Source organism: Quercus lobata, chromosome 12 (assembly GCF_001633185.2).
Source record: "Quercus lobata isolate SW786 chromosome 12, ValleyOak3.0 Primary Assembly, whole genome shotgun sequence".
NCBI lineage: Eukaryota > Viridiplantae > Streptophyta > Magnoliopsida > Fagales > Fagaceae > Quercus > Quercus lobata.
In genome coordinates, this window is record NC_044915.1 from 30,828,037 (window position 1) to 30,888,286 (window position 60,250).

Genomic DNA, 60,250 nt, shown 5'->3' on the forward strand with positions numbered 1-60,250 from the left:
GTCATAAAAAATTTATGATATTGAGTTTTGAGTATGTAAGTAATGGGTTAAAAACAAATTCCAATATACATAAAAAAAATAATTAAAAAAAATTGAATAAACTAATTATAAGGACTGAAATTTTCCTCCAATCCGCCAAAGGACACAGAGCAATGAAAGCTGCCAGATCTATCTATCTATCTACGGACTTTGATAGGTAATGTTAGCGCTGTTATCTTGTTTAAGGTGTAGTTCAGATTGAATATTCAGCATGAAGTCATTCATCCACTCCCATAGTCCCACACTCCCACCTATAAATTAATACCTCTTTATCCATTTCAACTCATTCATCCACTCCTTCCAACCTTACTTTATCCTTTCCTTCCTTCACCCTACATTATGACTTCCCTTTCAAACAAACCTCTCTTCAACCAATTCCTTTCATCTCTACTCTTCTTCCACCTTCTTCTCATCATCCTCCATTTTGTTTCCTCATCCACTGCTTCTGTTTCCTCCATATCTTCACCTTTTGCTCACTCTAACAGTAAGGTTAAGATAGCAGAGGAAACAAAGGAAGCGATGGCTCTTCTAAATTGGAAAACTAGCCTTAACAACAAAAGCCAGTCTCTCTTGTCCTCGTGGGTTGGAACCACTCCTTGCAATTGGGTCGGAATAAATTGCGACCACTCTGGAAGCGTCACCCATCTGAACCTTTCAAATTATGGTTTGAGAGGTACGCTTCACAATCTCAACTTTCAATCCCTCCCCCATTTACTCAGTCTTAACCTTTCTCACAACTCACTATCTGGAATCATTAACTCAAATATTTCTCACCTCTCCAAACTCTTTCTTCTTGACCTTTCTGGTAATCAATTCACTGGGAGAATTCCTTTTGAAATAGGCAAATTAACTAGCCTTCATGTCATTGACCTTTCTGCGAACCATATGACTGGCCTTATTCCTCAAGACTTAGGAGCATTAAGTTCTTTGAGTAAGCTTGATTTCTCATCTAACAATCTCACAGGTGTCATCCCGACTTTTCTTGGAAACCTAAGCAACCTAATTATTCTATATCTTCATATGAACCAGCTTTTTGGTTCTATCCCGCAAGAATTAGGAATGCTAAGTTCTCTAACCAACCTTGCGTTACAATCAAATAACCTCATAGGTGTCATCCCTGCCTCTCTTGGAAACTTGAGCAAATTGACAAATTTATATCTTTTTGAAAACCAACTTTCTGGTTCCATCCCTCAAGAATTAGGAATGCTAAGTTCTTTGACTGACCTTGAGTTATCAACAAACAAACTTACAGGTGTCATCCCTGCCTCTCTTGGAAAATTGAGCAAACTGGCAACTTTATATCTTTTTGAAAACCAACTTTCTGGTTCCATCCCTCAAGAATTAGGAATGCTAAGTTCTCTGATTGACCTTGATTTATCAACAAACAAACTTATAGGTGTCATCCCTGCCTCTCTTGGAAACTTGAGCAAACTGACAACTTTATATCTTTTTGAAAACCAACTTTCTGGTTCCATCCCTCAAGAATTAGGAATGTTAAGTTCTTTGACTGACCTTAAGTTATCAACAAACAATCTCACGGGTGTCATCCCTGCTTTTCTTGGAAACTTAAGCAACCTAACCACTTTATATCTTCATACGAATCAACTTTCTGGTTTCATCCCTCAAGAATTAGGAATGTTAAGTTCTCTGATTGACCTTGAGTTAACAACAAACAATCTTACAGGTGTCATCCCTGCCTCTCTTGGAAACTTGAGCAAACTGACAACTTTATATCTTTTTGAAAACCAACTTTCTGGTTCCATCCCTCAAGAATTAGGAATGCTAAGTTCTCTGACTGACCTTGAGTTATCAATAAACAATCTCATGGGTGTCATCCCTGCTTTTCTTGGAAACTTAAGCAACCTAAACACTTTATATCTTCATACAAATCCACTTTCTGGTTCCATTCCTCAAGAATTAGGAATGCTAACTTCTCTGATTTACCTTAAGTTAACAACAAACAATCTTACAGGTGTCATCCCTGCCTCTCTTGGAAACTTGAGCAAATTGACAACTTTATATCTTTTTGAAAACCAACTTTCTGGTTCCATCCCTCAAGAATTAGGAATGCTAAGTTCTCTGATTGACCTTGAGTTAGCAATAAACAATCTTACAGGTTTCATCCCTGCCTCTTTTGGAAACTTGAGTAAATTGACAACTTTATATCTTTCTAAAAACCAACTTTCTGGTTCCATCCCTCAAGAATTAGGAATGCTAAGTTCTCTGACTGACCTTGACTTATCAATAAACAATCTCACGGGTTTCATCCCTGCTTCATTTGGAAACTTAAGCAAACTAACCAGTATATATCTTCATACAAATCGACTTTCTGGTTCCTTCCCTCAAGAATTTGGAATTGTAAGTTCTCTGAGTGATCTTAAGTTATTGTTTTACAATTTCGTAGGTATAACTTTTTCTTCTATAGTAAGCTTAACTAAGCTCACTTATTTCAAATTGTTCACTAATAATTTAAGCAATCTCATTTCATTTGAACAGAACAATTTTACTCAATTGAAGGAGCTCCAAATATCTAGAAACCAATTTACTGGTCACTTGCCCGAAAATGTGTGTAGTGGTGGATTGCTTGAGAAATTCATCGCAAACAATAATCATTTTATTGGTTCAATACCAAAATCCTTGAGAAACTGCACAAGCCTCATTAGAGTTCGACTTAATGGAAATCAACTTTTTGGAAATATAGGAGAAAGTTTTGGGATATACCCACACTTAACATACATGGAGTTGAGTTATAATAAACTTTATGGTGAGCTTTCAGCTAATTGGGGGCAATGTCAAAACTTGACATGCCTGAAAATCTCTAACAATGACATTTCAGGTAGATTGCCTCCTGAGCTTGGAGAAGCAAGTCAATTACAAGTGCTCATCCTCTCCTCAAATAAGATACATGGGAAAATCCCCAACAAATTAGGTAAGTTGAAATTTTTGTTAGACCTTTATCTAGACAGTAACAAATTTTCTGGACAAGTTCCTTACAATTTCGAGATGCTATCAAATTTGGAGCAACTTAATCTCGCCAATAATAGTCTAAGTGGCCATATTCCTGACCTAGGGAAATGTAAAAAACTTTTTCTCTTGAATTTGAGCAACAATCACTTAAGAAAATATATCCCAATTCAAATTGGCAATTTGCAGTATCTCCAAAATCTTGATCTTAGCCAAAATTTTCTAACAGGAGAGATTCCACAACAACTTGGAGATTTGAAAATGTTAGAAATCTTGAATCTTTCCCACAATGCACTTTTTGGCAATATTCCATCCAGTTTTGATCAATTGTTAGGCTTGACATCCATTGACTTGTCCTACAATCTATTGTGGGGTCCTATTCCGAATACTAAAGCATTTTGTGAGGCATCAATAGAAGCATTTAGAAACAACAAGGGCTTGTGTGGCAATGCTACTGGTTTGAAGACTTGCCCCTTTGCAATTGGCCACAATCTTCATGTCAAAAAGGGGAAAAAAGTTACTACAATAATTTTAGCCCTTTTGGGCATTGTTTTTCTTATTTTTATCATTGTAGGAATTACAATCGGCGTTTTCTTTAGAAAGACGAAGACAAAAAATAATCCAAAAGAAGTAGGGCCTCAAAATATGTTTTCAATATGGAGTTATGATGGGAAAATGGTTTATGAAAACATTATTGAAGCAACAGAGGATTTCGATTACAAATATTGTGTTGGTGTGGGGGGGCATGGAATTGTTTATAAAGCTGATTTGCCAACAGGTCAAGTTGTTGCTGTAAAGAAATTTCATCCACTCTCAGAAGATAGTGTGGCCAATCTAAAATCTTTCACCAGTGAGATACATAGTCTAACCGAAATACGACACCGCAACATTGTAAAGCTTCATGGTTTTTGCTCACATCCACGACACTTGCTTTTAGTTTATCAATTCTTGGAAGGTGGGAGCTTGGAAAAGATACTAAACAATGATGAATTAGCACTGGAGTTTGACTGGCTAAAGAGGTTAAATGTTGTTAAAGGTGTGGCAAGTGCTCTGTCTTATATGCATCATGACTGCTCCAGTCCAATAATTCATCGTGATATATCAAGCAAGAATGTTCTACTAGATTCAGAATATGAATCTCATGTCTCTGACTTTGGCACAGCTAGGATTATGAGTTCTGACGCATCTTATTGGACTTCGTTTGCTGGTACCATTGGATACACTGCTCCAGGTATGTTATTTAAGTAATGTTGGCAACATTAAAATTTTCACAATTGCTAATATGACAAGTTATGATTGATGTAACATCACTTATACATATACTTTCTTCTTTTTTTCTTGCTTTAGATAAATTGATAATTAGGGGTGGTGGAATTTGAAATCTAGGTATTTCAATTGGAAACATCAGAAGATGCCAGTTTAGCTATAAGGCTTTTAGCTTTTACATAGACTTTCTAACACCGCTTTTTTTTAGTACTAATTATATATTTTAAATCACAAATTATGTAAAATATTGTGTCTCTAGTCGTATTCAAAGTTGTCAATATCGTACGATACATGGCATGTATTGTACGATGTGTATCGTATCGTGTACAAAAAATTATGTATCGTAAGTGCTCAAAAATTGTCCGATACATAGGTGTGTATTGCATAAATTGTATAGTATTAGTGAATCTTACGTACGATGTATAGACATGTGAGTTTAAAATGAGTTTTTTTTTGGGTTAAAATTTGTGGTTTTATTTGATTTAAACAAATTGTTAGACTTTTTTTTAACACAATTATTGAGAAAACAAGTTCTTAGACTTTGTTTAAACAAAAAATTATTGGGAAATTTAATTAAGTCTAATAAAATAACATGTCCATGAGGTTTTCCCCCTCTTCTCTTTCTCCGACAAAATTTGGACTATGCACATGACAATTTACTTTCATATTTGCAAATTCTTTTCTATGCAATGAATAATGTATTGAATAAAAATATAATTATTTTTTTTATTTTTTGTTATAAGTCTGAAAAGTTAGAATGCCAAGAAAAAAATATAAAGAAAAATTTATTAGAATAAAAAAAATATTGTAAATGTTGATAATAATGAAGAAAATGTCAATGAAGAAATAATTTTGCAAGATGATTAATATGATAATAACATTGACTTAGATGAAGTTGATTAGACAAGACGATGAAGAGAAATTATTATTTTGGCTCATATATCATGTACTGTCACTTCTGAGTTTAATTGAATGTGTATGTTATAAAGTTAATCTCTATATATTAAGAGGATTTAGAAAGTTAGTTATGACTTCAAAAAATGTCAAAAATGCCCCTAATCTAATAAGAAAATCATCATTTCTAAAAAATAAAAAGGGGTTAAAATTGTAATTCAACAAAATTAATAAACAAAACTACTAGAAAATTTTTTTTCCTAAAAAGTTTACTGCTTTTCAAAATCCTAAATTTTAACTTCTTACAAATCTCTTCACAAATTCAGATTTAAAAATTACATTGAACACAAAATAAAAAAGGTTCTCACTGCATGTGCGAAGCGCGTGTAATGAGGCTAGTTTGATTTATTTAGTTAGCTTTGTTAAATATTATTACATAAGTAATCATTAAATTTCTAAAAAAAAGTAATCACTAAATTGGTTATAAATTGAATATATTCCAAATTTATAATGAATATACATTTTATGTATGTATATCTATAATTTTTTTATGATTTTTTATATATGTATATCTATAATTTTTTTTTTTTTATAATTTTATTGAACATTCATGTATCTTACAATACACGACATAAAAAAATCAAAATTCGATTCATAATATAATTCACATTTTAATAACTATATATTCTTATTAATGTTATTTCAATCGGCATTGTTTGCCTTCAAAGAGGCCTTATTGAAATTCATTGCATGTATAGTTGTCACAATTTGAGCTAATAGGTTCGATTAATAATTATGTTTCAGAGGTTCAATTAATAATTAGAGTATTTTGCTTATTTATTGACGAAAAATGAATTTTTTGTAGCATCTTGATTGGCATTAAGGAATGGTAGTTGCAAACTACGATATTTTATACAGTCACTTCATTCTTTTTTAATTGTGATCATAATCACAATTACAATTAAAAAAAGGTAATGTTTAAATTTAGTTAAGATTTTAATCTATTTGACTAAGTCTTTTTTCCCTTTTTTTGGAATCCTTTTAGATGAAGTTAATTGTGCATAAATACCCCCAAATAATTCATGGTTAAAGAATCACATTTTACTTCGTGAAACTTTGTTTTCTCATTGTACAATTCTTTCAAACTGGATAATTATTTCTTATACGGCCTAGGTTGAATGCAAAGTTTTTAAGATGACATAGAGACCCGCACTTGCTCTCTCCAAAAATTTAAAAAGTATTACCCTTAGAAGTTGCCTTCCCCACCTAATTCCAAAATTCTAATATTTTTAATAGTTTAGTACTTCCAGCTTAACTTGTAGAGTTGTTTCTATATGAATATATATGTTAGTATATATTACAAATTTGTATAAACTTAAAGGAGTACATGTACCACAACCAAAAGATTGTGTGGTAAATTGAATTACTTGGTGAAAAGAAGAATTTAACTCTGATATTTTACTTTCAGAGCATGCATATACAATAGAAGTAAGTGAAAAGTGTGACGTTTACAGCTTTGGAGTAGTCGCTTTGGAAGTAATTATTGGAAGGCATCCGGGTGATTTGATCTCATCATTTCTATCATCATCATTTTCATTATCGTCCCATGATGTGCTACTAGAAGATGTACTGGATCAACGTCTTGCACATCCTACAAATAGAGTTGCAGATAAGGTGGTTTTATTGGCAAAGATAGCATTAGCATGCTTACACACCAGTCCACAATCTCGTCCCACCATGCAACAAGTTTATCAGAAGCTATTAAATTGGAAATCTCCTTTCACAAAGCCTTTGCGCATGATCACATTAAGAGAGCTCATTGATCTCGGGAATTTGAATGAAGCTTCATAAGTGTTTACATATCTCATGTAAGATACTTTGCTTATATACATTCCATCCTCATGTAAAGTAAGGCCAATACTTCAAAAACCATAATTCGCATGACTATTCATCTTCGGCAGCTTCATTGTTCATCTTCGACCCATCCAAGCCTCCATCTTACTATCGGAGCCTCCATGCCTCTTGACCTATGATGATGCCGAAAAATCGTCAGTGAGCTACACGACACTCACGTGCTCGAAACAATGCCTGCACAACACAAAAAGAGAAGACCTCGCAGAGAGCACCGGTGTGGTGCCGACCAAATACCCTCCGAAGGTCAAGTTAGAACTTCTCACAACTCTAAAGTGTTAGAGAGGGTAAATTCTGCGTACCTTAGCTAGTGAGGATATTGGGGCTTTTATAGTAGTAGAGGATTGACCTCTTTTTCTTGCTGTAGAAGTCTTTTCCTTATAGGAGTCTTTATGAGCGTATTTTGCGGAATCCTTTCCTTGTAAGAGTTTAACACTGAGCGTGATGTGCAAGGTATTTCCTTATATACCCATGCGTGGAAGCCAAGTCAAGGTTATGTCGGGACCGTCAGCTTTGTGCATCCCCTTCAGCTTATTCCCTTCAGTTTATTCCCTTCAGTTTACTGCCTTCAGCTTACTGCCTTCAGCTTACTCTCTTCAGCTTATGGTCTTCAGCTTACTGCCTTCAGCTTACTGCCTTCAGCTTACTATCTTCAGCTTACTCTCTTCAGCCTACTCTCTTCAGCTTACTGCCTTCAGTTTACTGCCTTCAGCTTATTGCCTTCAGCTTACTGCCTTCAGCTTACTCTCTTCAGCTTACGGTCTTCAGCTTACTGCCTTCAGCTTACTATCTTCAGCTTAATCTCTTCAGCCTACTCTCTTCAGCTTACTGCCTTCAGCTTACTGCCTTCAGCTTCGCCTACTCCCTCGTCGAGGTCGTCAGCCTCGTTAGGGTCGTCAGCTTCGCCTACTCCCTTTCAAGGTTATGTCGGGACCGTCAGCTTTGTGCATCCCCTTCTTATTCCCTTCAGCTTAGCTTACTGCCTTCAGCTTACTGCCTTCAGCTTATGGTCTTCAGCTTACTGCCTTCAGCTTACTGCCTTCAGCTTACTATCTTCAGCTTACTCTCTTCAGCCTACTCTCTTCAGCTTACTGCCTTCAGTTTACTGCCTTCAGCTTATTGCCTTCAGCTTACTGCCTTCAGCTTACTCTCTTCAGCTTACGGTCTTCAGCTTACTGCCTTCAGCTTACTATCTTCAGCTTACTCTCTTCAGCCTACTCTCTTCAGCTTACTGCCTTCAGCTTACTGCCTTCAGCTTCGCCTACTCCCTCGTCGAGGTCGTCAGCCTCGTTAGGGTCGTCAGCTTCGCCTACTCCCTTTCAAGGTTATGTCGGGACCGTCAGCTTTGTGCATCCCCTTCAGCTTATTCCCTTCAGCTTACTGCCTTCAGCTTACTGCCTTCAGCTTACTGCCTTCAGCTTATGGTCTTCAGCTTACTGCCTTCAGCTTACTGCCTTCAGCTTACTATCTTCAGCTTACTATCTTCAGCTTACTCTCTTCAGCCTACTCTCTTCAGCTTACTGCCTTCAGCTTACTGCCTTCAGCTTACTGCCTCATCGGAGTCGTCAGCCTCGTTAGGGTTGTCAGTTTCGTCTACTCCCTTGTTAGGGTCGTCAGCTTCGTCAGGGTCGTCAGCTTCGCCTACCCCCTCGTCGGGGTCGTCAGCTTCGCCTACTCCCTCGTCGAGGTCGTCAGCCTCGTCAGGGTCGTCAGCTTCGCCTCCCCCCTCGTCGGGGTCGTCAGCTTCGCCTACTCCCTCGTCGAGGTCGTCAGCTTCGTCGGGGTCGTCAACTTCGCTTACTCCCTCGTCGAGGTCGTCAGCCTCGTCAGGGTCGTCAGCTTCGCCTACCCCCTCGTCGGGGTCGTCAGCTTCACCAACTCCCTCGTCGAGGTCGTCAGCCTCGTTAGGGTCGTCAGCTTCGCCTACTCCCTTCAGCTTAGTAGTGTCAGCTTTCCATTTATGACAAGTGAGGCCGACGGGTCTATTTTGAACGTCGCTTCATGATACTATATTCATGAATATTCACATTCACAATTTTACCCTTATCACATTTGAAAACAATCAAATGGCGGGTTCGATATTATCAACAACAACAACAAAAAGTGATGGATTTAATGGACCTAATCAAGGATATGTTGGAAATTTGAAGATTCTAAGTTCCATTGACTACACCATTATCTATAACTTTTTAAGGTGTTTCACGAGTATAAAATGAAATAGTTTGATAAAAAATTGTGATATCATTCACTTTTATATATATTTCTTAAAAAAAACAAAATATCATTTTCGAGGTAAACATCATCATATCACTATATTTTACAGACTATATACGAAGTTGCCAAAACAAGATTGTTTAATTAAAATTAGATGTTTTCTCACAAAATATTTTGAGAATCTAAATTTTAAGATAAAAATTAAAATTAGATGGAATATTTGACAGAAACCGACACCAAAACAACTAATAGGTAATAAATGATGGAGTATTTTTCTTTTCTTTTACAAGTCAACTTTTTTTTTTTTTTTTGAGAAACTTTTACAAGTCAACTGATGCAACAATTAGTTGTCTTTATGATCCTTTAATATAATTGAAACTCAGATAAATATTATATATACAATGGGGAACTTTTTATTTTTGGACTTTATTTATTTAAAGAATCATGTACAATTTGAACTTGTGTCATGTGTACACCAAAGCCTGTTCACAAAGCGCGTGCGCCCAAATCCTCAAAATAGACTGCGTTTCAGGAGGCTGGAACCCAAATGTTATTGTCTTACCCGACATGACTTTCTCTATTTTTTTAATTATTATTTATATTTCTATAAAATTTCGTATAATTCGATTTTAATAAATTTATAAATAGAAAATGAAAGACTCATCATTTGTGTATTATATTTGACCCACAAGGAAAATATTAGTATTTTTAATTATTAATTTTGAATATTATTCCTTCTTTTGGACAAAGCTGCCCTTGCGTTTTGTGTGGTTTTGCTGGTGAGGGGTTGAGAAACCTGGCTGTGCAAATTTCATTCTTTTATTATATATAATATATTTTCGTTATCTCCGAAGATAGGGACATAAATTCAATGCAAGCTCATGTGCAGCATAGATTATTATTGCATGCTTTTATCATTTCACATTTGCATGTATTTTACTATTTACCACTGTAATTTTTTTTAATGTCATTTTTTTGCATGATCCACGTGATTATTTTATTTAATTTGTCATGTAGTATGATGATTTCCTTCAACCCAAACACAAAATTTAGAAGATTTTGGCATGGTTTACTAATTATTATTCAGTAGACTTTGAACATTATTCTAATAGGTCATTTAGGATGAAACGACATAGATCATATTCCGCAATTCCTCTCCTTGATTGGATGTGAGTCATGAGGAGAACATTCTCAAACCAAGAGACGTGAGATAATCCTTTTTTGTGCATCTAATTTTTTATGTACTATTTTATAAGACTGGCTCAGTAAAACACCAATTCATTGGCTCTAAAGAAGTGCACTAGTCTCTACCTTCCCAAAAGAGAAAGAAAAGTGAACTTTTATGAAGTTGTTGACTAGTATCATTAAATCATGCCATCCTCTAAGTGAGAGACTTTTGTCTAGTATTCTATGCATTGGATGGGATACAAAATTGATACAGATCATTTTAAGACGCCTGTCATATCTGTATCATGTTTAATATAGAAAAATACTGGATGCAAGCCAAATTCATCCTCCCATTTAATCTAAATAACATATGTTGAGAAAATAAAAGGATGTATTGATTATGTGACTTGTAAATGGTGGATGTCAATATTTTTAAAGCAAGGGGAAAAATGTTCTTAATTCTTATATATTGTTTGAATTTGAATAAAATGATTGCCTTTATTATTATTGTCCATTTTTTTTTTCTTGCTTGGTGAGTAGGAGTATTGTATATAGTCATGCTTAGGGTCATTGCATAATAACATTTTCCTCATTAAGCTTCACAGCGTTCAGTTGGTATCTCTTGCCACCATTAATAAAAGTTATGGAAACTTTACTAAAGTTGTGCAAAAATAATTGAGTAAAACTTAGGTACAGTATTTATGTGCTGTTCTTTAGGTTTTCTTTTTAAGATTCTACAATGTGGATTTTTTCTCATTGGATGGAAGTGTATTTTTTAGTTAAATAGTCACATGGTTAAATCTTAAGAGAAGAACCTAAGGAACAACACCTAAGATACTATACTTAAGTTTTGTCCAAAATAATTTTACACATTTTTTCTCAAATAACTGTTTTTACATATTTAGTAAGGGTTTTCTTGTGCTGCTTATATAGCCGTTTTACATTAAGAAGCGACTATTTAGCCTTTAGAGTCTTTAAACCTATCTGATCGAAATTGGAAGCCTTGATATGCATATATAAAAAGCCACCATGTATATATGCCTCATTTCATGCATTCGTGATATTTTGTATTTTTAATTCTAAACCAACTCCATCCTACCCTGTAGGAGTGTGCTCATAAGTTTATTTTATTTTATATTTTTAAGCGTTTTTAAATTCCATTCGAACAATACACTCAAATTAACATTAAACACTATTAATAGCTACAACTATGGATAATATGGGAATAGAGTTAGATATATTTGAGGGTTTTTTTTTTTTTAATACTATTTTACCAATCATCCTTTTATTTTATAGGCAAAAGTCCAAAAAACAAAATCCAATAGTTTTATCCTTATGAAAAATTAAATCTTATATTTTTAAATTGTCATTTGAAACCCCCAAACTTTCATTGTGGTGCCAAACAAAACAAAGTACAAAACTCCACCTATGGCCTTGGCTTGAAATGGCACATTTAATATTACATGGCTTAACTTGTCAAAAGGATAAAAATATAATTTTTAATACTTTCCCCTATTTTATATAAAATTGTCTTTTGATCCTTTACAAATACTCTTTTATCCTTAATTTATGTTTGGAGAAAATCGACTTAACCAAGCAGTAATGGCAGTTTTAAAATTAGTAGAAAGTAAACACCTAACAATAAAAAGTAAATATTGCTAGTTGTGTTTAGTGACTCTCCTAAGCAAAGACGGAGCTAAGCTTGGACTATGGGGGAAATGGCCCCCCACCCCCATTTAAAATATATATATATAGGTATTAATTTTAGCAATTTTATATACATTTTGCCTCCCTAACAATATTATTTTTCCTAAAAAAAAAAAAAAATATCATTGATTCTTTTAAGAGTAATATTATAGCCACAAACTTTTCTATATATTTTTACAAATTTTTGAGAGAGCAAATTCTTATTGATTTGTATTTGGGTCAACTACTTATATCTTCTTTTACTTACCAATAACCATTCATCACATTATTAATTTATAAAAAGTTTGTATCTTTAACATTTTCCTCCTTTTAAAGGCAGTATAAAATTTATAAATTTAAAATCTAAAACAAAATATACAAACTCAAAAAAATTAGCACAACAACAAAAAATACCAATCACAAATATTAAGCCTAACTAACAAATTTTACCCAAACAAACAACCCAGCCTTTTAAAAAATTTTAAACAAAATAATTTTGTCCTTACCTAGTAGCAAACACATGCATCAAAGACCCCCCCCCCCCCCCAAAAAAAAAAAAACCCTTAGCTATGCAGCAAAGTTGGAGGCCGAAATTGTCACACACAACCAACAGTAGAGCCGCCCCCTAACTCCAAATCCTGGCTCCATCATTTCTCTAAGCACATTTGCATAGAAAATATATCCTTTTGTTTGTATCAAGTTCTCAAAGTGTAAGCAAAAAACAAGGATGTTGTTCAACTGTTTGATGTTTTGGAACAATTAACTAATTTAACTCAAGACTAAATCTATTTTTAATTTTTGTGGCACCATATAAGAATTGATGTCTAGTAAAGAATGTTTCCAGCTATAAAAGAATCACTTGTATCACAATCAAGTATATCATCAATGCATTTACTAGTTGGGATACCAAAAAGGCAAAATCAAATAGCATCATAAACTTATTCATTAAAAAAGAAAAAAGAAAAAAAAGAAGAAGGTAAAAATAGCATCATAACTTGCTAATAGTTTGAACAAGATATTATGTCCATCAATCAAAATAAATTAAATTAAATAATGGTCTCAAATAGATCTTAATAACATTTCTGTGTTATGATCACCGCACACTCTTAGTGTAATAGTCACTCCACAAGTATAAGTGGGCCGGAGTTCAAGTTTCCAAGAGAGAGTTTCATACACATATACATTTAAATTAAACTAGAATAGAATTTCTATCTTGTATTAAGAAAAAAAAAACATTTCTATGTTATTAATGCTCAAAACCATATTTCATCCCATAAAATAAAACAAAATGATATGAAAAACCACCGTATATCATGGTGGGGAGACAGTTTGAATTTTATGTTGAATTATACACTTTTCACATAGGAAGAATATATGTTTTTTTTTCCTAATTACATAGGACTATTGGAGGAGTATATGATCCTTATTTTGTATTGATGCGAATAATCTTGTTGATTTTTATTTTTCTAAATGGTTAAAAATACTTACATAATATATATGCTAGTTGAATTTAGCGACTCCTAAGCACATTTGCATAGACAATACAACCTTTTGTTTGTATCAAGTTCTCAAAGTGTAAGCAAAAAACAAAGATCTCAAGGGTTGTTCAACAGTTTGATGTTTTAGAGCAATTAACTCAAAACTAAATATATTTTTAATTTTTGTGGCACCGTTTAAGAATTGATGTCTTGTAGAGAATGTTTCCCGCTATAAAATAACCACTTCTGTCACATAACTTGCTAATAGTTTGAACTCAACTAGATATTACATCCATCAATCAAAATAGATTAAGTTAAAATAATGTTCTCAAACTGACCTTAATAACATTTACGTGCTATTAATACTCAAAAAACATATAGCATCCCTTTAAAAAAAAAAAATTTACTTGCAATATCTAGTTCACTTGCAAGACACTTTTGATACATTCACTTGCAATATCTAGTTCACTTGCAATATCTAGATAAGTGAAAAAGTAAGATGATGGTCCTGGGACTCAAGACACTTTTGATACATTCACTATTTCACTTGCAATGTCTTCTCTTATCGCGTGTCTGTGTGAAGATTTGCCATTTGCATAGAAATTAACAAATGGGATTTGTACTTCCATTATTTAAAATCTCAGTATTTACAAATTTCGTTGTTTGGACAATATGGAAGTGTAAATTTATTGTTTTTAGAAAATCTCATTGTACTCATTTCTTTTTTTTGATGAATTCATTGTACTCATTTCACTACACCATAAACGTGGTAAAAATTATGGCCTTGACCTTTTTCTTGGTACTGAGAAACTCTCTTTTGTTTTCCAAAGCACTCATTTCACTACCATGCCTATGTGGCAAAACTATATGCCTTTCTTTTTTGTTAGTACTCATGACTCATGAGTCATGGCCGAGTTCAAGTCTCCACCACCGCACAGTCAATGCCAGCAATGGCAGCATCATTGCAGTCTTCACTGCCACTCTTTCTTCTTGGTTTGGGGTGAACACTGCCACGATCTCCTGTACTCTATCTTTTGATCAATTCAATCACATTTTCTTCTTTTAGATTCCATTGTCGATTCTACTTTCTTTTTTCGAAGAGCAACGTTAGAGGCATAAAACTTTTTTTTTTCCCAATTTGTTAAGGTGTTAAGTTGTGATTAGAGCAATATCATTTTTATATGAATCTATTATTAATTATTAATATAATTTTAATTTTACACTAATCACAAAATACTAAACTAATAATTGTAATTTTATTTTTGAAATTTGTGCATCACTATATTTATCTTTTATTGATTTTGCTAATAGTTGGTCTCCAAAGTTGTGCATGAAATTTTTTGGCTTTTTTTACCAAAAATAAAAATAAAAATGCTTGAAATAGATAGTTGTAAGGATCAGATTTGAGTCTCTAACCCAAAAGATTGATTGACTTAGGTCCAAAAAGCCTAAAACAATGAATTTATAGAGAGTGGATTGGAAAACTAGGCTAAAATGAATTGGACAACAAATAAAGTGGATTCAAATGACAAGAACAGGTAGTTAGATTGATTTAAACTAAAGAAAATCGTCCTTGGTACAATCCGAGGAGATCCATTCTTATGTATTTCTCACAAGTTTGATTACAAATTTGATTCCTGATTGCTATAGTGTTTTTCTCTTGATTTCTCGATCCTCTTATCTCATTGCTTCCTTTTCCTTTTATACTCTCTACCCTTTTCATCTTTATCCTCTACGTGCAAACCAGATGGTTGATGTTTGATACTTGTCCCATCAGCACCTTACTAAAGAGTAGCTATTTGATACTTGTCTCATCAGCACCTTACTAAAGAGTAGCTGTAAGGCTGAAAACCCCTTCACATTAATGCAACTAGAGAGTTAGTTACAGAGTATTTAATGCGGTGATAGCAGTTTCTTCTTAGATATTTTAGGACTCCCCTCTGTCGTTTGTTTCTGCAACGCTTACCGATATCGGCAGAACTTCCTGAACATACTTTTTTAGTCTTATTTGACTAGAGGACATGTACATGAAATTATGAACACTAAAATTGCTCACACTAAAAGGACAAATATGATGTTGCTATATACCCCTTTGAGAAACTGACGGAGACAAATAAGGCTTTTAAAATATATATGTAAATATGTTGGTTATAGAAATGCCTTTTTTTAAAATTAAAAAAAAAAAAAAAAATTTGTAATCACATAGACTTTTCAATCAACGAAAGTACTCGACCTAAATAACGTGTGTGAACTGTGAATGTCAATTTTCAACTCCCATCCCATATCAAAGTTCTCAACACATGATTATGAGTTATATTAACAGGTGCTTTTAGAATAATTATTAATAAATCATGATAGAAAGATTTTGACACAACTTTCATGGAAAATATAAAAAGTTGTTAACAAAATTAATTGTTTTATCATTTTCACATAAAATGTTTCTCAAAGTTAATATCATTTCAATTAAAGCTAAACATGCTAAGAGTCTTATAACTCAATTGGTAATTTCAATGGAGATGTCCATTATTCAAACCCCTTAACTCCAACTTAAAAAAAAAAAAAATGCCAAACAATAGCCAAATACATACTTGTATTCTCTATTTTTTTTTCCCTGAAATTAATGGCATTTATTTCGTACATATATACTAAATAATAACAGCACCATGTGAACTCACATGAAAAATAACTGACCCCAATAATTTTCAAAGGTTGGAGGTACTTTTGTTTATTCAGCCCAAAAAAAATGGTTAATTTTCCACTAAAAAATAAAGGAAAATGTTAACAAATACCCTAAGGGTATTGGTTTAAGAACTATTTTTAGAAACATTTTATGTGAAAATGATAAAACAATTAATTTTGTTGACAACTTTTTATATTTCCCATGAAAATTGTGTCAAATCTTTCTATTATGGTTTATTAATAATTATTCTAAAAACACCTGTTAACATAACTCATAAAATAAAACAAAATAAAACGTGCCCTATCATAACCAAAGGCAAAGAGGACAAGAAAAGAAAAAATAACTGTACATGTAAAGAGCTATATATGTTTCTCAATGTCCCAATTTGTCTTAGGTTGTCTTTTGAAAAGTCTATAAATCATATGTTGAGAACTTTGACATGGGATGGGAGTTGATAATTGACATTCACAGTTCACACACGTTATTTAGGTCGAGTACTTTCGTTGATTGAAAAGTCTATGTGATTCCAATTATCATTATTGTTATTATTTTTAAAAAGGCATTTCTATAACCAACATATTTACATATATTTTAAAAGCCTTATTTGTCTCCATCAGTTTCTCAAAGGGGTATATAGCAACATCATATTTGTCCTTTTAGTGTGTGCAATTTTAGTGTTCATAATTTCATGTACATGTCCTCCAGTCAAATAAGACTAAAAAAGTATGTATATACACACACCTTTTGTTATAATTTGTTATTAGTATTTTCATAACTAATTAGAATAAGTCTAACGTGACCTCACAAGCAAACGTTGCACCAAGGACAGCAAGAGGTGTGTGTTTGGGGATGGAGAGAGTTACCCCAACCCATTGTAGAGCTTGTAGGGCAAGGCAATCCTCGACTATGATTGATAAACAATAGGGGAGATTTCTATTAAATTTGTGACAATTAAAATCCTTTATTATTATTTTTTAATTTATTAATTTTAAGCAGTAGATTTTATAAGTTATGATAATCTAAACACTCCATCCATTTGTTAAAACCACTAATGAAAAACTTGTTTTTAATACTCATTGGACCTCATATTTATCACATGTATTACTTTAATTCTCTTATCTTTTATCATTTCCACTCTTTCTTATTTATATTTAAAGTTTTTTCTCTTTGTATCAATGTTGTCCCCCCTCTCTACTGTGTTTTGTGTTGTTTCCCTCTCTTAGAATTTCTCTCTTTAATATGGAGAAGAAGACAACCATTCATAGCAAAAAGGTGTCATTTTGGTGTAATAACAAATAAGTGCCACTCAAAATTTAGTCTCATAAGATGATTGTTATTGTTTATGTTTGTACTTATTTTATTATTTTTATTATTAATGTGACTTCAATGTGAGTCGATGGCCTTAATTAAGCCTTTAATCTTGTGATTTTACTTCATTTAAAAAAAGGGAATGGTTCATTGTGCCTCAATAGAGAGGATTTTTGTCTTATCAATAACATTTCATTAATATCCATGGTAATTGAACTAAAATTTTGGGAATAAACAATAAGTAATAACTAAATCAATGGAAAGAACTCTAAATATGATCATAGTTGTCAGTATCGTACGATACGTATTGTATCATGTACAAAAAGTTTCGTATCGTAAGAGCGTATCGTAAGTGCTTGTAAATCGTTTGATACATAAGTGCGTATCGTATGAATCGTATCGTATCGGTGAATCGTATGTATCATACGATACATAGACACGTGGGTTTAAAATGAGTTTTTTTTTATTAAAATTTGTGGTTTTATTTTATTTAAACAAGTTGTTAGACTTTTTTAATACAAAATTATTGGGAAACTTAATTGAGTCTAATTCCCATGAGTTTTTTTTTTTTTTTTCCCTCCCTTCTCTTTCTCCTACAAAATTTAAACTATATTCATAACACTCACTTTCATATGTGCAAATTTTTTTCTATGCTATTAATAATGTTATTAAATGAAAATATAATTATTTTTTATTTTGTTATTATTATGAGTCTAAAAAGCTAGAATGCCAAGAAAAAATATAAAGAAAAAATTATTTGAATAAAAAAAAACAAAACAAAAATAGTAAATGTTGATAATAATGAAGAAAATGTCTATGAAAAAATAATTTTGCAAGATGCTGAACATGATGATAACATGGACCTAGATGGAGTTGATTAGCCAAAATGATGAAAAGATATTATATTTTGGTTCATATATCATGTATTATCACTTCTGAGTTTAATCAATTTGAACATGCATGTTATAAACATAAGTTAATTTGATTTATTTAGTTAGCTTTGTTAAATTTTATTACATAAGTAATGATTAAATTGGTAATTAGTTGAATATATTTCGAATTTATAATGAATATACCTTTTATATATGTATATCTATAATTATTTTATTATTTTATTGGATGTTTGTGTATCTTACGATACATGATTCGATACGATACACAATACAAAAAAATTAAAAATCGATTCACGATACGATTTACGATTTGACAACTATGACTATGATGCGATTGCTGAAGTAAAGCAATCTAACTATAAAAATTTAACTGTGGTGCGATTAATAAAATAACTTAATTTACTACTACAAACTGAAGAAATTCAAATCAATGGTACAACCACATGAATCTAAGACATTATAATAAAAAGAGTACAACTTGTTCACTGAGTTTTAAACTAGAGAATTTACAAGAGAAGTTGGTCTACAATGTGTGTTCTGCTTTGAGATAGGAGCCCTCAATTTATACTTTGAGGTCTCAATAGTTATCGATTATTATTGATTTTACGTGAAATTCCATCCTTAACACTTGTCATTAAATTAACACAAAATGTTATCTATTAATTTGAATTTTTAGTAAATTGTAGCGACCTTCCTGCCTTAATTTTATATTTTTGAATTTTGATGCCGCCATCTCATCATCACATTTTAAATATGATGTACTAGATTATGATGCTTTTACCTTCTTCTTTTTTCGTTTTTTTTTTTTTCCCTTTTTTTTTTCTTGAATAAGTACTAGACTATGCTCCTTTTACATAAGTTGTTCCCCTGTAAATGCCACTCACTTCATTAATAGGTTTTAACAAATATGGATAGAGCCTTTAGATTGTCATTGTCTATAAACATTAAGCAACAGTACTAAAGGATTCATTGAGTCCAAAATGTTTCTAAAGCACGTGACTATATATGTTTACATATTTAAATATTTAAATAAGGTTTAAAAAAATCAAATCAAATCAAATCAACATAAGATTTAAAGCATAAGGTTGATAAACAAGGTGGGCATTTTAGGATAGGAGTAGTTATTAAAATCTAAATATAATATCATGGTCATCAAACTCATAAAAAGTCAATTACGGATTGCTAGCATGGAAGATGGTTGTACTGGTACATGCGTAACTCTCACACGTCCAGACAATACTACCAAGTACCAACTACCTAAAAGGATTAACATATTCAAATTGCAAGGATTTTTATTTTTATTTTCATTTTTGGTATCCTTTAAATTTCATGATAGTTATCAACTACTAGTAATCCTCAGCAATGAAAGCTAAACGAGTGGAGCCCTTCACAAATGGATCATACACTACGTCACTTCCAGATACCCGCATACCTAGTTGATAACTTTTAATGATGGGTACGTGGAATATACTCCTTGCTTAGGATGAAGAGGATATGCTTGGAGTTGGGCCCTACTGCCCTTCAATTTGATTATTAAACACTCTTTTCAATAAGTAGGGCATAATATTTTTCACAACTGTTAATATAACTTCATGTTATTGATGTATATTAAAAGTGGTATCCGTAGTGGACCTAGATGAAAGTGATATTGTTTCAATCACAACAAATAATGTTAGCACTTGTGAAAAAAAATATTATGATAAATGTTGTCTCAAACTTTGTCCTATTAGTTATAACAACCAATTTCACAATTTTCTATAAATATGTAAATTGAATGCTTTTATATTTTATGTGTTTCATTTTTTTTAATTTTTTTTGAGAAAACAGTAATATTTATTATAACACACAAATACGAAAGTAATATATAGAGTTTTAATCCTTATAACCCTAGGCTACTACTACAAAGGTTAGGCCCTTTTGTAGTAGTACTCTAGTTATATAATGTATTATAAGCTTGTTCATGTGTTTCATTCAATTCTAATGAAACTCCTATATTGCATGCTTGATCTAAATTACAATTATTGCAGATTGACAGAACCCTTGCAGACCATGGCCACACATGAGATACAGATAAAAAGATGTAAATTGAATGCTTTTATATTGCATGTGTTTCATTAAATTCTAATGAAACTCTTATATTGCAGATTGACAGAACCCTTGCAGACCATGATCACAGATGTGATACAGACCTCTTACATGGCTTTACCAAAAGTTTCATTTTGAGGCTCCTTCAAATTGATCCCTCAGCAAGTCGTACTTCTTAAGCTCAGACATGGAGAGGGAAGGAGACAGCTCATCTAGGACCTGAGAAGTCGGGACAAGGCGTTCAGACATAATTAGTTCCAGAAAATGGTTCTAACCAAGTTTTGTACTTTAAATTGAATGGTAAGCAACATTGATGTAGATGTAGTCAACTCATTAAAACCTTGGAAAAATGTCTGTCAAATGTCAATTGGTAACGCATAATTTCAATTGATAAGTATACTTTGATTAAAATTATTGGTCTAAGATATTGTACAGTTTGTACTACCAAATATTTCAGACGCAAAATGGAAAGATCATATTAGATAGCCAATACTTACGGTTGTTCAATGTGAGTTTTCTTGTATATTCAGATACAAAGAATCAGTCTTTCATAGGCACGGGCAATTTTATAAGTCATGATTGCTATTGGAATTATTTTTTAAAGAAGCATATGACCTATAAATGAGCATTTCCAAAAATTTTCTCAACCTAATCACCTATTTGGATATTGCTGTTCTCCATTCATGGCAGAAATGGTTAATTAGTATTAAACTAAATGATACTAGAATACTTCCGACATTTTCCAATATGATAACATACGGTCATGACTTACCTGTGAACTCAAAGCAAGCAGAATATATATGATTTGTCTCAAAAATCACTTTATAAATAGAAAAACTGTGTCATACCTTCACAAAATCATCGTATTCAACAACAACAGACTCTGCACGATCATCAGTGCTAGAAGAATCTGAATCTGAACTCAAAACCTACACAAAAACAAGTAAACAAGTCTAAGCACCTTGTCTAATCAATGTAGCAACCATGATTCATCACAAAAACCATTAGGTGCATAAATGTTTCCACCAGCTAATTCAGCAATAAGGTTGAAATCAAATGAGCTACCTTGCGTTTTGCAGCATGGAACCAAGCATCTGCACATAAAGCATACATGTCTGCTCCTGTGAAGTTTGGGGGACATTTCTTTGCTATTGAGTAAAGTGAAACGTCTTTATGCAATTTGAACTTTCGTGTTAGTGCTTTGAGTACCCTGGGAAAAGAGAAAATTAAGATTCAAAGAGAAGCGCATCACATCACTAAATTTTACATGATGAAAGCACAAAAGAGAAATGAGAAGAAAACCAACCGCTCCCTATAAGATGCATCAGAATTAACTCCTATGTATAGCAGCTTATCAAATCTACCAGGCCGTAAAAGTGCTGGGTCAATTAGATCAGGTCTGTTGCTTGCCCCTATTATAAACAGGTCCTAAAAGCCAGAATGATTAAACAGGGGAAACTTTTTAGGTTTAAGCAAAAGAAGAAAACTAAATACTAGTATAAATTTGAATACAAGCCAAGTAAGAATGTAGGATAAATTACCTGTGTTGAATCATTTAGGCCATCAATCTCTGCAAGCATCTAGCACAAGGGAAAGTTTCCATGTTAAGTATTATAAATGGAATAAGAGAAAAGGAATTTGCCAAGTTCTATAGAAAAAATAATCTTCACCTGAGAAACCACTCTGTCCATAACTCCTCCAGAATCCCCAGAGGCCCCCCGAGCTGGAGCAAGAGAATCAAGTTCATCAAAGAAGATAACACATGGGCGTGCTGATCTGGCCTGAAAGGCATGTAGGGTATTACAAATTGTGCACTGACGAAAAATTCTGAAATATAAGTCATAGTCAACACCCCCCCCCCCAAAAAAAAAAAAAACAAAACAAAAAAAAAGCAAGAGAAATTTTGCTTAAAACAAGAAGGATATTTTACCTTCTGGAAAATGTCTCGAACATTCTTCTCTGACTCTCCAATGTACATGTTGATCAGCTCAGGTCCTTTTACACTGAGAAAGTTTAGGGAACACTCGGTTGCAACAGCTTTTGCTAATAAAGTCTGAGGTTTGAAACACAAGAATAACAAACAGATGTTATGAAGCAGGTAATTAATAAAAAGGAAAAAAAAGTGGCAAGTTAAAAAATCATCATATAACTGAAACAACAGAACATACTTTTCCAGTTCCAGGAGGACCATAAAGAAGAACACCAGAGCGCTTACGCAACCCAGACGAAAACAAGTCCTTATGCAAGAGAGGCAACTGCATATACGACAAGTAAGAATCACTTCAATAATTCAGAACCAATAAGAAGTTAAATAGCAGTGGATTTTCAAGCCTACTTTTTTATGTTTCATAATGTTGTTGAAGAACTACTGACTTTGATTAACAATCTCTTTTTTGGGCAATGAGGTGAAGAAGGACCAACATAAAAAAAAGGTGGCAAAGAGAGTATTTGAACTCCTGGAGTTGTGGACTCAACCTAGGTAAAGTTTTAAAACTATCGATGTGCAATATATTAATTTAAAATACATTGTAAAAAGTTTGACTCTATCAATTAATGCATAGCAAGAAACAGGATAGGACAAGCTCCTAGCTTTCAGTCAAAAACATTTGATTCATGCAGATTCAGTAAATTTGTCATTTCATTTTTGGGTTGCCGGGGGTGCAGTTTGTAATACTAAATCTAACACGCTTTTGGATCCTGATAAAAAAAGAAAAAAAAGCAGTCTTTATGAATATTATCAAACAAAGAGGCAGCAGAGATAAAACAACCCACCTGAACAGTGTCCAAAATTGATTTCTTCACATCCTCAAGCCCACCAACATCTTCCCATTTCACATTAGGAACCTATAGCAAATAATGGAAAAGAGAAAATAAAATAAAATAAACCTACAAGCAGCAGTACATCTCTCTAAGAATGATATTTCTCACAATAAAATACTTTTGACAAAATGAAAAAAAAAAAAAAAGAAAAAAATTGCAACACAAGACACCTGCTTATTATGCATGGTGACATAAGATAAGAATATGAAGTCAACTTAGCTGACCTAACTTACCTTCGGAGTGCCCAATGCTGACGCATTCCTTTTCTTTGATCGTTCCAATGCTTTGGTCATGCCTTCCTTCCCCAGGACCTGTGGTGCAACTTCATGTGAATCACTATCTAGTTCCTTGGGCTCAACCTTTTCATTCAGTACATTGCCACTGGGAATTAAGTTTGCACCAGCATCAGCAATCAAAGCACATAAATCTCTAGGCATGAACCCAGATGTCTGCCCCACAATTTCCTTTATAAAATCCTCTGAGCCAGTCTGCAAGAAGCAATATTCTGACCCATCAAAGTTAAACAGTCATGATCAAAAGAACAAAAAGTATGACCAACATGTAAGATATTCCTAAAGAGAGATATAGGAACAGTTTGGGCCCTCAATGACCTCAACCAATGAAACAACAAATGCAATTCAAAAATGAAGGGATACAGTCCATTGTGTCATAGGCTCCATAATATCACCCTAGTTAAAACTGATTCGGTTATATAAATTTTTTTTTTTAATCCCATAACACTGTTTGAACATATCCAAAGACATTTGTAGATGGATAATTCCAGACAGTAAGACATGGACATTTCACATACAAGGAACAAGTCAACAATAATCTTTTAACAACACCTACTGAAGTATTATATGCATCATTAGTCCACAAAAGCTATTAAACATATAACATACAAAAGAAAACAATGCGTTCACTTACATTAGACAGGAGCTCAGACACACTTTGCAGTGACTGGGTAAGCATTTCTACCCTTTGTTCTTCAGTTAAAGGACCCATACTTATTTCATGGCTAAAGCAACGCCTTATGGTTGGAGGTAGACCTTCAGAGCTGTCAGCAGCTGCAACTAACAACACTCTGTGCCTTCTTACCTTTCCAACATCCTTCATGTTCTGCATCAACACAGCATCAGAGTTAACATCTTGACAGACCTTATGAACAGTAATTCTTGAGAATAAAATAAGAAAATTTCACTATGTAGACATTTCCTTTTCTCAATTTAGATTACTCTTCTTACACACACTCACAAGGAAAACCTTTGGATGCCCCCCAAAGTCGACTAAAACCATCTCCATTACATGGGCATCTTTGAACTTCTTAACTAGTCAATGGCATCTAAGAGGGCATAATATCACAATTATCTCTTGTATTTCAAACCTTTTCAAAAAAGGACATAAGATAATATCCAAAGGGGTAGCATATTCATTCAGAAACCACACCTTGTTAAGTGAAGGTCACTGGTCTGACTCTCCCCTACCCTTGGGGCTACTCATTCACTAATCCAAAAATATAAATTCTGTAAGAAAGAAGACAGATGATTTCCTTAGATATAAAAAAAGGTATAATGTATGAGTTTCAGCATCATAATATGAAGGAATCCAATTCCAAAATCAACACGTGTTATGAAGTATTTGTTGGGTGCTTTGAAGTACTTTAGTCTCTTAACCTCCCGCTTATTGGTCGGGCCAAGCTAACAAGGTTCCACGGAAGTAAATTTGGAAACAAATTTTGTTGCAGTGTGGTTCTCAACATTTTAAGAGTTCTAGGCACCAAAAATCGTCAGCCCCCACCACATCTATTTTCAAAAAAAGGGATTTCTTCTGATTCCCCACCTCTCTCCTCTTTTCTTGCCATTATTTCAATTAACAAAAATCTAGCATCTGACGGAAAAGAAGAAGATGAAGAAGAAAGAAATGCAAAAAACTTAGGTTTTATCATTTAGCTTGCAATCATTCAAGAGGAACATCTAATACAAAAAAAAAAAAACACCATAGCACATCAAATAGTTGCATCTTACAGAATCATCATTAGGTTCCCCTTCAGAATAAATGTCTTCATCCTCAGTGACTGGCTCTGAGAATTTCCGAATAACTGATGCTACTTCTGAAGTGATGCCTACTTGATCATTTGGTGAACCCTCATGAGAGCCTAAATTTCGGAAAACATCAAAATGGCGGAGAAGAAGAATTGTTGGCAAGTATCTGTTAAAAAAACAAAACAACAGGAACAAAAAATGGAAACATCAATATTATTTTCTTCTTCTTTTCCCCCAATTTTGGGTCACGGAACAACAATATCAAAAACCAAACCAATGACAACAATATTGTATGGCCAGATGTAACAAAGACACCCATTACTAGATGAAATGGTAGAAGGCCTCTCGGTACAAAAAGTAAAAGGAAGGGATAACAAGTGAACCTCCCAGTTTGGCAGTCATCGATTGCTTTATGGACCCAAAGTTACTCGTACAAAATAACATAATTACTGGAAGGTCATTGAATATCACTGTAGTAGAATAATAACCATGCATTACCCCTTTCTGAATAAGGGAGCACAGTTGCAAGCAATTAACAGTAGGGCAAAAGGCATATAGTCTGGAAAAACTTGAATTTAACATACAGTGCTCAACTGCTACCTTTGAGCTGTATTGAAAGCTTGAGCTAGAGCAACAGATGCTTTTCTTTCAGAGGGTGCTATCAGATTATGACAGCTATATTCCACTACATGCAGGCCCAATCGACGAGCAACATATCTGATCACAGTCCTCTTCCCACATCCTGCAACAGGTATTGGATCAGAACCCACCAGAGCCACACATTTGTACACATGCAAACAGAATCAATGTCATTGTTTTGGTACAGATTTTCTATCATAACCAATAATAGCTCACAGGGATACCATATTATGTAGCCAATGAAAAATTCATTAAAAATAATTATATTAAGGGAAAGTGAAGGAAAATGCAAGTAAACTGAAAATTTGTTTATGCATACAGTAAACTAAATGAAGACAACAGATTAGGTAACATAAAACAAACCTGCCAAACCATGTAGTAAAACAGAAACTCTGAATTTTGAAGAAAGTGCTGACGGGCAAAGAGGGGGTGCAAGAATGGAGGCCAAAATTTTCACTGTATCCCCCTGCAAAGGTGGAAAACCTTTTGGTCCAGCAATCAACAAATCTGGGGGAATAGCAGAAGGAACACTTCCCCCAAGCACAAGGGCAGTCTGGGTGCTATTTACTCGAAGAAATTTTTCATCTGATGGTTCCAGAGCTACAACCTGAGGACATAAATTACATTGTCAAAAGAACCGGACCAACTTATGACAATCCTCGAGCACCTGTACGACCATAAAAGAATACAGGGATATTTACCTTGAAGTAGATGATGTTATCACTTCTATTTTGTGACTTTTGGTTGCAAGGAATGCAAGTAATTGAATTGCAATTCCAATTTATGCAAATGCTGAAAATATCACCTCTTGCTAGATACCTATCTGCTTCAAAGTATTTCTGTAGCGCCAAGTCAATCATATCTTGACGATCTTCAGCCTCAATAGATGACCTTACTTTGAGAGTCTCAAGAGTACCACATTCTGGTATCTTCACAAAAGAAGCCCTCAAATGTGAAGCATATCTTGGCAACCGAGCCAATGATTCCAACCCTACACTAATCATAGAACCCTCAATCACTTCCCCAGACGTCTCATCATCCACTTTTGCTTGGAAATAAGCCGCTAAAGTTTCTTGCCCTCCATGGACAAGAGAATTCAAGCACGATACATGCAAGTCAAGGTTAAATGCCAAAATAGGAGACAAATAGGCAACTTCCACACCCATCTGTAGACAACCTTCTGGTGCAAAAGTAGCCGAAGGAAAAACACACATTGTATGGGAACAACCAAAACTGGATAATTTAATCCCATGTGCAGCTTCGCGCATGCCCGGAGGGTCTAAAACAACAACCTGCGCGATTCTTTGCACATTTGTCTCGATATTCTTGACAAGAACCTTGTGTATTCAAAACAAACAAAAAAAACATATGCTAATTAACAAATTACAGTGCTAAAAATTCCATATTCAGAAGAACATCCAAATTAAACTAAACCAAACAAACAAGATAAAACTATTCAACAATAAAAACCTCAAAATCATATAAATTTGATAAAATTATAACTAGTTCCAAAAACTTAAGCTAATAGGGAAGAATAATTTAATCACTTAATCATAATTCTAATGAAATTATTACATAATATAATCTAAACTGATTGTGATTCAGATACAGAACCCATCAATAAAGCCAAGTATCAAAATTTTCAATTATTACATTTCCTTTAGAAGTTTTTGTCGCGAAAAGTGAGATTTTGAAGTGAGCTTTTTAAATTGTTTCCTTTTCCTTTATTTTCTAGACAACCGAACAGAGTTTTACGCTTGAAATTGAAATATTTTTGATTACCAGTGAGGCTGAAGTAATGGAGAGTCGTTTGAGGGCGCAGGTGGAGAGTCCAACCAAAGCGGCGTCGTCCAGAGAAGCCAAATTGGAGTGGTGACTGGAAATGACGATTTTATCCCTTGGGAATCGGAGAATTCCGGCACGTAGCTGCAAGGTGCCGCCGGACACGTCATCTTCGACTCGGTCAGCGAGTTGCGGCGGAGGCGGCGACGAAGACGACGATGAACTGAGTACGGAGTTGATGAGGAGCTTGGTGGAGGAGAGAACCAGAGGCTTCCTCCTCTCCACCATTGCCACACAATGCTTTTTATACCACACTCAAAACCCTAGCTTTGCTTTCCTCAAACCCACACCACCTCACAATATTGACTCTCTCTCTCTGTGTCACTGTGTATGCGTGTGTTTGTGTAAATATATACAGAGCAAGCGAGAGAGATGAATTGAGCAAATCGATGAAGCTGTCTGTCTTGGGAGTTTGTGTGTTGACGCAATAATTCTAACCGTTTTCAACGTAAGCAAATCGTTTGGGCTGGGCTTCCAAAATGAAAAGAACAAACCTTATGTGGGCTGCTGGGCTTCAACGTAAGTTCAGAAGTATAAACAATAAACATTAAAGATATTATAATAAGTTAAATAATAGTTATTGGTGGACTTTAACCAACTAATAACTTGGTTGGTCTCCCTGGCATGAAGAACTCGTATCGACAAAAGAATAAAAACCACAGAGGTAAGGCTTATCAGACAAAGAAAACGGGATTCCAATATTTGAATTGTTTTTTTAGAGATTGATGATACGTCGGTTTGTAAATTTTATGTAATAAACTTTATTGTATCTGTAATATCGCTCTTCTAAAAAACATGTCAAAAAATAAATAAGTGATCACTTTATCTTCAATATGTAAACAACTATTTGATTGAGGATGATATGTCATATACAGCAGGTTACCCAAGAGACATAGTCAATGACCTCCATTCCTAAGATTGCAGAAAATCTTTTGTTTAAGTGCAAATGTAACAAGCTATATAATCTCCAGCCCCAAGGGTGGAGCCAGACATTTTGGTTTGGGAGGGGGGAGGGTGCCGACTTACATATTCATGAATACATACATTTATACGATTACATTTATTGATACATACATACATACATTTTATATAAACTTTAATGCGTATCACAAATTGTCTACTTTTCCACTAATATGTACAAAACGTTTTACAGTTATTTAATTATAATTTTTTAAATCTTTTATTTTTGAAGTGTTATCAAACCCCAACATTAAATATCCTATATTTTTTTCATTCAACATTTTTAGTCTAAATCAAGCGTTGACAAACAATTGGAAACTTAACAACAATAGCAAAAACAACAAAAGACTTGGTCCCAAATTGAAAAGGAAATAAAAATTATATATTTGTGTCTAAGAGAAATTTTCTTTTTAAGTATTGTCACTTATATATCCTCACCATAGTTTTTTTTTTTTTTTTTTTTTTTTTTTTTTTTTTTTTTTTCATTTAACATTTTGTAACTAAATCAAGTGTTGACAAACAATTTGAAAATTAACAACAACGAAAGACTTTAGTCCCAAATAAAATAAAATAAAATAACTCTACCAAGAAATTTATTTTATTAAAAACTTACTATTTGAACTCAACAACCAAAACTTACCAAAATGAAGCAATTATATCACCAAACGCCAGATATTTCTTCTTATCCTAGACCTAGTAGATGAAGACTCAAGTAACTCTATACTAAACAGTTTTTGCAACGTGCTCCTAGAACTGTATCAATGTCAAGCAAAACATATATACTACAATTGAAAAAAAAAATGTCAGGTAATTTCCACTAAAGTAACATCTGAGAAGCTCATATTGTAGGCTACAATAGTTAGCTGACTAATATATAAATCATTAGTAACATATCATTTGTGACAATTCCTTTGTATTCCTTACTAACAAAGAAAAAAAAAACATTTGTCATAAAAAAATTGCCCTTAAAAGGTCAACTTTAAGCTAATAGTAAAGAAGTAAGATAAAAGAAATAAAAGAGGAAAATTGAATCTTCACTCTTCAGCAATAACAAAACAAAGGGAAATCATGACATGCTGTATTGATAAACTGAACCCAAGTTGTGAAACAGATAGTTGCTGTCTTCAAGTTCCCATCAAACATTAGAAAGGAAACATGCTAATACTATAATGATTAATGGGAATGAAGACCCCACACCTAACTCACCACAAACAAACATATGTATCAATCCCACATCGCTTAGCAACCAAAGAGTTTCTATCTTCATATACTGCAGCATAGAGAAAACGGACGCCGAGCTCTGTAACGTGGGCTTGTGACCCAATGTGGGGGCATTAAGGTGGGTTGAAGAACTTTAAGAGTGGACAACCTAGAAGAAAAATGGTTCCTGTGGGGCATTGTGTGGGCCCTTACTGACTCTCCACTGGAGGTAAAGAAGCTCGGAAATGGCACGTGCAATAAAATGGGTTACGGCTGTGTATAAGATAATACGCTCTTACACTTCGCGTAACCAGGCACTGGCTTATCAGAGCAGTGAAATGTGTCCCTGAAGGACAGACGAGCTTCTTCCTCTCCAGTGGGCCAAAGAGTCGGTACCCCTCAGGCCTATCCTGATAGGCCCACTCTCAAATTCCACTTCCATCTTTTAGACCCAGAATTTTTTTCCTTATCATTAATATTTTTTCAGTGAGCCCAATCTCAATTATATGTTTGGTTCTCTGTTCAAGACTGCCACTTTTATTACAAAAAGAAATAAGAGGGGTTGTTCTATACTTGTTTTGCATAGATCTGTATCAATGTCAACCAAAACATATATACTACAATTGGTTTATAGGCTACAATAGTTAGTTGAAAATTCTTCTTTTATTTATTCTAATATGCCATTAGAAACAGTTCTGTCCTAGACCCGCTTCCGTTAGGATGGATAGATACAAAAGAGACCAAATGACACTCCCTGGGAGTACCAATTCACAAAAGGTCACGTACATATTTACATGATACAAAAAAAGAAAAGAAAAAGGGACAGTGGATATATTCTTCAAGTCTGTTCTCTTGCTCTTCCCCCCTTGGCAAGTCCATCCACTACTCCATCAGCCTCGTGAAAAAAATTATATGGTCAAACGGTCCATTCTCGGCCTAGGAGGTTCTTGCAATCATAAATAGGAGAGGATAATTCCTTTGTATTCCTAACAAAGAATCAAATATTTGTGATGACAGATTTTACCCCCTAAATGGTCAACTTTAAGCCAATTTTTAATAAGATAAAAGAAATAAAAGTGGAAAATTGCATCTTCACTCTTCAACAAGAATAAAACAAAGGAAAATCATAAAGTCAACTTACTAACGTCTTAATATTATGGCAAATGTTAACAAGTACCGTACGATGATTGTTAAGGTTGGACTAATATAGGTCCTATTTAATAAAAAAATTGGATAAAAAAAAACATAAAACTGACTCCGTAGTTTATTTTAATATATTTTCTCTCTATGAAGTTGGCCTCACAGCTTATAAAGCTGAAAAAATTGAAATAAAGCTACAAAACACAACCCTAATATTATATAACATGCTGCTGTATTAATAAACTGAATCCAAGTTGCAAAACAGATAGTTTCTAACTTGCTATCTTCAAGTTCAATCAAATCAAACATTAGAAAGGAAGCATGCTAATAGTATAATGGGTATGTAGACCCCCACAGCCCAAACAAACATATGTTTCAATGTTTCAATCCCACATCGCTTAGCAACCAGAGTATTTCTTTCTTCATATGCCACATCATAATGGAAACAGGAGCCGAGCTCTGTAACGTGGGCTTGTGACCCAATGTAGGGGCATTAAGGTGGCTAGAAGAGTTAAGAGAGTACTCTACTTAATAGGAAGCGTACGCAATACATATAGGCCACGGTTAGGGATTTGGATTAGGTTAGGAGTTTCTAACTCCTGGACCCGGTGCTGGCTTATCAGAGCAGTGATGTATTCGACAAACGTGTTCCTCTCAGGTCCACTCTCAATTTCCACTTCCACCTTTTTGCCCATGAAAGATTAATCAGACAATCAATGCAGCCCTGCTGAAGCTGACTCTCAGGCAAACTCAGTGAGTCAATTATGTTTGGTTTTCTCTCTTCAAGACAGCTACTTTTTGTTACAAATAGGAGGAGGACCCAGTTGGGTCTTCTTCAGAAAAATGCTTTCTTTATCATCCAATCATTTACATCAGTAGGTTGTTTATCTGAATCAGAGTTTGAAAATGAACCAGAAAGAAATCATTTTACAGTGTCTTATCTCGTAAAATCATGTGGGTTGTCATCAAAATCAGCTCTATTAGCATCCAACAAGGTACACTTTCAAAACCCAGATAGGCCAGACTCAGTGCTTAGTCTTCTCAAAGAGAATGGATTCGACAATACCCAAATCACCAAAATTATTAGGAGTCGCCCAACTTTGCTTTTAGCTGATCCTGAGAATACCCTTTTGCCAAAGATTCAGTTTTTCCGTTCTATAGGGGTTTCAGGCTCTGACCTCCCTAGAATCCTCACTATAAGCCCTGACCTACTGCGAAGGAGCTTGACTAATCACCTAATTCCATGCTATGATTTCCTTAAAAGTGTGCTTCTTGAGAATGAGAAAGTCATTACCACTATGAAGCGCTCACAGCGTGCTTTTCTATGTGATGTAACCAATGTTATGGCTCCAAATGTTGCTCTTTTGAGAGAACTTGGAGCACCTCAATCTGCCATCTCTCTTTTGGTGACTCATTCTCCGAGTATGGCATTCATTACACATGCGAAGTTTGTTAAGGCCGTCCAGGAGGTTAAGGAATTGGGCTTTGATCCTTCAAAAGCATTGTTTGTGCAGGCAATCCAAGCGGTTTTGAAATTGAAAAAACCAATGTGGGAATCTAAATTTGAGATTTTTAGGAGGTGGGGTTGGTCTGAAGCGGACACTCTCTTAGCATTTAAAAAGCATCCAATTTGTATGCTTTTATCAGAGGAGAAGATCACAAAAGCAATGGAATTCCTTGTGAGCAAATTGGGTTTCTCATCAAAAAGTATTGCTAAAAATCCTGTGGTTCTGAATTTAAGCTTGGAGAAGAGGATTATCCCTAGGTGTTCAGTTGTTCAAATTTTGTTAGCCAAGGATTTGGTCAAGAATGACTTAAGCTTAGCAACTTTCTTACTACCTACTGAGAAGTATTTTTTGGAGAAGTTTGTGATCAGATTTCAGGATAATGTTCCTCAATTGTTGAGTGTGTATCAAAATAAGATGGAGCTTCTGGATGTAGAAATTCAATCTGAGAAGGTCGGTGAGACTGAACTGTTGTAACATTTTGACTTCAATATAATGTTATTCTTGACTTTCATTATCACAGTTGCTAATTTTTGCATTTTAGATATATATTAGATATGAGATTGCATTATCTTGTACTGTTTGCACATGTGTATATAATTTCCAAGACAACAGTCTCAACTATAAAACCATGACATAGATTGATGGTTTTTCAAACAGAGTAAATCACACTCATTAGGACTTGAGAATTGGGAGTTTACCTATTAGACGACGTGAGTAACTTTGATGGCTTTAGTTTAGTTTGCTACTCTATTAAGTGCTTAATGTGTTTTGTGCTATGTTCTGGGTAACACAAGCAAGGCCCTATTTACACACCTAGCAATGTCATTGAATTGCCCTACATTAGGTCTATTACATTATTTCAAACAAATGGAGTCTTTTGACAACTTCCAGCTTTTTTGTTGGTCCTTTGTTTGATTGGTGTCGTGCTAGGGGACTTACGAATAGAGATTCCATTCCAATGTTTATTGAGTCTCTATCTTTTTGTACATAACCTTTTGTATTTTCTGTAGTTCTTTAGGCTATTTCATGTCATTTTGCATGAAGTAGTCTTTTTTCAATAAAATTTTTATTACCTATAAATAAAATGAAGTAGTCTCTTTAGGCAGATTTTGCTAAAAGTTAAAATAGGGCATATATGGTGCTCAAGGTTCCTGCTTGTGCAGGCTCTAGGAAAGGTGATACCCACGAGACATGGCTTAAGTGGAGAGCAGTTGCCATTACAACAAAGTCTGACTTCAGGATCGAGCTAAAAGTAGTGCTCTCAAATTGAGTACTTATGCATATGGGTTGTGTTTGCTCCTTTATTATTAGATATGCAAATTTACCATACGTGATACAGAATTCAGTTATGACAATTCACTGCATTTTTTTAATAAAAATTTCAGTCTGCTCTTATGCTCGTTGATTTGTAATTTCAACCTTTATGGCTAGATTTGTGTGGATGTTTAATGCTTCAAGTTTTCTAGTGTAATCACGAACTCATCTGTGATAGGTCTACTTTGTTAGCATTTCCAGAACTAGATTTTTCCATTTTTCTCCCCAAAAAAAAAAAAAAACAAGAGAGAGAGAGATGGGAGAGAAGAGAGAGAATGAGTTGATAGGATAGTTTATATTATTTTAAGGAGTTGTATGTAAAAATAAAAACTGGGATGTTGCGTGAGTTGTAAAATGGGTTGGTAAAATAGATAAAGTGGTGTTTGAGGATGTAAAATAGGGTTTTTTTTTTTGCACCCCCGGATGCTAGTGCTCTTAGGGATTTGTAGCAGTTACGAGTTACTTACCCCTGACCCAGTGGTGCTGTCTTATCAGAGCAGTGGCGTATTGGACACGAGTTACTACCTACTGAGAAGCGTTTTCTGGAGAAGTTTGTGATCAGATTTCAGGATGATGTTCCTCAATTGTTGAGTGTGTATCAAAATAAGATGGATCTTTCGGATGTACAATTTCAATCTGAGGAGGTAGGTGAGACTGAACTGTTGTAACCTTTTGACTTCAATATATAATGTGTTATTCTTGACTTTCATTGTCATAGTTGCTAATTTTTGCATTATAGCTTCTTTTTTTGGGATAAGTAACATTTTAGAATTATCAGATATGGGATTGCATTATCTTGTACCCTTTTTACATGTGTATGTAATTTCCAAGACGGTAATCTCAAATACAAAACCTTGACTTATATTGATGATTTTTCAGAAGAGACATTAAATTATATTATACTCATTAAGACCCAAGAATTGGGAGTCTACCTTGTAGACTCACATGAGTAACTTTGATGGCTTTAGTTTATTTTGCAACTCTTTTGAGTGCTTCATGTATTCTGTGCTTTGTTCTGGGCACCACATGCACTATTCACCTAGCAATGTCCTTCATTTGGTCTAGTACAATATTTCAAACAAATGCATCTTTTGACAATTTTGAGTTCTCCTACAAGTCACTCTAAAGCAGATAGAGCTAAAAGTAAAAATAGGGCATGTATATTGCTTGAGGCTCCTGCTTGTGGAGGCTTTAGGAAAGGTGATACCTGCGACAAATGGCTTAAGGTTAGAGCAGTTGCCATCATAACAAATTCTGACCTCAGGATAGAGCAAAAAAAAAAAGTTTTTTTTTTTTTGGAGAAACTATGCATATGGGTTGTGTGCTCCTTTATCATTAAATATGCACTTTACCAAATGTGACACAGAATTCAATTGTGATAATTAACTGTTTTTGTCTGCATTTTTAAGTTAGTTGATTTGCATTTTCAACCTTTATGGCTATGATTTGTGTGGATGTTTAATGGAAATTTCTATCCAGAGTGGTTTTAGCAAGAAACTGAGAAGGGCGATTATTTAATGACAACTTTGATTAAGTTCATCAGTAAATCATATGAGAAAAAATATACTGTGTATTATAAGGTCAAACTTGACTTAACTTGAATTATGATTTCTCTTTGCTTTGTTCTTGCCAAAGATCTTGTGACCTATGCTTTTGGAATCTTCCTCTACTTTCCTTGCTCTTTTAATAATAATAAAATATTATCACTTTTAAGTTTGTTCCTTGGGATGATCTCCCATCATAAATGTTCTGCCTTTTTCATAGTAATTCCAACAACGGAGTTGTTGGATGTGTTGCTGCTAGAGAATATATGTGTCAACTGACAATTGTTGCCTAAAACATACTTCTTGGATGTTAATTTAATGGAAATTATCTTTTTTTCTTCTTCTCCTCCGTTTCAATTGAGGACTGAGGTATATATGTATTTTGACATTGATAGAGTTTGAATGTGGAGGAGGAGTTGTCTTCAAGGAACCGGTTGAAAATCTTGGGGTAAATTTACCGTAAATTCTGTTGTTTCTTGAACTGCTTGCCTTAATAAACCATAGTCCTCAAAATTGTTCATCTCACCATTGATATGGTGCGTTAGGTATGCATTTGAATAATAAAGATTTTCTGCAGTTTTAGGAATGAAAGTCATTGACTGTGTCTATTGAGTAATCTGCTATAGTAATCACATAGTTGTGGAACTATATAAGATGAATTGATTAGTCCTTAATCACATAGTTGTGGAACTATTTAAGATGAATTAATCAGTCTTTTCTTTTGTGACAAATGTTTTTCTAGATGCTGTGATTAACATTTCTTCCCATTTCTCATCTGTTGAATGGTGCATTGGATATGAACTTTTCTTTTTCCTCTTTGAGAGAGAATTACTTGGGACAGGCTGTCTATTGCCACAAAAATGACATATTAAAATCCACGCTGTAGACACTCCTTAAGTTCTCACCATTCAATCTATATGTATATTGTCTCATCAACCATTAAGGGTTTATTATTATTAGATGTCCCTCCTTTCCACTATTGATATTCCCGTTTAATTCCAATATTATATTATAATAAAATTGCTTATTGCACTCTTTATTAATATGAAAGTGTTTGCCAAAGGCCAACTGAATTGACACCTCCTCATGTACAAAATGCTTGAGGGTTTAGAAGGGAAAGGGTTCGAGCTATGGGTTAGCAGTATGTTGTAATTATCTCTAAAAGAAAAATATATATGAAAGTGTTTATATATATATATATATATGAGGAAAACGAATTTAAAAAAAATATATATATATATATATATATATATAAAAATTGCAGACTATAAATAATGTAATCTATTCACATGTTAACATGTATTTAAGTTGTGTTCTAAAAAAATTAAAAAAAAAAAAAAAAAAAAAAAGACGTGTCCAACTGTACATATAAAAATAATAGACAATCAATCACTTATCATTTATCATATCAAAATCGTAATAAATAGTGCAGCACATTAAAAACTCATTAAAAAAGACGCTTAGATCAAGTGCCCTAACATATATTTAGGGTCCGTTTGGATTGAACTTATTATTGTTGAAACTGAAAATTAAAAACACTGTAACAAAATAATTTTTAAATGTGTGAAAAGTAGTGTGAGTCCCATTTTTAACATTTTTAATGTGTGAACAGTGCTGTTACAGTACATGAACAGTGATTTTTGTCTCTGCACAGTAAATTCACTGTTCATGCGCTGAAAAAAAAAAAAAAAAGGAGGACGGAAACATGAAATGAAAACGTGAACGTTGGTTTCAGCTGAAACCAAACGCTCACTTAAGTTGTGTTGTTCTAAAAAAAATTTAAAAAAATGACATGTATATATAAAAATAATAGACAATTAATCACACATAATTTATCGTATCAGAATTTTAACAAAAGATGTGACACATTAAAAAATTCATTAAAAAAAAGAAGTTTAGGTCCAGTGCGTCATAAGCACTAAACCGAATGGGGTATTGCCACGTAGTAATTCCTGGACACATAACAGCATCCAATTGGCTCCACTGCACATGACATTGGACCCAACCCACAAAACCACTCATTTAGCATGCCAATTGGACGGCTACAATCCCTGACCACTGAAGGGCCACGGACCAGGCAATTGAATTCTCTCCATTTCAACGCATATTTTTTGTGCATGCCACGTGGTTGGCTGCTTTTTGATAATCCGATCCAGCTGGTTATAAAACCGAAAGCAGTGCGTTATTACATGCCTATCTCAACTATCAACTCACTTTGTTTATTACTCACTTTGCTGACAAAGAAGGAAAAACTTACCTTACCTCAAATTCTGAACGACCAAACTTCAAAAGCACACTGCTACCTTATCCAAAAAAAAAAAAAAAATAGCACACTGCTGCACACACGCATACACATCAACACTACGCGGAATCCTAAGTTTTTTAAGGTAAGGTATGTGGGTCAGCGATAACTTTGTTGGAAATTGGAAGTTGGAACCATACATATATAGCCCCAAACGGCTACTATAACTGTTTGTAAAGTAAAAATATTACTACAACTTTCTGGAAATCGGTGCTTCGATCATTGCATACATAATAATATGGCACTGATTTTGATAATGGAAGAAAGAGAACGACCTCAAGTACTATGAGAAAGTCTAGAATACCCCCCCACTATTCCATTTATGTTCAAGAAAAGCTTTTTGGTTAATTAAAGAGTTTTTTACTTGAGATGGTTGGGGGTTTCTTTATACAATTATACTCCTTCTAAAAAAATAATTAAATAAATGATTTGATCAAATAATGAGGAGAGAAGGACAAGTTGACAGCTCCAATGGAAAAAATAAAACCTCTTTGGTCGGGTAATTATACAGAAACATAAGATTAAATTACTGTGAATAATTGTCTAATCAAATTAAATAATGTGTTCGGATCTATTATGCGTATGAAAGGTTGTACCTACAGACTCACTCCCTTCCCACAACTTTCAGCTCTCAACTCTCTCTCTGTCTCTCTCTTGCTTTTGATTTCGATCTCTGTTTCTTTATGCTCTTTGGTTAAGCTAAACTATCAGCCAAAAAGTTTCTATTTTGGATCAGAGAGAGAACCTGTTGTTTTTATTAGAATTACCTCTGTTTTATGCATGGCAGCTGTAATTGTCTGATGTTTATTTCAAATCAGCCTATGTGCAAAGCTTTCAAATACCAAGTTTTGTTCTTTCAGTATTTCGCTTCTGGTTTCTAACTTCTGAGGCTTTTCTGGGCTTTGTTTATTAATGCTCTCTGCTTTTCAAGTATAAATGAATTTCTTTTGCTTGCGTGTTCACTCTGTCTACTCTGTTTTCCCTTCTTTTATTCTACTTTATTGAACCTATATATATTCAGCTATATATTCTTTCCTTATTTTTTGGTGATTATTCCCTTGTTTCACTGAAAACTTTCTTGAGTCCTAAGAAATATAGCCTTCCTAATATAGAGGCAGTGTTTAAGTTTAACCTGACTTTGCTGAGTAAAACCGACTTTGGTTTGGTTTCAATCCCATGTGTTAAAGCCAGCTATTTTCTATAAATTCTATCTCAAATCATAAACGCCATATAGTTTTTTACGACTATATTAGTAAAGGGATTATGGGGTTGTTGAAAGTTGTGGACTTTGCTGGTCTTTTAGTTGCCATGTTGTTGTTATTTACTGTGCTTTTGATGGGTTCAGTGAGTGGAATTGGTGTTAACTGGGGGACACAGGCAACGCACCCTTTGCCGCCTGCAATTGTGGTGAAGATGCTAAGGGACAATGGGATTCAACAGGTTAAGCTTTTTGATGCTGATTCCACAACTTTGAATGCACTGAAAAATTCAGGGATTCAAGTCATGGTGGGTATTCCTAATGACATGCTTTATACTTTGGCTAATAGTGTTCAAGCAGCTGAGAAATGGGTTGCTAAGAATGTGTCAGCACATATCTCTTCCAATGGTGTAGACATCAGGTAAATCCTCTCTCTCTTCATCTTTTTGCCATTACTATGCTTTTCTTTGCAAGTATTTATTCAAGTGATACCTTGCAATCATGTTAACTCTTACGATAGATGTTCAATTAGTTAACTTATTCACTTAAATTGTATTCGTGTATGCACTTGACAAAGTTGTTATTCTTACGGTTTTATTAGTTAGGGAAAAACTTAGATATAGTTCCTTTGACATTGTATCGTAGGTTCTCCAATTAAATTTAACCGCATGTTTGTATTGATTAATGCAGCGAAAACGGTATTGTCTTTTCAAGGACAATTAAATGCAACCTTGTGGAATTGGGAGTGAATTACATTGAGCATAACTGTGTGTGACAGCTGCAAGACAATGAATCTTATCACCATTTTTAATAGTATTTGCATAATTTTTCTACTTATTGGGGTGACAAAATGTTTGGAAGGGGTTTTAAAGAATCAGCACCACACAACAAGTTCATTAAAAATTTCAGAATTCCTATTGTAGAAGAAATTGTGATTGATTTACAAAAAATATATCACAAATTTAACAAGAGCTGCTTGCTGTGGTCAGATTGCAACACTTGTGTCTGTAAACACAGGGATAAAAACTTCAATGGGATAAAGACTTCATTCTGTATAGGTCTACTTGTGTCCTAGTTTTCCTGAAACCAAACAAACATTTGAGATTGACTTGCACACTTCACCACAGACATTTATAAACAATAATAAACTTATAGAATGAAGCACATAGTTCTCGAGATCTACTGGGTCTTACAACTACTAGTAAATCCTTATACTCTTTAAGGTTCCCACTAGATAGAGTTTATTCAGCCTCATTTTATAATGCTTGTAAATTATCCTGCATAGCAAGTTATATAACATTTTCATGTTTAATAATGCGTAATACAGGTGCACTGAATGTTTCCTATCAAAACAAAACTAGGTATATTTTACAAAGGTACTACCTTTCTAAATAAATAAAATAACTTGTACAAAGTTTCTTTTTATTTGCATGTGCCAGTAGCCTAGTGTGATTATTTCATCTAAATTAGTTTCTCTTTAACTCCCATGTCTCCCATTTGCTAGTTATTTATTTTATAGCTTTGACCTTGAATATGACATACAATCATCTATAGGTATTGGCATCAAATCAAATGGAGTGCCACTTTTTGTTTAAAAAATATTTATGTATCTTTATTTTGCATCTCAACAGCCTGACACTACTGGAGTCTTCTTGTGGCTCCATTTTAAGAGACCTTAATAAAAATGACCTAAATAAGCTAATACTATTTGCAATTACCCCCTCTCCTTATCTTACTTATCCTCCCCCACTTATATCTCTGAACATCTTTTGATGGCTAAACATTGGTTACAATCCTGGAGGATATTTGAAATATTTCTCGAACAGCATGCTATTCCTATAGTGCAATCTATCCAACCTTGGATTTCCTGCAATCTGAAGATATTTTATCTCCTTTTAATCGCTATATTGAGCCTGTCCCTTCAGAGCCTATATTCTTTTTGCTTTCAAGTTGCTTGGTGTTGCATTGGGAAAGTATCTGTACAATATTTCAGTTAATTGCTGCCTTCATATTGTTTTGCTTTCTCAATCAGTGAACAAACAACATTGTGATAAGGATAACCCAACATTGTTCTTACACAGACATGAATAAAGAGCTATATAATTTATTTTGTAATGATTTGTATTGCCAGTTTTGGTATATATTCAAACCAACTCGTATTTGCTACTTAGCTATTTAAATTATTCTGTAATGATGAGATTTCCATTGCTTGATTATAACCTGGTTTCCGTGATATAAGATATCATAAAGCAAATGCTCTCCTTTTCCAATCAATAGTAAGAATATATACCTGAGTTTACATCACATCTCAATGTTCTGCAACTTTAGTATTCCTTTTGCCTAATGTAGTAGATAAAATAAAGCCCAGATAGATATTTTTATGCTCTGCAGTTTTTTAGAAAATAAAATTTTGGATAAAAGCATTTGTTTTAAGAATAGGATTTGCAGACATACATTCCTATATATCATTTACCAAACTGTAAAAGATCAAGAAAGGTTGAAGGCAAACTATTTCTGGTCATTTTTGGTTCTTATATGAGCTTGTCTAGTTTCTTTGAATATTCAGTTTATGTTTGTCTGTTAAATTTACCTTTTCAATTTCATACATTCTCTGCAAGGTATGTTGCAGTTGGGAATGAACCATTCTTGACAACGTATAACGGAAGCTTTGAAGCGATTACTCTCCCCGCTCTTCAAAATATCCAGTCAGCACTTACAAAAGCCGGTTTGAGCAGTCAGGTTAAAGTCACTGTCCCCCTAAATGCTGATGTATACGAGAGTCCAAATACTTTGCCTTCTTCTGGTAACTTCCGTGCAAACATCCAGGCCCTCATGGTGCAAATTGTTCAGTTCTTGAATGCTAATGGAGCTCCTTTTACTGTCAACATCTACCCCTTTATCAGCCTTTATGATGACCCCAGTTTCCCCCCTGACTACGCCTTCTTTAATGGCTATTCATCTCCCTTAAATGATAATGGAAGAATCTATCAGGACATGTTTAGCGCAAACTATGATACCCTTGTATGGGCCTTACAGACTAATGGCTATGGAAACATGTCCATAATTGTTGGAGAAATCGGGTGGCCTACTGATGGAGATATAAATGCAAACTTACAGAATGCTCAGAGGTTCAGCCAAGGTTTCATGTCTCGCTATCTGGCAGGGCAGGGGACCCCAATGAGATCTGGTCCCTTGGATGCTTACTTATTCAGCCTTATAGATGAAGATGCCAAAAGTATTCAGCCAGGTAATTTTGAACGGCATTGGGGGATGTTTTACATTGATGGAACACCCAAATACCAGCTAAGCATTACAGCAAACTCGAACGGTTTGGTAGCAGCAAGTAATGTACCATATCTGGCTCAACAATGGTGTGTTATGTCACCCTCAGCTAGTCTTGATGATCCACAAGTCGGACCAACTGTCAGCTATGCTTGTGCAAATGCTGATTGCACTAGTCTTGGATATGGGACTTCATGTGGAAGTTTGGATGCTAGGGGGAATATCTCCTATGCATTTAACAGTTACTATCAGATACAAAATCAGCTTGCAAGTGCTTGTCGGTTCTCAAACCTTTCAGTTGTCACAACTACAGACCCATCAACTGGAGATTGCAAATTTAGGATCATGATCAATGTGCCTACAGCACTGCAGAGTACTAGTAGTAGTGTTGGATCACTTAAACAACCTGTTGGTTTATTGCTGTTTTTATCTTTGTTAATCCTTTCAATTCTGTGATTTTGCTGCTAAGGTATATTACTTGCTTCATATTTTTGCTTGTATATGTAGACAATATATCAAATATTAAACTTTCATAACTTAATGGTTAGGGAGGTGGATTTTCACATACAGAGACACAAAACTGCTTTTGATAATTGTCAACCAGATTGGATACATGTGAGCTATGTGATATATATCTGTCTCTCTATGTGTGTGCGCGCACAAGTGTGCATGCACGTGTGCGTGTGCATGTGCATGTGCGTGCGTGCAGGATAGATGGTTTTCCGACCCTTTTCAAGCAAGGCAATTACTTTGTTTTCATGGACAAATGGCTTAAATATGTCTCATTTTAATTTAGTCATTTTTGCTTCTGTTCACTGAGGTTCAAAGGAATTTGTCATATATTTGAGAAACTGCAAGTGAAGACGTTTACATTTTTCAGTCGGGAAGGAAAGCAAGGGAAGGAAAAACAATTGTAGTGGAGAGAAGCGTTTTTTTTTTTAAATGTTTTCAATAAAAGTGACTTGTTTTTCGCATAGCGGTTAGGCGGCCTAAGTCTAAGGTCTCATCTCTCTAAAATTGTAAAAAAAAAAAAAAAAAAAAAAAAAAAAAAAAAAATTCCAAAATTATAAAATTCTAATTGATTAATTAATCAAATGAATAAAAATATAAGTGGGTTTTGCTTTGCTTCCTTCATCTCCTAAGAGTCTTCTTTTTTTAATTATTAAAAAATAAAAAAACTATCTTCAAAAAGTCCTTTAAAATATTGAACCTAGAAATTCAATCCAAAGTGTCGTAGGTAAGATTATAATCGATCAGTTTTTTTAATGCAATTGCATTTTAATGAGTTAAAGAAATATTTACTAATTTACTTTTGTTGCTTCTCAATGAAGTGAGACCCAATATTTCCTTTTTAATGTAGGCTATTAACAAAAGCCAAAAAAGAATGTTATAAGTGTACCGAATAATCATTGATAATTAATTTTCCTAACAACTTTTGTCTTAAAGTCCTAACAACTTGTAAAATAGATGTTAATAAACATAAATAAATAATTTAGCAATTTTACATCTCAAAAAAAGGAAAAAAAAAAAAATTAATAGTGTAAGGACACGATTTTGTAACGAACCGTACAGTATTGGGTTCGCACGTAAAAAGGCCCAAACAATATCATTTGTAGAGCGTGGGTTTGAAAGGCTAGACCTTGGTCACCAGGCGGTGGGTTTTTCGTGGTGTTCATGCATGGTTAAGTTTCTTTCACCCCTGGAGTCTTTCTCCTGGAGGTGGGCTGGGAGGCTCTGGTTTTTGGCCATTTTTCTCAGCCCTGTCTCTAGATTACTTACTTTTCCTTTTATATTAGCCTGCGTTCACTGTCCTTCGTCCACGTGTAAGATCAACCTTTCCAAGACTGATATTTATCCCATCAGCCCATACCCAAAGTCGTTGGGGGTGGTTGTAAAAGTCGAAGAATACGACTCTGTCAGGTGCAGAGTATTGAATGGCAGTAAGGGCAGCTTTCCCTAGATATTTTAGATTTTCTTTCAAGCTTAGTCCTATACCGTTTTTGCCCCTCTTTCCGGTGGGACTTTGGGTCTGCCGAGGACTGAACTGTCCTCGGCTGTATCCCAAGACTATCTTGTGCTTTATATTATCGAACTTGGGCCATAGCCCTCCTCAGCTTGAGCCTTTGGGCTCCCCACGGGTAAATGGGTCTGGCCTATAAATTATTTGGGCCCTACAATAACCCCTCAAAACCCTGCTGTCCAACCTCTTGGTTGGAAAGGGGGGTTTTGGTAATACCGAGCCTTTATTATGGCTCATTTAATTCGGTCTTTCACTAATGCTAGCGATTCTCCATCTGCCCAGGAAATGTACCGGTCTACTAGACATTCTTTTGATTTTACTCTTGGTGCGTTCTCGCCGTTTGGTTATCCAAAACGCGCCTTTAATGACTTCTATTTACGAGACTTATTTAAATTCGGCGGTTTGTTTGACGAGGTGGGGAAGTGGAACGGATACATCTTTGTTTACAGATTCTTTTGGAAACCTGGACGAATTTAATACCTTCCGTTTTGCCCTTCCTATAAGAAGACAAGTAGGAGGCTATCGCTCTCATACAGAGACCCTTTTTATCTTTCTGAGATCTGAAATCCTTAGCCTCCCTTAGCGTTTACTTTACCCACTAGTTATACACTAAATCATAATACGTTCACCATAACAACGAGTAATGAAGGAACCACACCCCCCCCCCCCGTAAACACCACGTTCCAATAAAGTTCGTAATGGCTCGATCAGGGCAGGGATGGCAAAGACTCAAAATCTATCTCACCTTCCTTTCAGCCAAAATCCGAAGCAGGGACTCGTCACGTCAAACTTTCGGCGTGACTGAGTCGAGGACACCCATCATCAGTACCAATCGCTCTCTCATGAGCATACCTAACATGACACCAGTGTGTTAGGAGTCAGGACTGAGGCAGGGACCAAGTGCCCCTGCTTCTTCCTCTCTTCGTTCACTGGTGCCTCCTTTTGCCTCTCTTTCTTTTTCTTCATTCATCTCCTCCATCTTCTTCTAAAGAAGGTTCTTCTCTCAATATGGGCGCCACTGAGGCAGAGTTTGGAAGGACTTCGGAGACGAGTTTAAAAAGATGTCTGGCTGTTTATTTATCTGTATTGTTGTTGTTGTTGTTTTTTTTTTTTTTTTTTATTGTTTTGACAATCCACCTTTTGTATATGCTTGTTTAAGCCCCTCTTTGTACGTTGTAATACATCTTTATATTAATGAAAATTGTTATCACTTTATTTCACATATTCTATTTCTATATTTCCGAAATGATAACGCAATGAATAGACATACAATCTTGTGAATTTTTTTTACTTTTAAACTCTGGCCGACGTCTAGGACCAAAGTCCCAGTTAATAGAAAGATCTTGCTCTGTGCTTATAAAAACAATCCGGCTTAATAATACTGAATCAAACAAATGATACTTAGGGCTGAAACTCCCATTAGGCAGGAAAAGAAAGGACATTATAATGGGTATACTGAGTTGGCCTAGCACCATACCGCCGACCTTAGAGTACAATACTTGGGGCCATAATCCCTTATCCAGGAGAAAGGCGCTATTATGTATTTACAAGTGCTGTTCGGCACAGTAATATAGCATTTGAATTGCTGACGCCTAGGGCCAAAATATTTGCTAAGAAAGAGATATCACCATAACTTTAATAGAGTTGTTTAGCACAACAATGCCGACCTGTGAAAAACGATACTTACCCCGAAACTAGCCGAGATGATAACTGAATGCTCGATGCGGTGTAGGAAGTAACCATCTGAAGACATATCACCCGCAAAATGAACAGCCCCCCTAGGCTGTTGAATAGTGGGGTGTTTTCACCATCTTCTTAACACTCCTATTGGCATTAATCTTTTATAGTATTTGAACTGAGGATTGAGTAATTTAGAATTTTCATTAAGTAGCCAACCTTACGAAATTCAATCTTTTTCTCATCCAAGTAGTTAGTTCCCCATAGGCTTGAGTCCGAGGACCATGCAATGTCTTGGTTCTGTCCAAAACCCAGTTTTCTCATCCAAGTAGTTGGTTTCCCCATAGGCTTGAGTTCGAGGACCATGCAATGCCTTGGTTCTGTCCAAAACCCAGTTTTCTCATCCAAGTAGTTGGTTTCCCCATAGGCTTGAGTCCGAGGACCATGCAATGCCTTGGTTCTGTCCAAAACCCAGTTTTCTCATCCAAGTAGTTGGTTTCCCCATAGGCTTGAGTCCGAGGACCATGCAATGCCTTGGTTCTGTCCAAAACTCAGTTTTCTCATCCAAGTAGTTAGTTTCCCCATAGGCTTGAGTCCGAGGACCATGCAATGCCTTGGTTCTGTCCAAAACTCAGTTTTCTCATTGCGTGGGACCTTGGCTTTAGGGGAGTTAGCTCCTCGGCCGAGCCCCTAGAATTATCCATGCGATTAACGCTACCAAGCGTAGCCCCTAGTCAAGAAGCATAGCCCCTAGCGGAACTTTATACTAAAACTCTATAACCAGTTGTTAGAAATGACAAAGGAACTCTCTCGACCTACCACCTATGCCAACACACAAGCCTTTCCCACAGACGGCGCCAATTGTAAGGACACGATTTTGTAACGAACTGTACAGTATTGGGTTCGCACGTAAAAAGGCCCAAACAATATCATTTGTAGAGCGTGGGTTTGAAAGGCTAGGCCTTAGTCACCAGGCGGTGGGTTTTTCGTGGTGTTCATGCATGGTTAAGTTTCTTTCACCCTTGGAGTCTTTCTCCTGGAGGTGGGCTGGGAGGCTCTGATTTTTGGCCATTTTTCCCAGCCCTCTCTCTAGATTACTTACTTTTCCTTTTATACTAGCCTGCGTTCACTGTCCTTCGTCCACGTGTAAGATCAACCTTTCCAAGACTGATACTTGTCCCATCAGCCCATACCCAAAGTCGTTGGGGGTGGTTGTAAAAGTCGAAAAATACGGCTCTGTCAGGTGCAGAGTATTGAATGGCAGTAAGGGCAGCTTTCCCTGGATATTTTAGATTTTCTTTCAAGTTTAGTCCTATACCGTTTTTGCCCCTCTTTCCGGTGGGACTTTGGGTCTGCCGAGGACTGAACTGTCCTTGGCTTTATCCCAAGGCTATCTTGTACTTTATATTATCGAACTTGGGCCATAGCCCTCTTCGGCTTGAGCCTTTGGGCTCCCCACGGGTAAATGGGCCTGGCCTATAAATTATTTGGGCCCCACAAATAGTATTTAATATAGAAAGTAAATATTTTTAATCGATATTTTTTTTTAAAACCACTAAAATTTATTGCCTTGCCTCAAAATGTATTAAGTAGGCGTTGGTTTTCTGCTCCAAAAAAAAAAAAAAAAAAAAAAAAAAAAAAAAAAAAAAAAAAAAAAAGGTGGAAGAAGAAGAAGAAGAAGAAGAATGTTGGCGCTGGTTTTTCACCCCTTTTGACATGTCAACAGTCAACCATTGACCGCCAAAAACTTTATGCACCAGATCTTGCCTAAATTTAAGGTATTAGAAAATAAATTCAATGCTGACCATGAAACAGCTTCAAAAAAATGTGTACTATGAAATTGGCAAAAAAGAAGACATAAAAATGTATTCAAGAATTCTTTTCACAATAATAAGTGATCTAAAAAATACAACATTTGCAACTAACAAAAGTGCAAATTCTATAGCCAAGAGCTCTGTAGGCTATAGCTCAACTAGCACTTTCTGGCGTTTCAAATGGAGACATATGGAATTCAAATCTCCCAACCCCAACCATTGACGTATTAAAAAAAAAGGTGCAATTTCTGCCAGCTCACAACTCTAGTGCCAAGCTACGAAGCACGAACACAGACACGGACACTAGTACAATACAACAACATGAGCAATTTTTTAAAATTATAACATAAAACGGCTGATGCGACACCTGTATAGTATGAGTACAATACAGATATAACACGGGTATGACATCCTAAATGAAGCCTAAAACGCAAAAAGTCTTATAACTCAATTAACACATCTTAGTATTTGTAATGAAGATGTCTATGATTCAAATCCATTCTTCCATGTAAATAAACAAATGCAAGTCTAGCAAGCTTTACATCCTATTCACATTCCATTTTACCATCAATAGAGAAACCGAAAAGAATAACATTAAAAGAAATAGAAAACTACAATTTTCCTAATACTCTATCTGGCCTTTTAGTTTCCCTAAAATGCAATATATAAGCAAAATTATTTTTAGCAGTTGAATCATTTGAAACAAACAGGTCTTGCATTTATAATACGAAGCATTTGGCTAGAGATTGTGCTTTAATAAATCAATCAAATACCAAACATTTAGAACAATTCACAATTTTATGGCTGACTTAGGGTGCTAAGCTGGCAGGTACTTAGTTCAAGTGACACATTAAAGTCACCATTTAATCTTCTTTTTTTCTTTTTCTTTTTTAACATTAGTTTCAGAAACAAAGTATTTTCATAATATTGTTCTTTTGAAGGTCTTATAAGTGTATACCTCAAGTTCACCCCCAAAACAAGTACAGTCAACCTTAGAGAACTAGATACACACTTCCATTCCATCAATATTCCCTCACCGTAATACATACAGTCATCAATACATCCTCAGCATACTCCATAAAAGAAACATAACAAAATCAATGGGGTCCGTATACCTACTATAATTAAGCCAATACTAACAATGCCACCCTAGTCAATTTGCTCACTGGAACAGTACCATTCCAAATTGAGATAACCCTCCTTGAAGAACTCAACCAAACAAAAAATTCCAGAGCCAGATTCAAGCGTCAAAATTTGAAGAAGAAAATGACGAGTAGGTTTAGCATGTCATTATAAATGAATGATATGTCAAGGAGTGTAGGTAGGCAAGATCATCAATAAAGACTCACTGAGCTCATCGCGCCCACAGTGCCAGGTGAGAAGACCAAATATTTCAAGGTGAAGACCATCTTGGTGCTCAAAAATTATGCTGCCTTGGACAAACTCACCAACCTTGATTTGCAGCTAAAACTTGATGCAGCAGCTCAGGAAATGAACCAGGGCTCATAGTTCATTGGCATAGAATTCATGCCTCATATAGAAGTCATGATGTTCGACCTTTAGCATTGCTGTAATGGTTCCACCAGAAAGTACGCCTTGAAGACTTGACACCGAGGTAGTCTATTTTGTGGTGCTCTCTTTACCTCTTTGCCCCTAGTCCCTTCTGCTTTGATACTGCCGCTGGCATTCATAATGTCTAATTTGGCAGGGTTTAGACTGAACCTTTTTCATCTGTAGGCAGGCCTTTCATGCATTACAATTATAAATTTAATGAAGGATTAAACCAGACACACAAATCTATGCTAAAAAATGATTACACACAAATCTTGTTGAAACAGTAATCAATCAAGATTTGTGGCCAAAATAGCACCTGATAGCTTATATAAGTTTCTAGAATAGTAGACAGTTCTTCCAGATTTGCTTCAATTAAAAATAAAACCTTTCATTCAATGGTTGCAAAATCTTCTTGGTTACTTCAAAATCTTGAGGGAGGGGGGATGGGAGGGACTTGGAATATGTTCTGTGCTGATTTTAGGTATGCTTGTACTGGGCTTAGGTTTAGGAAAACTAATGGTTTTTTTTTTTGCTAGATAATATACTCAGGCACCTGAGGGTATTTAAACATCCACTATTTCCCATCATCCCATACTTATTGGGGGGAGGACCTGGAGGTGCCACTTGCCTTAACGCCATTCGAAGAATGACTAAGGTTTGGTAGGAAAAGGAAAATTTTGATTTCGGGCTGTAAAAGAGGTAATAAGAAACTGAGATTGAATTTGTCCATAAGTTGTTAAAAGTAGAGTAACAAGTACAAGTGAACAATATTGTGAATAGTGCACATAAACAAAACCATAAATAGTGATAGTGACAAAGAAGAAGAGAAAGCGAGGAGTGAAAAGGAAAAGGTAATACACTAAGGTCAATGTACCCCAATACTCAAAACGCTCAATGTTTCTATTAATCAAATCCATGAATTCTTTGAGTAAATTGAGCATAAATATAAAGATTCTTTCTTGTAATAGTAGTATTAGAAATCCAAATTCTACTAAAATAAAAACCTATGGAAAAAGCATACCTGCAAACCAGTTTGGAGGAAAACTCCTTCAACCCACTACATGGTAATTGAGAAAAACATACATGTATACTTTTAGTTACATGACCTATTTAATGATTCATGTGACTTTTTAAATAATACATGTGGATGTCTTTATGAGTCGCTATGTAATGGGTTGGAGGAGATTGCCCCAAACCGGATTGGAGGAAAACTTTGTCCAAAGCCTAATAAGGAAATAAATGACTAACTTGGACTCAAAGAAATATACCTAAAACACTTAAGTCTACTACAAAATTCTAGACTTAACTCAATTACCACAGACCGTTATTCACAGAAGTTGATGAAATTACAGTTTTGCCATTGATAAGAAAACTAGCTATAACTTGTAAAACAAAAACCCAAATTAAAAACTATTTTAACCCTAGAATAGATATAATAACTAGACCTTTCAAACCATACGACTCTTGATTCAGTTAGACTTCGCACATTGATCATATACAAAAAATCTTCAATGGACAAAATTGTGAAGTAGCAACAAATTAATCTTCTTTGGCAGCATCACTTAGCATATGTGCCAATTTCAATATAGCCAATTTCAATATAGCATATGTTGGTAGTGCAAATATATTTATAGCCCATATAACAATGAAAAAAGAAATGCCTTGTGAAAGGTCAGATATATAGAACCTTTCACCAAGATGGTGCCTTTTCAACTCTCTCCAGTTTCCATTTAAATGAATAAAAGTACCAACCTTCTTGTCATTTAAATTTGTAATGTGCAAGTCAAGTATTTCCCTGGCATGTCTACTTTATAATCTAGAAGGTGTACCCACAACTCCAGTCTATTGAGTGCTACACATTTTTGCACGTAACATGTGATGTTTCCATTCAGTCACTCTATGTATTGAAGAAAAAATATTTTAGAAAAAATAAGTAAAAGAAAAACGTGAACCAACCAGATCCATGATGTTGCATCATTCTGACATGCCCGTTTGATGCTTACGCAAGTATTCTCTTGACCTAATATCAGCCTGTAGTTAATAAAATAAAGACCAGAATCAAATACAATATCCATTCAACTTGATATGTAACATAACAGAAATAACACACACACTTGTATCTTCAGTGGTTTAAAGAGATGAAATACTTTTTTTTATCAGTAATAAACTTTATTGAAAATTGATTTAAGAAAATACAAAGAAAACAAGGCACACAAGCATTGTGCTAACAGACAACAGAGAATAAAATCTAAATAACAATGGAAGTAAAAAAATCAAGCATATCAGGCAGATAATTGAAAGTAACAACACCAGGCGGCATGACCCAATGAACCCCAAATAGTGAAACACACCATATCCCACAACTCTTGAGCTAAAGTAATGAAATACTGTGGCCATATGACAGACCTTGTTGCTAACAATCTCACCTGGCCATATGTTAGATTCCAATTTGAAAGAGCAAAAGAAATGTATCTAACAATCAAAATGATGGCCTTTTTAATATAGATCAACTTGCTATGTAAATTGAAATCTGATGCACTACAATCCTCAGAATGAACCATGAATTTTTTTTTTTTAGAGAATGCCGTATTCTATATTTATTATCATCTAAGCTGATAAATTTATGGAGAAGAGGTTCTCCAACATGGTACCCATCATACAGTGTTTCCCCACCAGAGTACTTAGGCTCCATGCAACTTCTAGAGTTGTTGAACTAGCAAGAAGCCTCCAATGGTAATTTGATCAGACACTAGTTTCTTGAAAAGAAAGTGAACGATCACTAAAGACTGCATACATGATACAGCTTTAGTTTTATGTAATTGATGCAGTAGTGGTACAGGGCATCAGAGTTTCCATATAACAGTTACGATAACCCAATAGTAAGTCTATTGTATTAAAAATAAATAAATAAATAAATAAAAAAGGACCAAACAACATTGCATAAATAAGCTTCCATAGCTTTAGAACAGATCTAGATTTTACCTGCCGGGTAGGCTCTGGCACGCGATACTTGCAAGTCATTTTAACAATTGTGATGGCAGTATCAAGTGATACACGGTGACCAACAGAAATAAATATAGGCTTCAAGGAGCCCTTTGTGGATCTCATTGCCTATAAAAAGAAAAATAGGGTTTAATTACAATGATTTAAATCAAAACTTAGGAACAACAGATAAACACGTGAAACCAGATGTCGCGTAGAGCATGAATAATATATCAAAGGATGCATGTTTAGCCTTTTGCCTTAGATTGTGGCATATGCCAACCAATACGATGACACTATTTCAATGACTTCTAGGAAACTCCCACAAAAGCTTCAGGAACTGAAATCATCTGAGAGTGTCTAAACCTTAGCTTGTTCATAAGGAGGGCTGGTGTGATCGCCTTCCATACATACTCTGATGCTCATCTTATTCTGACATTATATTTCCCACTGATGGGAAATATTTTCAAGAACGCAATTTAAGCACTAAAGATGATGCCTATTTCAGGCAATAAGCAACCTAGTGCAAGTACGCGCCTAGTGATCTTGAACTCATGACCTCATCCTCTACCCAATTCTTACAAGGGAGGTTTTTCTTGTTTAAGCAAGAATTACATATGCAAGACTAACTCCTCATATCAGGAAGGATCATATTAGGCATGACATAGGATTATGAATCACAAGTAAAAAAGTATTCAAGCAAATTAATAGCATAGTTGCCAAATCATCAACCTAATTTAATCAAAATATTAGCTCTTTACTCCATATGATACTTCCACCAACAGATTAAATCAAACCACCAGTGAATGGTACACAAGCAATAGAGACCGAATCCATTGATCATTACCTCTTCTTATGAATTATTCACCAGTTTATGAACCAAAAAAAAAAATTATATAGTAAGGGTGTGCCAAGCACATGAAGCAATGCATACTGGGCAACAAAAAACTTTTCTTTCTTTAAACTTGGGCAATGAAACACATGAGAACCATGGTAGCAAAGCTACAATTGGGAACTCTTTCCTGTGAGAGTATAATAGGGTTCCTGTCTTGCTTATAATAACAAAAAAAAGAGTATAATAGGGTTCCTGTAAGAGTATATCAGCCATTGAACAGATAAGAACAAATGCCAAACTTGATCTTCACCAAAATTTTCTACCTAGAAGTAAAAAAGGAGCATACAAGTAGGATTCTGAGCTTCCCTAACAAAATAAAAAATCATACTTCGGTTACTTTGTTTAACAAAAAAGGAAAATTTCTCAGATTGCCTTATCTTAGCCAGCCAACTATTTGTAGTCCATTACAGTTTGCCATGTATGTAGTTAAAATGATGTTAAAATTACTCTATTAAGTTAAATGAAGAACTGAGATATTTAAATAATGCTTCAAAAGTATAAGTTATAACACTTGGTTTCTTACCACTCCCCATATTTTCCCGGAGCATCCACTCAAAGTAATAAAATTTTCAGTGCAATTTTCTTTGTTTTCTAGTAGTTGTCTCACTCCAGAATAAGTAAGACCATCCACATGATGCAGCTGAGATATATAAGTTTGAACACTGTCAAAACTTAACCAAAAGAACAAGTAAGCAGGGATCAAGTTCTCAAGTCAAAATGAGAACTTGATGTATATATTGGGACTTGGATTTAATTCAAGAAGAATCAATCTCTCATATGGTCAGAACTTACATTTTTTACTTATCAAAAAATAAAAAGGACTTACATTCTTTCCAATCCCAATTGTAGGGAGGTCAGCCAAAACACCTAGATGGCAAGCCAAGCCAAAACCTATAAAAATGAAGTTTATGTTTTAAGATTTTTCTCAGGAAAATAGAAGGATAGGTAAAAATTGATGACATCAATAGTTGACATGAATCACTCACTGTTTACATACACAAAGAACCATAAATGGAATCTACCTTCAAAATTAAGTGAACTGAACTAACAAATTTCAAACTGGTATAAAATGCTTTGTTGAGTTTTGTGTACAATGCTCAAGAAGAATAATATACTGCAATCAGATTGGTGACAAGCACTTGCCTCGAGGATGAAGTATTCCGTTTCCATCAACCATTAACACCTGTTCATTAAAAAATGAAACCAGTGTTACAAGTCTGAAGTGTTATGATAACACTGTTATCCAATAAATATATGAACATTTTCAAAAAACATACATCAGTTAGTAATGTGCCAATCAGTTAATAGCATCTTATCTCGCATACTTTCAACCAGTGCATAGCACAATGTTAGAGCTTTTTGTTTATTAATAATGCTATTTTAAAAGCTTTAAACTTAATTAGCAAAATAGCCTTTTGTTAAACTTGTCTTTTGAAAAGACGAATTCAAGCACCAAACTCATCTCTCCAAGATACAAGTTCCACCCATTATGCTAACAAGGATAATGGAACATGGTCATTTTCATGTCTTAAGTGGAACTCAAAGGAAAGAATAGTAGTAGTACTAATGGTTAACATCAAACACAGTTATCACCTGTGGATAAAATGGAATTGCATTCTTTTTCATTCTCTCCAAAAGCTCTAGAAGAACCGGCGCCTACCCAAAAAAAAAAAACATTCAAACATAACATTGAAACAAAGAAACAGATAAGCTAGCTTTCGAACTTTTGTCTCATATTATACAAATCAACTATCAAAAATAAACAATTTCAAAACAAGTGACTTTTTATCTCTAATTATGCAAATAAGCTATCGAAAATAAGCAACGGATATTTACGAAAGACAATAATGAGCTAAGAAAATAAACCTCTCGGAAAGCAAGGAAGCCAGGAACATAAGGAACAGTAAGTGTAACAAGATAGTGATCATGATACACAGTTTGAAGGTCTTGACTTTGCATGTCCAACACCACGAGGGTCCCACAAGCAACTGACGTGTCCTCCTTTGAGAAACTTATGTCGACCCCACCAACATATCTCAACAACACTTCCTCTTCCTCTTCCTCCTCGTTCTCTTTCGATAATTTCCATGAGAAATCGTCCTCTGTTACCAGTCTTCTCTTTAGATCATCCTGAGCCTCGATCCACTGCTTGTGATCATCTTGCGATGTGTTTGGAGATGATGATTCCTCGATTCCAGTTTCGGGTGCTTTTTCCATGTCCGGGTTAAGATTCTCGGTGTAACCAAACAGCGGGTGCGCTAACGTGAGAAAATTGTTTCACGGAATCGTGGATTCGGAGATTCCCAGAGAATGTGCTGTGTTTGGTAACGCACGGAAACTCGTCCTCATCGCCTCATCGTATAGTAACTTCTGACATTGGTTCACGCAATCCTAGACCACGAATGTGCTGTGTAAAGCCGTAAACTAGTTTCCAAAATGAGTCGTGCAAGGAGAAACGTGAAAAGATCCAAAGTCTAGTCTATGACCATAGAAGGAAGTGAAGAGTAACTTGGTTTTTTTATTCTTGGTCTAATCGGTTGGGATTGGGATTGGACTTTACAATTTTTTTTTTTTTTTTTAAGCAACGTGATTTCTACTTTATTCCTTACCTTTTATTTTTACCGTTTTTACTTTATATTTAAAAAAACAACAGCAAAATCTTACGTGGCTGAAAGAATTATTAAAATAATAATAAATTTTTTTTATTTTGACATTAGAAAATGTCAAGTCAGTGTCTAAATTAAAAAAAATTAATTTATTAATTTTAACTAAATTAAAAAATTAAAAACATAATTAAAAACTAAAAATCACATAAATTGAGATCTAAATGTCTTGAACAATAACACAAACAAACTTAGATCTAAGAACACAAATCAAAAAATTAAAAATCTCAAAATCACCATTTTTGCAATCGAAGCAAAATCATCAAATCCTAAAACCCCAAAGTACCAAATCAATTCAAAAATACAACACAACCAATCCAAACAAAAAAAATCTCAAACTCAAAAAAACCGATCTCAAGCAAGTTGAACCCAGCAATTTATGGGTTTGTGTCCTCGACATTGACCGCCCCATTTCCCTTTCCGGTTAGTCTGACTCCGTTTTAATTTGAAAATTTTTTTTCTAGCTAGAAATTGAATTTGATTTATGGTATAGAGCTATTGTTGAAGCTCAAAGAGTTGTGTGGTACATCTGTGAGCCTTCGTTACCAGTTGCCGTGGGAGGATCTAGATGCTCTGGTATTGATCACCTCCGATGAGGACCTCGCAAATCTCATCGAAGAGTACGACAAGGCCGCGCGCTACCTTTTGTCTCTGAAGATCAAAGCGTTTCTCTCGTCGCCGAAACCTCCTAGAAAATCAATCTCTTCTCCTCTTCCTCCTCCAATCCCTAACTCCTCGACGTCTTCATCGAAATTGTCGTCGTCATCATCATGTTCCACTTCGTCTTCGTCTCACAGTCCCACCGGCGGTTTTCGACTCCAGCGACCGACGTGTGCCTCCGCCAGATCTCGCCACCAGTCGCTTCGTTTCAAAGATCCGCGGCAAAGATCAAGCCTCATTATGCTTACCATGCTCATGGAAACCCTAGCAACATCTACCTCATCCACAACGGGAATCACTGGCAATAGCATCAAATCAGATGGATTAAAATTCAACAAATCCCAAAAAAAAAAAAAAAAAATATCAGAAGCAAATCTCTAAAAGCAAAATTACTATGGGAGTTTTTATTTTATTTTTATTAATATATATTTTTTCATATTTTATATATATGTGATGTAATCGGACTGTAAAATCATTGAGATGGATTGCTTTTGATCCATCGCCATTACTGAATTTCAGTCCAATTTCGTTTTGGATCCAAAAAAAAAAAAAAAAAAAATTTGGTGCTAAGCTGAGTTTGTGAGTTGCATCTTGTCTGGGATTCTAAACCTAGAAATTTATGGGTTTATGTTTTAATTTTTTTTTAGTTAAAATTAATAATTTTTTTTTTTAAAATTTAGATGTTGACTTGACATTTTTTAATGCCAAAATAAAAATTTTATTATTATTATTTTAATAGTTCCGTCTGTCACGTAGGACTTTGCCGTTAGGGCACTGACGGGAAGGACTAAAATGGAAGGTGTTTTTCTAAACAAGGAGTAAAAGTGGTGAAAATAAAAGATAGGGACCAAAGTGGGAATCACATGAAAATGTGGTTTTCGCCTTTGAGTTTTCAACCTAAATTTGGGTTACTTTTTTTTTCACACTTTTTTAGTTTTTCATTTTTGGTTCTCGTGTTTATTTCAATTTTCTATTTGGTCCTTCATGAAAATTAAAATTTTGAAATGTAAAGGACTAAATAGAAAATTGAATCAAACATAAATTATCAAAGTTAAAATTTTTATATATAAATAACCAAAATAAAATCTGTAAAGCCAGAACCCAAAATGCTCGATAATATTTGGGTCAGACTCCCAATTTATTTGTTTGGATGGATATGAAATTTCTTACAATGGGAAAACCTCCTAGAGTCAACCCAACAATCCAAGGAAAGGTTCTTCAGCCCACTCTATCTTCTTTACCTTCATGTGTCTGTTTCCCGAGAAGCCCCAAGTTATATTGAGCTGAAACATTCTCTCCCTCTTTGGCCGTTCTTCACTCTTCTCTCGTGTATCTCCCCTCAAAAAATGCCAACCTCCTGTTATCTAGCCCATTTTCCCTTTTATAACGCCCTCCTAATGTGGTCCTAATGATGATGTTTCATTCACTTTGTCACATGGACCCCACTTAAATTCAAGATTCCTGTTTAGGTGGGATTTTTTGAGGATTTTCTTAAAACTTGCACTTGACGCCAAATGGTGCTCAGCAGGTGATTTCCCCCAAGGTATTATTGTTCTTAGGAGTGTTCACCAAACCGCAAACCGCATAAACCGCAAAAACCGCACCAAAACCGCCGGCAAAATGGCATAACCACACCGCACCGCAAGTAATAGTGCATTGCACCGCACCACACCGCATGGTGCAATGCGGTTTGCGGTTTTATAATAAGAAAACTACACAAACTGCACCGCACCCTTTCTATTTATTAATATATTTATTTATTTTTAATATTAAATATATTATTAATAGTTTAATAACCCTAGTTTTCAAAAAAAAAAAAAAGTTTAATAACCCTAGCAAGTGTTAACTAGAAAAGCCAACCCAAGATAAAGAGAAATTAGTTCAATAATTAAAAACTTGCCCCAAAAAAAGGGAAAAATTAGTTTTAGGCTAAGTAGGAAAAGCCCAAAATTTGAAAAATATACTGACTTCAAACCACATCTTATACATAGTATCACACATGTGACCGTAAAAATGAAGTGCGGTGCGGTTATGGTTTTGACTAAACTCTAAACCGCATCACACTGCACCGCACTGCATATGTAACCGCAAAAACAAGGTGTAGTATAGTTATGGTTTTAGCTAAACTGTACCGCAAAATGCGGTGCTAAAAATGGCCTAAAACCGCACCGCACCATACCGCAAACACCCTAATCGTTCTCATCCGTCCGGGCTATATTTGGACTCCGGCCCATCAAGGTCTAATGGGTTGGTCCCGCCCTCATAACTGTACTATACAAAGGCTAATGGGCTGGGCCCCAACCTAATTCTGGGCCCTAACCTCTTAACCATATGAAGGATAATGGGGCGGCCCCGACCTGATGCTCGTACAAAAACAACCTCAAATTTAAAGAACAAATGTATGGAGGTTTTTATGTATTGTCATTTTATGTAAAGCGTTTTTTTATCTTTTGTAAGAGCATCTCAAAGTACTCTCGTCAGCCATAAACAACTTGTCAACAAAATTTATTATGAACAAAACCTCAATAAGTGTATTGAGGTATTGTTCATTAACGCACCAAATACAAAATACTTTTTATTCTCTCTCTCATTCACACAAATTGACAGAGATGGAAGACAATGACTGGCTTACAATCCAGTGGCATGTTGTCGATGCAGTAAATGTTGGATTAGGAAATGATGGGTTGATTTAGCAAAAAAAAGGAAATGATGGGTTGAAAGCAAATTGATATTTGGAGAGAGAAAAATGAAATGTGATAGGTTATTGAGTATAATATAATAGTTAGTGGATAATATATTAGCACAAATTGAAAAAGTAATATTTTTAGATCAAATTTGGCGAAAAATACTAATGCAAATGATCTCAATATCACTTTTTTTTTTTTTTATAAGGAAAAAAATTGGAATAGACACATGATAAAAGGAATTGAATGAAAAATAATATATATATATATATTTTTTTCTAATGTATTAAGTTCACAGGTGAATGTAAATACATTAGAAGACAAAAAAATATTATGCTTTTTTTGTTTCTAATGTATTAAGTTCCCGGGTGAATGATTCATTAAAAATAAAAATAAAAATATTTCACAGGTGAATGAATGAGTGATAAATAAATAAGTATATGATTTTAATAATACATCAAAAAAAGACGGTATGTTTATTTTACTTAATTATAAGTTACGAATCAAGAGTCATGTAGCTCAGTGATATCAATTGATCTTCTTTACAATGAGATATAAAATTCAAAATATCAAGAGTTGTGTAACTTAGTGATATCGATTGATCTCCTTTATCGGGAGAAATAGGATTCAAATCCTCATATTAAATAATATTGAATTATGTGGGTCCAGTTATCTCAACTAATAAAGTTTATAGTAGTTAAATAAGAGATATAAGGTTTAATCCCCACCTACGCTAAAAACCAATTAGTGTATTGGTTTAATAATAAAGAGTGCAATCATTATAAACAGATATCATAAGTTGAAATTCTATAAAATAATAATATTGAATTATAAAAAATATAAATTAATAATGCTAAGTTATGTACTATAAAATATGATCCAATACATGCCATGATGACATAAATCTAAACCAAAATTTATAAAT

The 60,250-nt window shown here is 34.6% G+C and overlaps 5 protein-coding genes across 14 annotated transcripts; 3 read left to right on the forward strand and 2 right to left on the reverse strand.

Annotated features, from left to right (window-relative positions):
- The first annotated feature begins 349 nt into the window (after positions 1-349).
- Positions 350-4,251, forward strand: LOC115970537 (probable leucine-rich repeat receptor-like protein kinase At1g35710). The gene has a single exon (XM_031090157.1). It carries the CDS (start codon positions 379-381, stop codon positions 4,249-4,251), a length of 3,873 nt encoding a protein of 1,290 aa, XP_030946017.1. The 5' UTR covers positions 350-378.
- Positions 4,252-20,508: 16,257 nt separating this feature from the next.
- LOC115971621 (peroxisome biogenesis protein 6-like) lies at positions 20,509-28,337 on the reverse strand. Its single transcript, XM_031091622.1, has 16 exons — positions 27,869-28,337; positions 26,788-27,423; positions 26,450-26,693; positions 26,048-26,189; positions 25,430-25,613; positions 24,333-24,524; positions 23,639-23,893; positions 23,358-23,429; positions 22,754-22,840; positions 22,516-22,638; positions 22,256-22,366; positions 22,127-22,165; positions 21,892-22,013; positions 21,651-21,795; positions 21,434-21,514; positions 20,509-20,804 (listed from the first exon to the last, which is right to left on the reverse strand). Exons 1-16 carry the CDS (start codon positions 28,154-28,156, stop codon positions 20,715-20,717), a joined length of 2,811 nt encoding a protein of 936 aa, XP_030947482.1. The 5' UTR covers positions 28,157-28,337; the 3' UTR covers positions 20,509-20,714.
- Positions 28,338-31,570: 3,233 nt separating this feature from the next.
- Positions 31,571-36,212, forward strand: LOC115969958. Of its 5 annotated transcripts, none has more exons than XM_031089597.1 (3): positions 31,571-33,186; positions 34,551-34,694; positions 35,990-36,212. In XM_031089597.1, exons 1-3 carry the CDS (start codon positions 31,993-31,995, stop codon positions 36,044-36,046), a joined length of 1,395 nt encoding a protein of 464 aa, XP_030945457.1. In that variant the 5' UTR covers positions 31,571-31,992; the 3' UTR covers positions 36,047-36,212. The 5 variants fall into 5 exon arrangements, with proteins under 5 accessions (XP_030945457.1, XP_030945458.1, XP_030945461.1 ...); XM_031089598.1 differs by lacking the exon at positions 35,990-36,212 and adding an exon at positions 33,884-33,988 and having other exon boundaries at positions 31,573-33,186; positions 34,546-34,759; XM_031089601.1 differs by lacking the exon at positions 35,990-36,212 and adding an exon at positions 33,900-33,988 and having other exon boundaries at positions 31,579-33,186; positions 34,546-34,759.
- A 2,135-nt stretch (positions 36,213-38,347) lies between these two features.
- Positions 38,348-42,996, forward strand: LOC115972165 (glucan endo-1,3-beta-glucosidase 5). Of its 2 annotated transcripts, XM_031092347.1 has the most exons (3): positions 39,233-39,336; positions 39,444-39,515; positions 41,713-42,996. In XM_031092347.1, exons 1-3 carry the CDS (start codon positions 39,323-39,325, stop codon positions 42,830-42,832), a joined length of 1,206 nt encoding a protein of 401 aa, XP_030948207.1. In that variant the 5' UTR covers positions 39,233-39,322; the 3' UTR covers positions 42,833-42,996. The 2 variants fall into 2 exon arrangements, with proteins under 2 accessions (XP_030948206.1, XP_030948207.1); XM_031092346.1 differs by having other exon boundaries at positions 38,348-39,515.
- Positions 42,997-48,773: 5,777 nt separating this feature from the next.
- Positions 48,774-55,860, reverse strand: LOC115969847 (endonuclease V-like). 5 transcript variants are annotated; one of them, XM_031089473.1, is made up of 8 exons: positions 55,185-55,860; positions 54,912-54,974; positions 54,462-54,501; positions 54,145-54,209; positions 53,842-53,958; positions 52,424-52,552; positions 51,398-51,472; positions 48,774-49,618 (listed from the first exon to the last, which is right to left on the reverse strand). In XM_031089473.1, the coding sequence occupies exons 1-7, from the start codon at positions 55,533-55,535 to the stop codon at positions 51,416-51,418; spliced, it is 822 nt and encodes a 273-aa protein (XP_030945333.1). In that variant the 5' UTR covers positions 55,536-55,860; the 3' UTR covers positions 48,774-49,618; positions 51,398-51,415. The 5 variants fall into 5 exon arrangements, with proteins under 5 accessions (XP_030945333.1, XP_030945334.1, XP_030945336.1 ...); XM_031089474.1 differs by having other exon boundaries at positions 48,774-49,630; XM_031089475.1 differs by lacking the exon at positions 48,774-49,618 and adding an exon at positions 49,637-51,293.
- Between the last annotated feature and the right edge of the window lie 4,390 nt (positions 55,861-60,250).

Excerpts from the sequence above, each read along its gene's own strand:
- LOC115969847 (XM_031089473.1), bottom strand. The coding sequence starts at position 55,535 with ATGGAAAAAGCACCCGAAACTGGAATCGAGGAATCATCATCTCCAAAC. Across the intron at positions 53,959-54,144 it reads CAATTGGGATTGGAAAGAAT|CTGCATCATGTGGATGGTCT; the intron begins GTAAGTCCTTTT and ends TATATATCTCAG. Across the intron at positions 52,553-53,841 it reads CCGGGAAAATATGGGGAGTG|GCAATGAGATCCACAAAGGG; the intron begins GTAAGAAACCAA and ends TTCTTTTTATAG.
- LOC115970537 (XM_031090157.1), top strand. The coding sequence starts at position 379 with ATGACTTCCCTTTCAAACAAACCTCTCTTCAACCAATTCCTTTCATCT.
- LOC115969958 (XM_031089597.1), top strand. The coding sequence starts at position 31,993 with ATGTTTGGTTTTCTCTCTTCAAGACAGCTACTTTTTGTTACAAATAGG. Across the intron at positions 33,187-34,550 it reads TAGAAATTCAATCTGAGAAG|TGGCGTATTGGACACGAGTT; the intron begins GTCGGTGAGACT and ends TTATCAGAGCAG. Across the intron at positions 34,695-35,989 it reads TACAATTTCAATCTGAGGAG|AGTTTGAATGTGGAGGAGGA; the intron begins GTAGGTGAGACT and ends TGACATTGATAG.
- LOC115972165 (XM_031092346.1), top strand. The coding sequence starts at position 39,160 with ATGGGGTTGTTGAAAGTTGTGGACTTTGCTGGTCTTTTAGTTGCCATG. Across the intron at positions 39,516-41,712 it reads TCCAATGGTGTAGACATCAG|GTATGTTGCAGTTGGGAATG; the intron begins GTAAATCCTCTC and ends ATTCTCTGCAAG.
- LOC115971621 (XM_031091622.1), bottom strand. The coding sequence starts at position 28,156 with ATGGTGGAGAGGAGGAAGCCTCTGGTTCTCTCCTCCACCAAGCTCCTC. Across the intron at positions 26,190-26,449 it reads TTTACTACATGGTTTGGCAG|GATGTGGGAAGAGGACTGTG; the intron begins GTTTGTTTTATG and ends TACCTGTTGCAG. Across the intron at positions 21,796-21,891 it reads GATGCATCTTATAGGGAGCG|GGTACTCAAAGCACTAACAC; the intron begins GTTGGTTTTCTT and ends CTCTTTTCCCAG.